This window comes from Pseudorasbora parva, chromosome 13 (assembly GCF_024679245.1).
Source record: "Pseudorasbora parva isolate DD20220531a chromosome 13, ASM2467924v1, whole genome shotgun sequence".
NCBI classification, from domain to species: Eukaryota; Metazoa; Chordata; class Actinopteri; order Cypriniformes; family Gobionidae; genus Pseudorasbora; species Pseudorasbora parva.
Genome location: NC_090184.1, coordinates 12,689,824 through 12,761,912, shown reverse-complemented (window position 1 = coordinate 12,761,912; position 72,089 = coordinate 12,689,824). Strand labels below are relative to the sequence as shown.

Here is a 72,089-nt window from a genome sequence, read left to right as displayed (position 1 = left end):
TAATTTTGCTCTCTGATGTGATACTGTGATAGAAGGCTACATGGTTATAACTTTATTCCTAATATTATCAATCTTACTGTAAAGAAGTTCATAAAGTCTGTCGCACTGTTCATAAAGTGCTGTTTACTTTTAGTTGCAGCTTTATTTTTGGTTAATTTAGACACTGTATTGAATAAATAGCTAGGGCTGTGTTTTTTTTTTTCTCAAGAGAGTTGAGAAATAAGCAGATCTAGCAGTTTTATGGCCTTTCTATAAGCAATCATGATCTCTTTCCACAAACTGCAAAAAACCTCCAGTTTTGTTTTCTTCCAGCTGCGCTCCATTTTTCTAGCTGCTGTTTTAAGGGTGTGCTCATTGTACCACGCTGTTGGACTATTTTCTTTAACCTTCTTTAAGCTCTGGGGAGCAATTGTGTCTAAAGTGCTGGAAAAGAGAGAGTCAATAGTTTTTGTTGCAACATCGAGTTCCTCTAGGCTATCTAGGATGCTGATGGAACTGATAATAACGGGAGGAGATGAGTCAAAGTACAGGGAGGAGGTCCAGGCACTGTCCAAGTGGTGTATAGCTACAACAACCTGGACCTGAACACTAAGAAAACCAAGGAAATGGTCATTGATTTTAGGAGGAAAATTAATGTTTTAGTCTCACTCCAGATCAACGGCGTTGAGGTAGAGCAGGTCTCCACCATCAAGTTCTTGGGGACGACCATCTCCGAGGACCTCTCCTGCCCTCTTCAGAGGACATCGCAAACAGCAGGTGTCTCCATGGAGCCCGCAATATAATAAACCCATCCTAGAAATTAACTGAAAAACATTTTTTGTTTTCATGGACTGTAAGGACTCTGAATGGGAACAAGACTTAATATATATATTTTAATATATTTTTAACATTTAATATATTTTTGGAGGTGCAATATAGGTCTTAAATAGTTTCTTGGCACTGATCAGATGGGTCACTATAATTTTGTTGTACTGCAATGACAATAAAGCTTCTAAAAGAAACATCTATACATCAATATACTTTAATAAAACATAAGTGAAAACCGAATGTTTTGCGACACTAAATGGCATGTTATTTACAACTTGAATGTACAATTCCTGAAGAAATTGTGAGTGGTGCTTGCCGTGGCAAAACTCGGGGCCCGGTATGTTTTAAACGAAATGGTAACATGATTAGCATGTTTTTAACATGATGCTAACATAATTAACATGTTGTTAACATAATGCTAACATGATTAGCATGTTGTTAGCATAATGGTAACATGATTAGTATTTTGCTAGCATTAATGCTAACACAATTAGCATGTTGTTAACATTTTGTTAGCACGATTAGTATGTTGTTAGCATGATGCTAACACAATTAGCATGTTGTTAACATAATGATAACACGATTAACATGCTTATTAGCATAATGGTAACACGATTAGCATGTTGCTACCCTAATGATAACACGATTAACATGTTATCATTATGCTAACATGATTGGCATGTTGTTAACATGTTAACACAATTAGCATGCTTGTTAACATGATGATAACATGATTAACCTTGTTGCTAGCATTATGCTAACATGGTTATCATGTTGTTAGCCTTTGTGAACACGATTAGCATGTTGTTAGCGTTATGTTAACATGATTAGCATGTTGTTAACATGATGTTAACACTATTACCATGTTGTTAGCATTAAGTTAACATGATTCGCATGTTGTTAGCATGATGTTAACACAATTAGCATGCTTGTTTACATGATGTTAAAACGATTAGCATGTTGACAGCATGATGTTTTACCATGTTGTTAGCATGAAACTAGCACATTTTGACTATTTTTTATCATGTTCTAACCCTAAGCTAGCATGTGTAGCATGTTGAAAGTCAAGTTTTCTAGCTTGAGTCAAAAGACCATGTCTCTATGATCTTCTGATGCAGAGATATAGGTCTTGCTAAAAGGTTGCTAGTCTGCTACTCTGTTTGGTTGCTATGGAGTGGCTTGGCAGCATCCCATAATGATACCCCAAAAGCTCCTTGCCAGTGTGAATGATATAAACCAACCCCCATTCCTCTATGACATTCAGATGTGAAGACATCCACTGTGGATTTGGGTTACTAGAGTGCTCGATAGTGGTTGCTAGGGCATGGCTAGGAAGTGTTTAAGGTGACTTGTGATTGGCTGTTGATACCCTGAGTCAAACAAACCCACCCTAATGTTTCTATGACACTTCTATCCAAAGATATCCCTTGGATCTCTTTCAATGGAAAATATTTCTATGTGATTGGTTGCTTGGGAGCTCTAAACGGTTGCTAGGGCGTGGCTTAATAGCATCACAATAATCCTGAGATAGTGATTGGTTGCCTGATTAGTTTGAGCCCACCCCCTTGTGTCTGTGACTCTGTGAACCAGAGCTATGATCAATACAAAATCCCTATGCGATTTACCATTGTAGGAGAAACACGCATATGCGTTTGATGGGACGACCCTCCCCATTATAAGTCAATGGGGCAATTTTTCGATTTTTCGGGAGCTCTAGCACCCCAGGGGTAAAACTTATACCCCATTGAGATGTATGTCCTGAGAGATCCTGTCAGCCTCTTCAAATTTCGTGGAATTCATGTGTGTCTACAAAATCCTCGCTCGGAGCTATGAGTGGTCAAAGTTTTCACAATGTTAAGCCAATGGGATTTTCAGGGGTTTTTTTGCCCCTGGGGCAAATATCGCACCCCCGATCCCTTAGAAGAGATATAGCACACCATTCCTGAATAACCCGCACGTTTTGATAATTAATTTGTTGGGTATGTGACAAAAACTCTAGGAGGATAATAGTGATGCCTTGCTACCGCAAGCACCACTAATTAAGTGCAAATTTATAGTTTAAATGTATTTTAAATGCTTTATAACCTTAAGAAGAATTAAAGCACATTATAAGTAATTTCATAATTCTATTGTCTACTTCCATTGTCTTTGAAATATAGTTAAAGTAAAGTGTAAGGTCGAAAGTACTGACAAGCATTTATGGAAACTAAAGCTGGGGACACATTCTATGACTAAACAACACACTTAAAGACTTTAGTCTTTGACAGTCAGAGAGGAGCACAAACCTAACGACTGAGTCAGTCCACACTTACGATTGGCAAGTGGTGAGCCAAGATGGGACATTCTGACGAACTTAACTGATAGTAACAGAAAACAACTGTAAAAACCAACCCTGGTGGTTTTATTTACGAAACATTAAACAACTAATAAATAAATATATATATATATATATATTCTCAAATCAGGCATTAAAAAGGATTTGGTTCATTCTGTGGAAAAACACTAGGCTATTTTTTTCCGGTTCCAGAGTTACCAAGTACCGGTTTTCTATAATCACTGTAAAGCTGCTTTGAAGCAATATTTGTTGTAAAAAGTGGATGAAAGAAGCTTAAAACGGAATATAAAATACTGTTTTATTTATTCTGAAATAGAAGTAATTTAAAATGTTACTTGTTTATTTTGATTTTATCAGTCTGCAGTAAATGAATACTATTTATCAATTTTCAATTATCAACTAACAATTTTACTTATAAATGTCATGTTTGTGATTTTTTTAATTCGTTAGACAACCCTAATCCTCTTCTCCCGAAGCCCTAACATTATACTTATACATTTTTTGTCCATGAAGCTTATATCATTTCATGTTTATACTTCTTTTTTTCTGTTTTTTAATGAAATTTTTGGGAGATTTATTTTATTTACCTCTAAATATAATATGGACCCCCCCCACACCCACAAAAACTCTTTGAATCCATTACATTTTGTGTGTATGTATTTCAAGTGCAATAAAAATCCTAAAGTCTAAACACTCAATTTAAAAGATGTAAACAAAAATTTAAGAAACATTGAATAGGAATTTTATCTGCCGATCCAGGATTACAGAGTAGTCTCAACGAGCTTGTGGGGAATTAAGTCATATGTTTTGGCAAGGTCAAGCCAAAGCACCATAAGGTCTTCCTTTCCTTCGCTTGCCTCTCTGATCTGCAGCGTGATAGTGTGACAACTCCAGTGTGCAACTGGAATACCACCTTTCTGTCGTGCATAGCCATTCTTTAGAATGTTGGGGGTGGTCACCATCTGAAGGCATTTATCACATGATGTGTGACAGTGATTCTTGCTGCAGGCCACTTGATCCAACGCTGCTGAAAATTACTCTGTCTGGAGCCAAAGAGTTTTGCCTTTGGAAGTTCTAGGCTCTGTGGGGTGTCTCTAGACCAGGCCCTTCCTGCGTATCACAAAAAGTTACTTCTGTACGTTAAGCTTTGCTATCCTATACTATTTGCACCTTAGTGCAAAACATCATGCAATGATATTTTCAGTGTATGTGAGTATATATTTTAGGCTGGAAATAACAAATTACAACTATTCATGTTACTGTAAATAAGTAGTTCCTTAGCATCCCAGATAGCCTAGAGGAACTCGATGTTGCAACAGAAACTATTGACGCTCTCTTTTCCAGCACTTTAGACAGTTGCTCCTTTGCATTTAAAGAAGAAAATTGTCCAACGGTGTGTTACAACGAGCCCACCCGGGCCCTTAACACAGCGACCGGAAAAATGGAGCGTGGTTGAAAGAAAACAATGTAGGTTGACATTTTGTGGAAAGAAAGCACTGCTCAGTGAATGAGTGAAATTTTTAATCAGTGACATTACAAAGGAAAGAATTGGCTAAACTTATTAAATCATCTATATCAACATGCATGCTCGACCCCATACTGACTAAGCTACTGAAAGAGATGCTTTCTGCGTCGTAGATCCTCTTCTTAATATCATTAATTCATCTTTGTATTTTGGATATGTACTGAAAACCTAAGCTGGCTATTATTAAACCTCTTATTAAAAAAAAAAATGCAACTTGATCCTACAGAATTAGTCAATTACAGGTAAATCTCAAATCTACACTTTCTGTAAAAAGTACTCGAAAAATACCTTGGACTATGGATTTTTTGAAATAAATTATATATATGAGGATTGTCGTGGAAATTCTCAATATGAATATCTGACTTCACTGACAACAACTCCCAGTTGCTAATAGTCTCTCAATGTAATTCCCTTCTCGAATATTTCTAACACAGTTTCAATACTTTGAGGTAATTCCCCTCTAAAAGTAAGGTGACGATGTCCTGTCGAGAAGCTACTATAACTAAAGTTACCTCAAACACATGAGCACACGGGTCTTCAGCATCTATACACTCTTACCATCCTTTCGAGGTGTACACTGGTCTCTGTAGGATCCTTAATACTAACGTATTGCAGCCTCACCCCGAGAACGGCTATTTATCATGATCTCAAGGCTAGATTCCCAGCCACGTGTATGTGGGCCTCACGTGGATTAAACATGGACTAAAGGGGTACAGAATGGGCATGGGCTCAAAATGGGCATCTTTTCTGGGACACACTTGTAGATCCCACATGGGAAACCCAGCTTGACTCCCCATGTGGGACCTAGTTGGTTCACTAATGGAAAATTAGTAGATGGGTTGAAAATGGGCTACTCAGTGGTCTAATTCATTCACAGTCAAGACAAATGCAAACACAGTCAATTCCAAAGGATGATCACATGGGTAGATAGTACACAAATATCACCCTTGAAACTAATTTGTATTGTTATTTTGACACTTAAACGTGACTTATTAAACATTATTAAACATTTTATACATGTTTAAATCTTGCTTTACTTAAAAAGCATTAAATGGAATTATTCTAAACCATATAAGCTTTATACTAGAATTATACTAAACCATCATATCTATTGTGGTCTCAAAATGCATACATTAACTAGGTCAGCCGGAACCAGGAACACTTTCCCCGTTACATCATGAATGTCATCTAGTTAGTCTATCTGTTTATGCCTGGATTTACTATAGTCGGTCAAATCCGGGCTGCAGATCAAATGGTGGACCTGCACCTAGACATGACCAACACAACCCTGAAGTGTCTATCATCTATCACTCTACCATGTAAAGGCCTCATCGACACAACATCCCGTGGCACTGATCCTCAATAAACCCGTCTCTTGTCTAACTCCAATCTATAACCAGAACTGGACAAATACCCTGAATGTTCTGATCTAACAAGACTGCTGACTTGTAATGTTTGCCTGAATCATAATCATACACTGTTTGTACTTTGGCCAAGGTTTTTTTCTCCTTTCCGTCACCTGATGGATTTTTACCTGATTACATTATTTTCCTGTTACCACTGTGAAGCTGCTTTGAAACGATCTGGATTGTAAAAAGCGCTTTATAAATAAAGGTGACTTGACTTGACTGACTATTTTGAAGTCTGTAATCTTACTTGTACAATTTGAATTAAAATTTAAAATTTCGACCGGCATTTCGGTAGCCAATATCTGATCAAAAACAGACCAATAAAAGTCCTGATATCTGTAAAGGAAAAAGCTGCCACTACCAAGCTGCGCAAGTGAAGAGCTGATCACACAATAAAGGAGCTCTCAGAGTCATTTATGGACTGAATGTTTAAAGAAACAAACTAAATGATAGTGTTGTCAAATATATATGTGACAGAGGCCAGCTAGTAGTAGTTGCTGTGCGAGTAAACCTCACTCCTCTGACCTCAAGAGATGCTCTAACGACTGACACTAGAGGTTGCAGCCTTTAGCCTCCTTTTTAGAGCGCCTGACTCTCATGCCAGCGGACCCGGGAGTTCCAGTTGAGGAAAAAAATTGTTAGGTTTACTTTTTTTGTGGAAATTAATTAATTTTAGCCACTCAATAGTCTACGATATAATAGCCACATAAACGTAACATAATGTATAATAATAAAAAATTGTGTGGAATATTCTGTGATAATGGCAGCGCAATGTCGACTTTTGTGATTGGCCAATACCGGCAGACTGCAGCCGATAGAAATAATTCTCCGTATGTGCGCAATTTATTCAGATTATTCCTCACAGAACTTCAGTTCAAAACAGACTGCCTGAGGTAAATTATCTGAAATTATTTTGACTGAAAATCTGAATAGAACCCGTTACTTTAAATGGATAAAGCTCTGTTAAGGCAGTGTTTCCCAACCGGGGTGCCGCGTCACCCTAAGGTGCTGTCTGACGAGAGCATGGGGTTCCGTGTATATGATGACGCCTCTATAATATGGACTAACTTGAAAATAATGCTTTATGTTTCTGTTGAAGGATACGTGCTGGCTCCTTGGTGATACATTTCAACAGCGATAATAAAAGAAAAAACGTGGGCAAAACGGTCTCTCTTTGTATACTGTTCATGCATGTGAGTGCTACCGTATGTCCGAATATGACAAGTTATTTTCACCGTCCTCACCCAGGTATATTTGCCAGAAGACACGAGTGAGAACTCGCTCGCAATGTGAGAAAATCTGTCTCTGTGCACTTGTCCCAAAGCGTGCATAAGTATCACAGCGTGCGAATATTGAGTTTGTCTTGTGCTTGAACGGATAAACTCACTCAAAAGGTATGTAAACATGTCCAACTTGATGAGTATCCAAGCAGACATAGTCTGTATATGCCTTAAGTGAATGTTATACAGTCGAGAAAGACGATGCATATCCCTGCATTAGGTCTTAAAGGGGCAGGAGCCTTTACTGCTGTCTGTTTAATGTCAAACAAAAGATAATCACATCGCTCACTGCTCTTGATTGAATAGCTTTTGTAAGTTTAATAAGGATTCATCTTTAATTTAAAGCTGTAGTCCGAAACTTTTTGCGCTCTAGCGGTTAATAAACAGAACTGCACGTGTCTTTTACTGAAGAACATTGCAGCCAGAGCTACTTCTCTTTGTTTATGTCTATGGCAAGTCACACAGGGGCTGTGCTCCTCCGCAGCGGTACCTACCAGTATGGCCTGAAATAGTCCTAATATAAACCCTTATTATAAGTGTACCATAATGATTCAGGGTAAGACAAAAACTTGGTTTAGAAAATATATTCATGTTGTGCATTGTTATTGTATAATATCTGTAAATCTTGAACACAAAAAAAGTTACGGACAGCAGCTTTAAACAGTTAAATATGCAGTTATTTTACATTTGATTATTTTATTCAATTTCTGCACCTAAAAACGAATTTGTTAGACCTACCTTAAAAACCGGAAAAGCATTATTTATTTTATCAGTATCTTTGCTTGACCGTATTTATTTGTGCTGCTGCTTGTATTCAAGTTATTGGTTTTTTATTTGTAATTTTCTTTATTTTTATTTGACAGTAGGCCTAGTCCTTTTTTCCCTGAACATAGCAAATACTGAAATGGAGGTAGCAGGCAACAGTTTACCTGGCAATTATTATTTTATTTATTTAATCGAGTAACATTTAATATCTCTAGCATGGTGGAAAATTGTAACTTTAGGGTTCACACATAGCCTAGGTATCGAAACCATTGTGTGTATGTGTGTGTGTAGGACAAGACCCACCCACTTTTGAAGACCAATGATATTGGACCCACTCACTTTTATCGTCTCTAATTCAGCATTTCTGTTAACCTACCCTTAACCGAGAAACACTTATTATTAAACACATGTTAAACTCTTTATTTCCCCTTTTCTAATAATTTTCTCAATTTTTATAGAAAATAAATGCCTTTCCGATCTGATATGTGATGGTAGATATGTGATGAAAAGGTAGAGCGAGTGTGGTAAAAGGTGGATTTGAACCTCTGATCAATTTGCGTCAAAGCTTGATGAAATGCGTATTACCCCTACTCTATAGCTATGATAAGTGATTTCTGTAATTTTGTCTGGCCCAATTAATCGTTTAGTAAACGGCACTATTTATATCTGGACACGGAATATAATCAACATGCAACTTGTTCATTATCATTAGGCTACCTGTGAAACTGTTGATTTCTATGGCAGTTAAAATAATATTGTCTTTTTATTAGACTATTGGTATTGACTGGTTTGAGGTCTTTTATTGGCAAGGGATATGGCCTCAAATGCACCAAAATGCAGGAAATCACATCTACAAAATAATACATTTTCTGGGGGAGAACCCCCAGACCCCCGCAAAAATAAAATGCCCCACCTATAATATTTTTCACCAGCTGCTATTGGTACCCACCAACTTTTTAATTAGCCTCCGACGCCCATGGGTTCACATGACAATGATGTGCTAAAAACTGAAAAGATTTTGAGATGACAACATTGTCAAAACGATCCCTGTTCACATAGTCACTTAACCTGAGGACAACTTAGTTAGAAGGTAGGCTATCTTAAACGCTTGCCAAAATAACACACATTTTAGCTATCCCCCAAACACCATCTTCCCCCCTTTTTCATTTGACTGAAATTATTTATATATATATATATATATATATATATATATATATATATATATATATATATATATATATAATTTTTTTTTCAGTGAAATATATTATATATATATATATATATATATATATATATATATATATATATATATATATATATATATATATATATATATATATATTGTTTTTCAGTCAAATGAAAAAGGGGGGGGGGAGATGGTGTTTGGGGGATAGCTAAAATGTGTGTTATTTTGGCAAGGTTGCCTCATGGGTCTATATATAACGTACTCGGTTACTTTCGTAACCTCGGTTCCCTGAGAGAGAGGAACGAGTATTACGTATGGGAAAAAACTCCTTTTCTCGAGAATGTGAAGCAAAACTTTTAATAAAGGTATCTATGTAAAGCGCAGTGAGCTGCACGGCCATAGCCCAGCGCGAGGAGCGCTCTCATTGGCCGGGCTGCGGCAACTGCAGGAACCTATGGTGAGGCGGCTGAGAGGAACGAACCAATGGGGGGCGTTCCAGAAGCCCGCCGAAAAAGGTGCTTATATTTGCATACAGGAGGCTATATAAGACCCTAATTCGCCATAGGTGTCAGGTTTTAAGATCGACTGAAGCGATACCTGAGAAGCATAAACACGGCACGGAACGTAATACTCGTTCCTCTCTCTCAGGGAACCGAGGTTACGAAAGTAACCGAGTACGTTCCCTTTCGAGAGAGGTTCCTCGTATTACGTATGGGAACACAATGTAAAGCGCCGTGTGTGCTGACTGACCCAGTATACCCAAAGCACATGTTATAAACCCCCGAGACACCGACAGAGGCGGCTTATAAGGGGAATGAAGAACCGGAAGAGTCGGTTCGTTTGAACAGCTGATCGGACATAGTCGGATCTTATGATGAATGAATAGTGCTTAAGGACTAATGTGTACAGGCCAAAATGTAAGGCAATCTGTTTGCCAGGGTCAAGATAGAGCCTAGATGGAGAGAAGCCCTGCTTGTAGAGCTGGAACCTCCAACTTGTAGAATCTGATAAAAGTGGACGGAGAGGCCCAGCCTGCCGCCGCACAGATATCTTCCAAAGAAATGTCACACGACCAAGCCCAATCAATCAATCAATCAACTTTATTTATATAGCGCTTTTACAATCACGATTGTGTCAAAGCAGCTTCACAGTGTCAAACAGGGTAATATTGCGACAAAATTAGATTTGGCTGTACAGCCGTACTGGAGAAAACAGTGATGTTATCAGCTTATTTTAATTTATCATATAGCGACAATGTTGGCAGATCAGTATTATAGTTTATAGAATTAAATAAGACCTAATTCATATATTTTATTTGTATAATAAGTTGAATAACTTTAATCATATTTTTAGTGTCCCCAACTGAGCAAGCCAAGCCAAAGGCGACAGTGGCAAGGAACCAAAACTCCATCGGGGCATGATGGAGAAAAATAAACCTTGGGAGAAACCAGACTCAGTCGGGGTGCCAGTTCTCCTCTGGCCTATTAACACACCGTGTAAGATTATTATTCTGGCAACCTTACAGGTCGGAAATCATATTAGATCGGATTATTCAAAATTTTCAGGGTATCACGGAAGAGACAGATTTATTTAGGATGGGGCGTCAATTACACAAGAGTATGAATACATGAAAGATCGGAATTATTGCGCCGAAGACGGGTTTTGAGCATGTCGTGCCAGTGAGGCAAATTCGGAGGAGACACCATTTGACACGGCTCAGCAGACACTCCAGGATGCGTTGGTCATGTCCAGGCAGGTCCACCATCCGATCCGGACAGGGCCCAGATCCGGGATAAACCTCGGGATAAACAGAGAGACTAACATTAGCGTAGATGTCACTCTTTTTATGATGTAACGAGTACATCAGGTGTTATGGGAAGTGTTCCCGGTTCCGGCTGACCTAGTTAATGCAGCCTAACAATCAGTCAATTGAATTGAATAATGAAAGTTAAAAATGTTCTATGTGTATGCCATAGTAAAGAGATGTGTTTTTAGTCTAGATTTAAACTGACAGAGTGTATCTGCTTCCCGAACAATGCTAGGAAGACTATTCCACAATTTAGGAGCTAAATAGGAAAATGATCGACCGCCTGCAGTTGATTTAGATATTCTAGGTATTATCAACTGGCCAGAGTTTTGAGACCGCAATCGACGTGATGGGGTATAATGCGTTAAGAGCTCGCTTAAGTACCGGGGAGCTAAACTATTTAGTGCTTTGTAAGTAATAAGCAAGATTTTAAAATGTATGCGATGTTTAATAGGGAGCCAGTGCAGTGTTGACAGAACTGGACTAATATGATCATACTTCCTGGTTCTAGTAAGAACTCTAGCTGCTGCATTTTGGACTAGCTGGAGTTTGTTTATTAAGCGAGCAGGGCAACCACCCAGTAGAGCATTACAATAATCTAGCCTTGAGCTCATGAACGCATGTACTAACTGTTCAGCATTTTGCATTGAAAGCATGTGCCGTAATTTAGATATATTTTTAAGATGATAGAATGCGGTTTTACAGATGCTAGAAACGTGGCTTTCAAATGAAAGATTGGTATCAAAGAGCACACCCAGGTTCCTCACTGACGACGAGGGCTTGACAGAGTACTCATCAAGTGTTAGACAGTATTCTCGGTTACTACATGTGGAGCTTTTCTGTCCAATAATTAAAAATTCAGTTTTATCTGAATTAAGTTGCAGAAAATTACTATTCATCCAATTTTTTATATCAGCTATGCATTCTGTTAATCTTGTGAATTGGTAGGTTTCATCCGGGCGTGAGGAAATATAGAGCTGAGTATCGTCAGCATAACAATGAAAACTAACGCCATGTTTCCTAATGATATCTCCCAGTGGTAGCATATACAGGGTGAAAAGCAACGGTCCTAACACTGAGCCTTGCGGTACCCCATACTGAACTTGTGATCGGTGTGACATCTCTTCATTTACTGCTACAAACTGATAACGGTCAGATAAGTACGATTTAAACCATGCCAAAGCAGTTCCACTAACGCCAACATAATTTTCGATTCTATTCAGAAGAATATTGTGATCGATAGTATCAAATGCAGCGCTAAGATCGAGTAATACTAATAGAGAGATACAACCACGATCAGATGATAAGAGTAAATCATTTGTAACTCTAATTAGAGCAGTCTCAGTGCTATGATACGGTCTAAATCCTGACTGGAAATCCTCACATATACCATTTCTTTCTTGCCAAGATGAGGCCATGCCTCTAGAGGAGTGGGCTTAAATGCCTGTAGGACAGGTTAGGTCCTGGACCTATATGCTAGTGGGACTGCATCCACTATCCAGTGTGAGAGACTGTTTCATGACAGCACAAACTTTAGTGCGGCCACCGAAGCAATGAAGAGCTGATCCGACTGCCTGAAGGGGGCGGAGCGCTCTAGATACAATCTCAATGCTCTGACTGGGCAGAATAGGTTTGCGTCTTATTCTCTCTGAGACGCGGGTTAAGCAGTGCAAAGACCTGCATACTGAAGGGGTTGATAGCACTTTCAGCATAAAACCATGCCTCGGTTTGAGCACAACCTTGAAGTTGCTGGACCCAAACTCAAGACAGGAAGGGCTCACGGAGAGTGCAGGTAAGCCACCCACTCGGTTAACCGAGGCCACAGCCAGCAGAAAAACGGTTTTGAGTGATATGTGCTTCAAGCTCGTGTTCTGAAGTGGTTAGGAGGGGGAACCCTTCACGGCCTCCAAAACCATGGCGAGGTCCCAAATAGGGACCGAGGTAGGGGCAAGGCGGGCTGAATCTCCTGGCCCCTTTAAGAAAACACACAATAAGATCACTTTTCCCTAGTGAATGTGCCGCGATCGGAGCGTGGCTAGCTGCTATGGCGGAGACACACACCCCGAGTATGGAGGGGGGACGACCCGCATCCATTAGCTCTTGGAGAAAGCGAGCGGTTCCGCCAGTTCGCATGAGTGTAGAAAACCACTGACCACTTCAAAGCAGAGCTGCCAGATAGCAGGGGCTCTAGCTTCCGAAATAGTGTTCATAACTTGTCAGAGAGGTTCCCGGATACCGTTGATGGGCCATACGTGGAGGGCCCACAGCTCGGGATTGGGATGCCAGACCTTCCCTTTCATTGGCAGAATAGGCATGGGGCTGTGTCTGACAGCTGAAACAGTATGGAGAACCATGTGCGGTTCTTCCAAAGTGGGGCTATTAAAAAGCACAGGCTGCAGCTGGATCGCGATCGGAGGGAACATATAGAGGGAGTCTGGGCCAACATGGGCCAGGGCATCCCTGCGTTTGCAGAAAAAATATTGGGCAGCGTGTGCTGTGCGAGCTGAATTGTTTGCGGGTAAAGGGACCATCCCCCTGGGGACATGGGTCCTCTGGATAACATGTCCGGACCCTGATTCAGAATACCTGGCACGTAAGCCGCCCTTAGGGAGCTCAGATTGTGCTCTGCCCATAAAAGGAGATGCTTAGCCATGCAGTGAACAGAGTCTGATCTCGGCTGCCCTAGCGATTTTATGTACATTATCAAGACGTGGTGGTTCTTATGCCGTAAGTCTTGAGTCTATGACAATGACTGTACTGATAAGCCTGCCCCTCGAAGGCGAATCTCAAGAATGGCCTGTAGTGGGGGTGGGGGGTTATCGTAACGTGAAGTATGCGTTTTTCAGATCTATTGAGAAAACCCAATCCCCGGGGCGAATGTGCGCGAGGATTTGTTTCACCGTCAGCACCTTGAAACGAGCGTGTCATAAGTGCTTTGTTCAGATGCCTGGAAAATGGGCCTGAGACCGCCACCCATTTTCGGCATGAGGAATTAGCGACAGTAAAAACCTGACTCGCTAGCGTCGGGTGTACTGTTTTCGCCGCTCTCTCCTTTAACAGTCTCAATGCCTCAGCGAGAAGCACGTGACTGACACTGCTTCTTACAGAGGGCTCGACCACGGCTTGAATCGCGGGGTCTGCGAGCAAAACTGTAGCGAGAACCTCGTTTTATATGTTCAACACCCAATATTATATACCAGGAATGGCCTGCCAGGCCTGGGCTCGTAAAGCCAGGGGTTGAATTAGATTCGGGGGCTGGCCGCTTAGTAATAGGGGCCTGTTAGCCGGGTTGCTTGTGCTGTAACACTGCTTGTAACACTGTGGGGATAGTGTTAGTTTTGGCGGTGCAGGCTTTGCAGTGGGCGCACGCCTCACATTTATATTGTGTGTGCGAGAGTGAACTTTGTGAAAAGTGCTTGGGTGCAGGAGTGCAGACTGTAAAGTGGGCACATTTCCTACATAGAAAGCTCTTTTGTGTGTAGTGTAAACAATGTGCAGTGGCGCACAACCTACGTAGAATACCCACGGTGCAAACCAGTGAGCAAATCCACAGGGGTAAACGCACACAGCATTAGTGTGCAGACGAGCGTGTTTAACACAGGCTAGTTGACTGCAATATTTCATCTCCAGTCACTTAACTTAAGGGAACTGGGAGAATGTAAGGAAGTGCGGGTGGTATGTGAGCCATTCCACAATGCCGTTATGCTCTAGTCTAGACTGAAAGCACGCATGCAGACAAGCGTGTTTGACCACAGGCTAGTTGACTGCAATAAGGCTAGTTGACTTTATATGGTGTAATCCGGCCGCGGCGGGATTTATTTGTGATTTTGTGAGGCTGAATTAACAGTGCTTATGTAGGGGTGCACACTGTGTAGTGGACACTTTGTCTACAGTGTAAAAACCTTTCCAGCCGCCTGAATAAAGGGGACTGGAAGTGATAGAGTGAAAAAAGGGCTTAGCTTGGCAGCCATTTTCCGACGCCCTTATGCTCTGACAGTGAGCGCGTGCTATGACGTAAGCCGCGCTCTAGTCAGCAACGCGCTGTGGAAGGGGCGCGCGCTATCATGACAAGGCAGCCATTACAACTTCCTTGGCAGTAAGCGCGCGCTGCAGCGACATTGTTCTTGACATACCCAACAGCCCGAGCTCGCTCGTCTAACTTACTCTAGTATTCTCTGTCCGCAGCGCTTCAGCACGGCGGCGGTAGAATGAGCACGGAGAGAGCTTCGGCTCGAGTTTGTTTATTCACTCTAGTATTCTCTGTCCGCGGCGACAGCGCGACTGAACGAGAATTGGAAGCGTGAGGAAAAACTCTGTCCGCGGCGCTTCTAGCACGGCGAGAGCTTCGGCTCGAGTTAGTTTATTCACTCTAGTATTCTCTGTCCGCGGCGATAGAGCGACAGGACGAGAGAATTGGAAGCGTGAGGTAAAACTCTGTCCGCGGTGCTTCTAGCACGGCGAGAGCTTCGGCTCGAGTTTGTTTATTCACTCTAGTATTCTCTGTCCGCGGCGATATCGCGACAGAACGAGAATTGGAAGCGTGAGGAAAAACTCTGTCCGCGGCGCTTCTAGCACGGCGAGAGCTTCGGCTCGAGTTAGTTAATTCACTCTAGTATTCTCTGTCCGCGGCGATAGAGCGACAGGACGAGAGAATTGGAAGCGTGAGGTAAAACTCTGTCCGCGGCGCTTCTAGCACGGCGAGAGCTTCGGCTCGAGTTTGTTTATTCACTCTAGTATTCTCTGTCCGCGGCGATAGAGCGACAGGACGAGAGAATTGGAAGCGTGAGGTAAAACTCTGTCCGCGGCGCTTCTAGCACGGCGAGAGCTTCGGCTCGAGTTTGTTTATTCACTCTAGTATTCTCTGTCCGCGGCGATAGAGCGACAGGACGAGAGAATTGGAAGCGTGAGGTAAAACTCTGTCCGCGGCGCTTCTAGCACGTCGAGAGCTTCGGCTCGAGTTTGTTTATTCACTCTAGTATTCTCTGTCCGCGGCGATAGAGCGACAGGACGAGAGAATTGGAAGCGTGAGGTAAAACTCTGTCCGCGGCGCTTCTAGCACGGCGAGAGCTTCGGCTCGAGTTTGTTTATTCACTCTAGTATTCTCTGTCCGCGGCGATAGAGCGACAGGACGAGAGAATTGGAAGCGTGAGGTAAAACTCTGTCCGCGGCGCTTCTAGCACGTCGAGAGCTTCGGCTCGAGTTTGTTTATTCACTCTAGTATTCTCTGTCCGCGGCGATAGAGCGACAGGACGAGAGAATTGGAAGCGTGAGGTAAAACTCTGTCCGCGGCGCTTCTAGCACGGCGAGAGCTTCGGCTCGAGTTTGTTTATTCACTCTAGTATTCTCTGTCCGCGGCGATAGAGCGACAGGACGAGAGAATTGGAAGCGTGAGGTAAAACTCTGTCCGCGGCGCTTCTAGCACGTCGAGAGCTTCGGCTCGAGTTTGTTTATTCACTCTAGTATTCTCTGTCCGCGGCGATAGAGCGACAGGACGAGAGAATTGGAAGCGTGAGGAAAAACTCTGTCCGCGGCGCTTCTAGCACGGCGAGAGCTTCGGCTCGAGTTTGTTTATTCACTCTAGTATTCTCTGTCCGCGGCGATATCGCGACTGAACTAGAGAAGAGGAAGACTGAGGAAAAATTCCGTCTGTCCGCGGCGCCTCCTCAGCGCGACGGTATAGTGACGAGAGCTTAGGCTCGAGTTCGCCTATTCACTCTAGTATTCTCTGTCCGCGGCTGTAGCGCGACGGAATGAGAGAAGAGTGGGAACAACTCTGTGGCAGCGGCGGAAGAAGAGCCGCGGCGGCGGCAGAATGAAGAGAGCTTCGGCTTGAGTGTGCTCATGTCCTCTAACATTCTCTCTTTCCGCGGCGCTATTCAGCGCGACGGGACGAGAGCAGAGGGAGAGTGAGAAGAGCTCCGTCTTTCCGCGGCGCTTAACGACGCAGCGGAACGAGAGAGTCCTCGAGTAGAACAAGCCTGTAAGTTAAGCTCTAGAAGTGGCGTTGCAGCGGCAACACACACACAAACACATATAACACTCAACATAGACACAGTTTAAAGGATATATAACGCCGGATGGCGTAGCTGGAACGGCAGAGAAGGCGGAGAGGGAGTCCGTCGTCCTCAGCTGCAGGTTCCGCTGGTGCCTTTTCAACGGCGGTGCTTCTTCCGGAGACCAGCGAAGGTATCGCTGAAGGAGATAAAATCTGACACCTATGGCGAATTAGGGTCTTATATAGCCTCCTGTATGCAAATATAAGCACCTTTTTCGGCGGGCTTCTGGAACGCCCCCCATTGGTTCGTTCCTCTCAGCCGCCTCACCATAGGTTCCTGCAGTTGCCGCAGCCCGGCCAATGAGAGCGCTCCTCGCGCTGGGCTATGGCCGTGCAGCTCACTGCGCTTTACATAGATACCTTTATTAAAAGTTTTGCTTCACATTCTCGAGAAAAGGAGTTTTTTCCCATACGTAATACGAGGAACCTCTCTCGAAAGGGAACAGTAATTGTACTTAAGTAAACATTCTCAGTATTGTGCCATTACTTCGGGGTGGGAGAACAGCAAAGAAAATTCTAGGTTTAATTTTAGTTGGGAAATATAATTTTGAACTATTCATAAATATTCGTTTTAATTTGCATTAAAATATGCACACAGCGTAGACATCATTTTTATTTGAATGCCTAAACATGCCGAAAATGTTTCTTGTCTAGCCAATTGTTCCGCAACTTTTAGCAAAAAGTTGTTTGCATCACTGAATGTTTCTCCTGTCATATCTCTTTAGGGGATCTAACATTCTTTAAACAATAATAACAATAAAAAAAAAATTAAAAAAAAGAGGAGAAGAGTTTTTATTTAATTAACATTAAATTAGTGCAAGCATTTTTTTTTTAAAAGAAAGAAAATAAAATAGTTTAGTAAAACGTCACTATCACCCATAGACCGTAAAAAAATATCACCTTTTTGCCTTGCTTGGATATATTGTTTCCGTCTATGGTTGTTTCAACATGGGAACTTTTATAGTACGGGTCAAGTTTCTGAGGAAATATTTAATGGTTGCACAAACAACCCTCTCCCTTGACTCGAAGTGATGTAGTTATGAGTAGTCATTTAGTAAATAATTGCGCTTTTTTATTTTTATAGTAACGTTAAGACTAAATAATTTAAATGGTTCAAGTGGTCTTGAGCCGCTATTAACACTTTTATCATGTGATCTTCATATTTCTCTACGACCACGGATAGTTACATTTAAAACAACGCAATGGATGTGACACGCATTCTTCAGACGATGAAAATTGGAGACACAACGGGTTCCTGCTCTGTGCTGGTTGCTTTGACCCACATTGACGAGCAGTTCGAGGACGCACACCAGAATCGCGCGTGCATCCTGGAAGACACAGCAGAGCTGCTCGCAAACGCTCCTCTCTCCTGGCTCTTTCCTGAAGTGGACACAGTTTTACGAGACCAGTATTTGGGCTTAGTGAACTCATTTACCCGTTACGCTGCCCTGCCAGTATGTGACACAGACAGCGGCACTTTACCGGCTAATAATTACGAGGACATACCGGCCAAAGCTCAGGCTGTTAGTACAGTGTTACTTGCGTTGTCTCAACAGATTCAGAAAGCACTGGACCAAAACAGACCAGCTATCAGGTCTTTGGTTCACACATTAGCCCCCACCTACTGTATATTCTCCATCACACACTTGCAGGAGCAGCCTTGGACCAGTGCAGCCTCCAGAAAAAGAGCTCGGGAACTCTTAACATCAGCTGAAAAATTGACAGGCAGCAGGTCAGTGCAAGAACTGCTGTCTGGAAAACGTGATGAGGACAAGAAAGGAGTTCTAGGGCATGTTCTTGACATGCTGCAGCCAGAATTAACCAAGTAAGTTACAGTCAGTACTGATTAATTATTTAAACCCTGTTTTTTTACTTTTGAAAATCACTGCAAAAATATATTTTGTATTTAAACCTGAGGGTCAGTTGCAGTACATTTAAGATCTCAGATACTATATTTTTTGTGTATATGCAATTTTTAGTTATGTGGGTGTGCTTAAAAAAAAAAAAAAAATTATATATATAATCTGGTGAACTGTGAATTATGAAGTGAAGGGTGAAATGTTTTCCAAGCCTGGAATTATTTTAATTAATTCATATTTCAAAACAAAGCGACACGATCGCGTGCTTTCGTCATTCAAATGTGCTATGTATGGATTGTTGTTCTATGTATAACGTTACACTATCTGACGTGCAAAACCGTTTTGCTTGCTACTGCTAAGGTTTAGTCGCATACAATAGTCCATAAACCATAAAGTAAAGACACACCAATGTTGACAGGCCACTAAATACAGTACATACCACAGAGACGGACGTCCTGCTGTTGCTGTTTCTCCTGTTCAATTTATTTCAGCCTCCGAATGATTCTGGATCATATATCTATTAGCTGAGCTCGATAGCCATGGATTTCTCCACGCTTGAGGACGTCACCGCTTTGCGCGCTTGTCATTCTTTAGGCTCCGCCCACACGATACTCCTCCAGGCGCTCGTTTTTTTCCGGAAAGACTCGGTACAGCCTATATTTCTTTTATAAATATAATAAAACTAAAGACTTTTCAGAGATATGAAGGATGCAATACTACTCTATAGGTACTCAAGATTGACATGAGATTGACTGAAACTGAGTGTTTCACCCCCCTTTAATGGTATTATTACAAATTGACAGAAGATTACAGTTTTTAAGAGACATTAATTCACATTTATTAATATTCAGGTAAAGCCCTGAAGCTTTAGAGAATGTATGGATGATTTTAAGGGCTAGATGTGTTTCTTTTGCATCTTTTTAAAAAAGAGTCTGATAATTGACTAATGATAATTTCAGTACCCACAACATTAATACCTCTTAAAGGGCTCTGTTTAATATGATCTGCAAGAATTCTGAAATTGGGCATCCCTGTCTGATACCACGACCGAGATTGAATCTGGATGAGGTGCCATTATGCAGCTTGATACTTAATGTTTATTAAGTTACTGATACTTTAAACTGAAGTTAAGTTAATGATACTTAATTATTATTAATATTTTTGTAATATTTTACAGAAAATGTTTTTTTTTACAACAACAAACCCCCTGCTGGGTTACCTATTAATATGCAGACATCCTATGACTAAAACACATTAGAAAGGTCTAAGCCTAAGGAGTTTTTGTAAAAAATAAATAAAATAAACTATATATATATATATATATATATATATATATATATATATATATATATATATATATATATATATATATATATATATATATATATATATATATTATTATTATTATTATAAAAATCTGTGTTGTCTATCTGTGATATCAATTTCTTAAAGTCTATGTCTTTAATATGAAATACGAACAAGAGGTGCATCCATTGTGTTGGAGAAAAAACTCCTGTACATTGAAGAAAATTATAAATTTATAGGACAATCCAAAAAAAACATGTTTTTTTTTAAGTTTATTAAATTTTAAAATGTATTAAAGGTGCACTATGTTGTATTTTAGCATTAAAATATCCAAAAACCACTAGGCCAGTGTTATATATTTTGTAAGTACTTGTAAGTACTTTTGTGAGTACTTACAATATCCCAAATGTTTCCAACTATTTGTAAATTGTGAGAAAATTGCTATTTTAACCAAGGACCGGGACGTTTCAGCATAGCATTTGAGTGAGTCGCCTGTCAATCGGGTCATATCTGCGTTACCCTCGGTTTTATTCTGCAGAAACGCTTTTCTTTTAGCAGTGTGAACATGTCACAGCAGCGCCGAGTGAACGCACAGAGTAACGTCATAACATCATTTTAAACACACTAAAATGTATCTAATATGATAAACAGAGCTGCGTTACCTTATAATCATGACCGGAAAAAACGGGACTGTGTCCCGTCCCGTCATAATAAAAGTCCCGGTACTCGTAAGCTGTGTGTTTGTATAACAATCGCTCCAGCGGCCTTGCTCAGCTCCACAACACTCGGTTTTGCTCTGCTTTACACTACAGTAACATTAATAGCCGCATTCATGAACATGATTTCTGCCCGAGTCCTATTTTCTACCGGCTCTAAGGTAAAGATCACATGTCCCAAGATACTGCGGTCACACTTGGCGCCATCAAACTACGCCTTTGTTTAGAATAAACACTCTATGTGAGGTCATCTTCATCTTTAGCCATTTTTAAGTCGTTCTTGAAGACATATCGGTTCTCTGTAGCCTTTGAATAGATTATAAATTATGTGTTGATGTTGATAGAATTATGTGTTTAACTGTTTTTAATATTTCTATTCATTTGTAAAGCACTTTGGCTCAACCTTTGTTGTTTTTAAATGTGCTATATAAATAAAGGTTGACTTGACTTGACCAATCGCTGGTGTGTAGTGAGTGGTGCGCACTGTGGTGCGCACGCCGTTGTACTGTGGCTGCCGTCGTATCATCCAAGTGGTGGTGGTTGAGGAGAGACCCCAGACCTGAGTGTAAAGCGCTTTAGGTGTACAGTAGTACTAGGGCTGGGCGATATGACGAAATATATCGTCTGGACGATAGAAAATGTCTATCGTTTTATTTTAGGCTCTATCGCTTACGCCACGATAAGGCGTTTGCAGCTGAATTTTACATCAAGATGCACCTCACGCCACGGCATGCCCATGCACGCTGCAATACAGAAACACACATGGAGGAAGACGGCAGTAGACGCGGTTCAGACCAGGGTAATAATTATGCCAGAGTGGGGGCATAAGCGCTCAAAACACACTTCAGACACAGACGCTGCAGCGGGCTTTTACGCGTGGCACACCATAGCCATATACTGAAATATTTTAATGGCAGGTGTAGGGATGGCGAAAACTAACCATTCTCTTGACCGACCACCGAGCCTCATAGCCGGTTGAAACCGGTTAACCGATTAGTTTAAAATATGCTGCGTTATTTGAAATAACAGCCGCGAGCCGCGCCGCGCTCCCTCTCTCTCTGTGTCTCTCTGTCTCTCTCTCTCTCACACACACACACACACACACACACACACACACACACACACACACACACACACACACACACACACACACACACACACATACTCACTCGCCTCCCTTCCACTCACGTCACTTTTTTAAATCCCCCACAGCGCGAAACACGAGTCCCGCAAACGTGCCGCAGAGGAGCTTGTTTGTAATCTGAGGACAAATGGCTCCTTAGTTTTGAAATGGTTTGGGTACAAGGTGATCGCGTTGAAAATAAAGGTGTTTGTCCAGCGTTATGAGCTCATTTGAATCATTGCCGCGGCTCATTTAAGAAAATGACAGCTCCGAAGAGACCCGCTTTAGTTCGAGGTAACGTTAGTGCTAACAATAATAAAGAAAGACGATCAACATCAACGATCATGTTACCACTGAAATGTAGATGTAAAATATTTCCAAATGTAAGTCCATCTTAAGCGAAATGCACGCTTCATCCTGTCGTCTGCCCGGCTCTAACCTCGAGTGTTAGCCTGTTTACTTTCTGCAAACCTTGTGAGCGCGTGTCAAATGTTCTTATTGGTTTATTAAGTACACACAGGCGAGTTATGAAGAATTGAGTGCGAGGGATATGTTCACTTCACACAAAAAGATTTTGGAATGAGATGGCTAATTGTAGTAGCCTAATTTAGAGCACTTTTTTTTTTACTGACAACTTTGATCGGTTGATACGGTCAGCCATCGGTCAAACGGTCATCGGTTAACATCCCTAGGCAGGTGTTAACTTTACCAACAGTCTTGCTTGAATAAAAGGTTCTAAATGAAAAAAAAAAGTGTAGTCCATACTACCTTTATTTGTTTTTTTATATCATTTCAAACTGCATTTCCACATTGCAATTTTGTATAGACTATTCATAAACTGAATTAACAGAAAAATTGCTATATCGTTATGTATATCGTTATCGGGATATCAAATGAGCTATATCGGGATATGAAATTTTGGCCATATCGCCCAGCCCTAAGTAGTACATATAAAAGAGCTATATATAAATGTCTCACTCATTCATTCATTTATTCATTCATTCATTCAAACTCAAAATATTCACAATCGTAAAAATTAGGATGAGTTATATGAGAAAAAGCTGTCATTTTAGAAATGATCGTATCCTCTTCAAGTCTTTTAGCTTTAAATAATGTACTTCCAAATTTTCTTAGAAATTTACTAACCTCAAATTGAAATAATTCCCAATTAGGGCAATAGTTTTTACTATAATCTGAGCTATATTCAAATATTGCGAATCAAACTGCGACTGGTCACCTTTACAAATTCATGTTCCAATAATGACTTATTAAGCTTCCGATATGAAGTTAGAGCATAAAGAGTAGTGTAAAGAGATATTGACAGACATCGACTTATAATCTTAATTAAAGGGTTACTTCAGCGATTAGCATATGGCTTTGTTTCAGTAGAAACCCTGGAGTATAATCAAATGATTGTGGTTCTCACCCTCAGACGAAGGATTTATGCATTGTATTTCTGGAAAAATTCCTCCCGTGACACAAATTGAAGATATTTGCGTCATCTTTGGAATGTTTGGCCAGAGGCTAAACACTACAGCCAGCAGCTATTTCCACATGTTTTCAACCCGCACATGGGCGATGGGAGATCACATTCACAGCACAGCTCCTACTGCAGGCATTAATTTAAACAGATGCTAAGCAATGTAAGTGTTTTAACTTCTCAAATTAATTTATATGAAAGTTAAGCTTCCAAAGGTATAAACTGAAAATGCGCCTGACTGAACTCGGGTTGTGAATGTATGCCATGAATGTGGTCAAGATTTCCTCAGCTCTCATCACGAGAGCTCATCATCTTATTTATGACGTTAAATGTAATCTGACTCCTAATCTGAGTTAGTGCTGTGAGACTCACGAGTCAACTCGATCGTTATATTGAACAGACACATTCAGTATTTAATTGTAGTGTCTGTTCTCTAACTCAGTCAAGGTAATCCAGTAGTGGTGGCTTTGGGAATGGCCTTACAGGGCAGCGAAACATTCTGGGAATTGTAGTCCTTAATCCCCATGAGACAAAAATACATTTTCTGTCTTTTCTCAGTCTAGAAAGCACCAAATAAAAAAATAATTTCACATTTCTACTACATTAATGATCCAGTTTAAATACAGATTAATCTTTCCAGCGCTGAAGTACCCCTTTAAACAACAATGGGAAAATATAAATATATGTTTTTTTAAATTATATCAGAAATAATTTTTTTTCTCATTTTTTTTCAGAAATATCTTCTTTCTGTAAACTGCAGGGAGTTAACCAGTAGTCAATACGAGACATAACGGTGCAGGCCTTATTATACTATGTGAAAGATCTAAACCTATAGGGAATTTCTCTCTCCAAATGTCTATTACTTAAAATTTCTGCATAAAGCCTTTCAGTATGGAATTATAATAATTTAAATTGCGAGGTGGCTACCCCTCAAGGGAGTAATCTAAAGTGATATTAAAATAAGTGAATTTAAGAATTTAGACAAACAGTAAGTAATTTGACTCTCTAAACATTTATTAAAATGTATTAAATTAAATTAAAACATCATTTTCAGATTTCAGATTTGTACCCATAAATATGTATTATAATTACATTCATCAGATCTAGTTTATCTAGTTTCGATTACAAAAGAATATGAATATTTGAAAGAACTGAGTCGTCGCAGCGGAGACAGGTTTATTGAGGATGAGAGGAGACACTAATTGACACAGCTCAGGAGACACTCCAGGATGCACTGGTCATATCTGGGTGCAGATCCACCATCCAATCAAGACACGGCCTGGATCCAGCCGACTGCAGTAAACCTCGGGATAAACAGAGAGACTAAAATTAGCATAGATGCCACTCTTTTTATGATGTAACGATCGGTGTACATCAGGTGTTATGGGAAGTGTTCCCAGTTCCGGCTGACCTATTTAATGCATCCTAAAAAAATCAGTCAATTGATTTGAATAATGTAGGTTAAAAATGTTCTAAGTATATGCCATAGTAAAAAGATACGGTTTTAGTCTAGATTTAAACTGACAGAGTGTGTCTGCTTCCTGAACAATGCTAGAAGACTTTTCCAGAGTTTAGGTGCTAAATAGGAAAAGGATCGACCACCTGCAGCCTGAAATATTCTAGGTATCATCAACTGGCCAGAGTTTTGAGACTGCAATAGACGTGATGGAGTATAATGTGTTAAGAGCCTTCTTAAGTACTGGGGAGCTAAGCCAGTAATAACCCTAGTGCATTGTTTTATTAAAGATTGCATACATTTTAAAATCTTATTTATTACTAGCCAGTGCAGTGTTGACAGAACTGGGGTAATATGATCATACTTCCTGGTTCTAGTAAGAACTCAAGCTGCTTACGCTATGAAACTATAACTGTTACAGTCAACATTGTACAGAAATTAACTCTGTGTAGACCAAGTGGTTAAATAAACTTGGCTACTTGGCTAACAACAGGTCACAATGAAAAGTGTTCATATTACATGGCAAAGAACATTTGTTTTCACAAGGGTGAACGCACCTCTTTCCCATCGATGAATACGCACACACCGATAAAGAACACTCTTTTTCCTTCCGTCCTTGTAGCTTTAATCAACCTCTTCATCCTCAGCAACTTATCTGCTTGAGACACATCTTCGATGAATCTCATCTTGTAATTCCTAAGGTATTCCGAGTTCTTTGCCTGTCGCCAGATCAGGTCCCGTGTAGATCTTCTCACGAAGCGAATGATTACTGGTCTTGGTCTACTGTCCTGCTGTTTCAGCTTTCCAAGTTGATGCACAACATCCAGCGGCAGGAGTCAGATTTAATTTATCACGAGTGAGAAGCTGACAATATACGGCGGAAGATTCAGTTTCAAAGCTAAATGTAAAAGTGCCCATTTAAGCAAGCTTGACATTGTACTGTTCTGTTTTTATGTTTTTTCATTAAGAATAGTATTGATATTAATATTAAACACACCATTCAATCAGTTTGCTCCCAAATTGGTACTTATTCTAAAGTGAAAGTAATCCGTACCGCCGCATAGGAATTCATAACGGTGATGCACATTATGAATGCAACCTGCATTCTTCGTGAAAGATAAAGATAGAAATGTGCTATAGGAAATAAAAACCTTGCAAAAAATGATATATACGATCCGCCTAATCCTGGCCAAATCACAGAGATGCCGATTCACACGGGACTACCATTATCACAGGACCTCGGTGTTTGGTGAAATATGGTAAGTAATTTGCGGGGGAATTTTTACTTTACAAATTACAGACATGCGATTCGCATGGGATTAAGATCACAGACATTCTCTGCAATTATTACAAATCACCGGAGGTCTCCAGTTATCTGAGTATGTTGTTACTAGTCCCGTGCGAATAGGGCTTTAAACTGCAATTCATCGACTGGCCGCTAGAGACAGGCTCCAAAAGAGAGAAGAATATCATTCTTCACATGTTAAAATAACTAACTTTACAGCTCAGGAAAAAAAACTGATCGTTTTGTGTCTTAAGACATCAATGTGTCGCCACGAGCCACAGTGTTTAATATGGTTTCGTAAGTCTATGTGTTTTTTACTCTCATAGTGACTCATAAAAATACACCCCATTGACATGCATTATATGAGCAATGGTTGGAGTTAAAAAAAATCTGAAGAAACAATCACCTACATCTGGGGTGCCCTGGGAGTAAGCAGATAAACATAAAATCTTCTTTCCCTTTAAGAAGAATTATTACAGATTTAAATCACACTCAAAAATTCTTATTATTTGGTATCTCTGGTAGTGAGACTCTTCCTTTTTGTGTTATGGCTGGCCCATAGCAGTCGTAATAACAATGGTATTAAATGCACTCAAGTGTGTCCTTTATTCTGTTCAGGGAGACCTGGAAGCATAACCAGGCAGTGAAGCATGTGTTCTCCTGGGTGCTGGTTCAGGTTGGACGACCCTGGTTAACAGAGTATTTGGAGAGGGTGTTTCCACCGTCTTTGCTTATATCTGATGATTATCGCACTGAAAACAAAGTACTGGGTGTGCACTGCCTGCATCACATTGTTCTAAATGTGGTAAGTAATTTTTTTGTAAATATTTTGTCACCAAAATGGTCTTTGCTAGCCTGACGTGGTCATAGTCAATTCTAGTCAGAATATGAGTCTGATACTGCTCTATTGGGGTGTGATTATGGGGCGTGTTTCAACCGAACCAGGAAAGACATCAATTGGATAGACCTACAACCAATCAGCGCAATGAAGAAACGCATTAAGTTAGTTGTCAAATGTCAACAGAGCTCAGCTGCACTATGTTGCCAAGTCTGTGTTTTTTTACGCAGGTTGTTTTCCATGTCCGTGGGTTCAAGCGACTTTTATGAGATATATAGATGCATGAATGCAAATTTTAGCAGGCAACCTTGCCAAAATAACACATTTTACCCCCCAAATGCTATTTTTTCCCGGAGAGCCCCTCCCGAGAAGCTATTGTTTTGGGCTAGTAGTTGGCAGGTTTTGTTGTAAAACTTGGCAACTCTGTCTGCACGCACGCTGAAATAAACTATCTTTGCCAGTGTTGTAAAAACATAAAATAATTTAAGGATACACTTATAATCCAAGTGCCTTTGATGACGTGCATGATTACGTTACTGTTTATCATCTGTCCGTCATCGTCTAAAGCCCGCCCTGATGATTTCATTGGTCCGAACAGTTTCTGTTTGGGGATAATTACTCCTCTATGGATCGAGTCCAGACCGAACTGCCGAATTGTCCTCAAATGTTGTGGGCGGGGTTGAGTTCGGCTGGCATCCAGGCTATGTCTTTGCAACGAATGCAACAAATGTTCCAGAATCTAAATCTTTGTATTATAAGATGCAACATGAATGGAGAAGGTAATCGATAGAATGCATTAAAGTATGCTCCATTACAGTTTTTTTTGGATTGCTTACACACTAAAATTAAAAGTAGTACACTATTAGCAAAACCTTACACTCAAGAAGCAAAGCATAAGCCCATATTTGCACAACTATAAGCACACTGTCAACCTCACACTTGTTGCAAAACTCTACACACAGTGATTTGCAAAACACTAAACAAACTTAACATATTTAAAAAAAAAAAATATTGAAGGTAATTTTTGGTACAAAGGTGTAAAACCATCAATATACAAACAAATATTTATACAGACATACCATACTGAAAAAAACTCAAAAAAAAACAAACAAAAAAAACACATACATAGAGGTAGAAAAAAGAATATTAAGAGGATTCGGGAAATAGGTCATAATATTTATACAGAAGTTTTCCATTCTTCTTGTTCTTTACAAGCTGGTGTGATTTAAGAAGCATATTAAGTTCCAAAATATAAAGTTTAAAACATAAGGAAGGCTTATTAAATTTCTGCTTGTGTATAAAGAACTTAGCATTTAAGATTATAAAATTTAATACAAACTCCAGAGTGCCATTTTTTGGGAAACAAAAGTAACAAATAATATCTTTCAGGGTGAATGAGTGAGTTATATTTTGAGATTGGAGAAAGTGAGTACCCAAATCTTCCCAAAACCTTTTGGTAACTGGACAATTAAAAAATAAATGAGGAATGGTTTCAGTGTCCTGTTTACAGAAGCTGCAGCATGTGTCAGTCTCAAAACTTAGCAACAAAACAATTTGTAGGGTAAATGTTATGCAAAAGTTTAAAGTGGACCTCTTTAGTTTTATTAGAGATACAGTATTTGTGAGGAATCAACCATGTTTTTTTCCAGTTTATATCACTTATTAAGGAATTCCAATAAAACATCCCCCTTGGAGCAATGGAGTTACTCTTTTGCAGATGTCGGCGAATATGCTTATTGTTACATTTTTTTATCAGACAGTTCTACACTAGGGATGGGACGATACACTTAAACTCACGATACGATGCACCTCGGTATGCCAGGGTTACGATACGATACGTCACGATACGATATCAATTTTTTTTTCTTCTTTCCAAATCTGTGATTTTTTTTTTTACCAACAAAGTAATGTACTTAAACGAAAGGTAGGATTTTTCTCTTTTTTTGCATTTTGGTTCTATGTTGTTTAAAAAAAAAAGGAGAATTTTTAGAAGTCCGCGACCACATCTTAAACAGGGGTGCCAATAATTGTGGAGGGCACTGTAGGGATGTCAATCAATTAAAATATAAAATATTGAATCGCGATTAACTGCATGATTGTCATGAGTTAACTCGCGATTAATAGCAATTTAATCGCACCTTTTTAGCAATTGTAAATGTATCTTAAATTAAGTTTAAATTAAGTTTTTAATACTCTAATCAACATAGGTATGGACAAATATGCATGCTTTATGCAAATGTACATTTATTATTAGTGAAATCATACTTATTCAATAATAATCAATACAGCATGAAGACTAGACATATCAAAGATCATAGATATGTTTATCTAAGAAATTGTTCATGTCTCTTAAACCTAAACTTAAAAATAATGAGTAAGTAGTGATTTCTCTCATTTTAACAATATAAAGGGAGTTTTTACACTGGCAGTTTAATTCAGAACGGGGCACAGTTCGTATGAAAAATTGTTAATGTGTACCAGTGAGCGCACCAGAACCACACCATACCTGGAGGAGGTCCATATAACACGAGTAGGAATATAGTGCGGCCCCTTTAAGAGATCCGCATTCCCTATTGAACTGCCGGTATTTTGCGTGTGCGCGCCGAACTGGTCCGCGATTCAGGTGGACAGTGTGAAGAACACGGACGACTCGGGAGCGCGCTTGTTCAGGAAAGTAACCTGTGCATTCGTTTTAGCCGATTGTAATGTATTTAGCTCAATAAAACACGTGTACTGTAAGCGGGGTGATGGTGTTAACGATTTACCTCAGACATGAGCGAGAGTGAGCTGCAGCGCATCGTGCTCAGACTGCAGAGAATGTGCTCAGTGAAAAAACGCCCTTTTCTTTCTGGAGTCTAATAAAAGTTAAACAGAAAATATGGTAGTTTATGTAGGCAATAACTGCATTTTTTGGTTTAGAATATTAATGCTAATGTCAACCATTTTCTTTCCCTATTAATGTTTGCTGCTACATCCTTTGTCTGACTGCTCTCACTTTTTCCAACTAACGTTACGGGCTATGCCACGGATCAAACAGAAAATGCGCGCTGCGTTTTGTTATGTCTGCCCCACACACACACACATATAATACACTAAATTATTTAACTTGTTTACTACGCAAATCATGCAGCGGTGCCATCTTTCTTTATTTCGCGATCCATTTTTTGACCTCGATGCGTTTCGTCACGTTTTGTATCGCGATATTTTGTCAAACGATATTTCGTCCCATCCCTATTCTACACCATCCAACATAAGTGAAGGCTGTCTGATATCTTTGTTTCCATAGCTCAGATGATTTTTAATTAATTGTCTAATTCCGATAGGGATGGCATCGGTGATAGATTTAAAGTCTTTAAAAGGTATTGGGAAATCATGAACTTCCATAAATTGTTCATAAGAGAGCATGGTGCCCGAATCATCAAATAAGCAAAGTACATGGTTAATTCCACTATCGAACCATTTAGGGAAGAATACTGATTTATTCCTAATAAAAATGTCCCTGTTGCTGGAGAGATTTGTGTGGTGAGAAGTTGTGATTGAAGGATAATTTCCAGGCCAAGAGGGACTGTTGATGGAAGTTGGACAGGTTGATAGGTAGTTTATTTGGTAGAAAATTACACTTTATAAGAAATGAGAGCCCATCCAGCTTCTTAAAAATAAAGTTCGGAATAAAGAAAAAAATAGAATCAGGATTTCGAATGCACCTTTTTAAACAATAAATGTGTTGACCACATCTATAAAATCCAAAATCTCTAGACCTCCTTTTTCTTTTGGGTTAGAGAGAACATTCTTTTTAAGCCTATGAGATTAGTTCTTCCAAATAAAATCTAAGAAAGTCTTGTTGACTTGATTAGCAGCTGAGTCCTTTACAAATAGAGACAAAGAAGGGTAAACGAAGTGAGAAAGGCCTTCTGCCTTGGAGAGTAATACTCTTCCCAAGACGGACAAGTCTCTTTGTAGCCAGGAGTTGAATATTAATTTGGTTTTCTGTATCTTATTTGAAAAATTTAAGTTCTGTCTAACTATAATATTTTTTACATACATGTATACCTAAATATTTTACATTCTGTTTAACTGGAATGTTATCTATAGTAGAATCACTACAACAATGAATTGGCAACAGCTCACACTTGGATCGATTAAGCCTTAGACCAGACGCATAAGAGAATTTCTCCACCAGTTCAAAGACAATGCTCAACTGGTCCTTGTTGTTTAGAAAAATGGCGGTGTCGTCCGCCAGCTGTGAGATCTTTATTTATTTTCCAGAAATCTTTATTCCTTCAAAATGAGCTTCCTTAACTAAGTGTATAGCTAGTAGTTCGGTTACTAAGATAAATAAAAAGGGATACATGTTGCACCCCTGCCTGACCCCCCTATTAATCTGAAATCGTGGAGAAGTATGTTGATTAATTATAACAGAACTATTTATATCTTTGTAGAACATGCTGACAATGTCGATGAAAGGGCTTCCAAAACCAAATGCCTTGATGGCTTGTATCAAAAAGGGGTGTTCAATTGTGTCGAACGCTTTGTAAAAATCAAGAAACAAAACGAAGGCGTCAGAATCAACATTTTCAGCATAGTCAAGCAAGTCTAAAACAAGCCTTATGTTATTGCTAATGTGGCGGTTTTTCATGAAACCTGTTTGAGTTTCTGCAATTATTGAATTTAAATCAGATTTTAATCTATTTGCATATACAGAGGCCAGAATTTTATAATCTATAGTTAATAATGTGATTTGACGCAAATTATCAATTAAGTGAGGGTCTTTACCAGGTTTCGGGATCAAGGAGAGGATGACTTGCTTCATTGTTGTGGTCATTTCCCCTAGATCAATACACTCCCTAAACATGTGCATTAAAGGGAGTTGAATAAGCTCCCAGAAATGAATATAGAACTCCACTCCTAGCCCATCTATCCTGGGAGATTTTCCTTTCTTCATAGCAAACAAAGCATTTTTAAAGAGATATCAGCGTCACAAGATGCTTTATAATCTTCACTAATAACAGGGATACTGTGCTGAATTTTTTCACAAAAACTTACACTTTCTTCTCTGTTAAAATTAGACTGATATAAATTACCATAAAACGAGCTAACAAATTTAGAAATGTGAGTTAGATCCTTAGAAAGGGTGCCATCAATGTAGAGCTCAGTTACAGAATTTCTTTTAGCATTCCTTTTTTCTAAAGCAAAAAAAATAATTGGTGTTCTTTTCGCCCTCTTCCAGCCACTTAGTCCTTGATCTAATAAATGCCCCTTTTGCCATTTCTGTATATATTTGGTCTATCTGAATTTGGATGGCTTTTAGCTCAATTTCTTCTTCTGGGTTAATGTTTCCTTTTGACATTAATTGAGTTAACTTATTCATCAAGATATGTTCTGCCTTATATTTTTCTTTCTTTATTTCCTTAGATCTTTTTATAGCCAATTGTCTAATTACTCCCACTTTTTCTTATGTCCATTATTAATGTCAATCTCGAAGATCTCTTTCGCTATAAGCTTAACAGATTCATTAAAGAAGTCGTCACTCAAAGGTGTATTGTTAAATTTCCAATAACCTCTTATGCCCGATTGCGGGTCAATGGAGCCTAGTTTCAAAATAATTAAGTTGTGGTCCGAAAGGGGTGCATAAACATGTTTAACCTCATTAACAAATTGAAGAGCAGAAGAAGAAACTAAAAATAAATCAATTCTTGACTTCAAAGTCAGACTTCTATTACTCCAGGTGAAATCTTGGATGCCTGGGTTAAAAAAACGCCATGCATCAGTCAAGGTCTGAGCACAGAGAAGAGATTAAATCACTTCCTTGGGAGGAGCGAGCAGTTCTAGGTGGGTATCTATCCTCTATTTCGTCAGGACATTCATTGAAATCCCCAGAAAGAATTATAAAGGCATTCACGTATTTTCCTCTCAGATCCCTTAGCTTGCCAGTAATGGTACTGAATAAGTTTTTGTTGTCAAAGTGTGAATTAAATCCATATACATTGCAAACTGTATTGTCCTGCTTAACTATTATTGTTATCCATCTTCCGTCACTAGAGGGCACAACTTCCAAAATATCCCCCTTGAAACCATGCACAAGGATTGACACAACCGCCGGATGATTAGAACTATGACTAAAGTGAACAACATTACCCCATTGAGCTTTCCAGAACCTTGAATCAGAGTCACAAGAGTGCATTTCCTGTAATACAATCAAGCCAGCTTCAGACCTTTTACAGAATAAAAATAATGCTTTCCTTTTTGTTAAGTCCTGAATACCTCTCACATTTAAAGACAAGACGTTAAAACGTTTAAACAATAAGTCCATAAGGAACAGAGATCTAGAACAGAGATTACCTGAAAAGTATGCAAAGACCTTACAAGAAGGTGATGATAATAGCAAGAACCCTGTTGTACAAGTAGCCGTCAAAAAGAACGTTCGAGACGACTGCACTTTTAGTAAATGAAACCAACATGAACTTAAAGCCTGACAAGGAGATGATATATAGTTGTATGAAGAGAGAGAAAAAAACAAAACAAAACAAAAACAAAGTAAAATCTGTTAAGGTAGCATTAGTATTAAGTGCTCAACCATCTCCGTCAGTTCGGGCGCTGGCAGAGTGTTCATGCCTACCTATGGCTTGGTAAAAGAAGATGCTCAGCCAACGAGGCTATTCCGGACAGTCAATAACTTTTCCATTGATGACAGCCGAAGCACTCCGGAATGAAGCCTTTTTCCCTTCTTCACGCGCCTTCTTGATCAAAGGCCAGAGCTTCTCCCGATCCGTTCTCTCCTCTGGAGAAAGAGCTTCGGTAATCCTGAGACGATTCTCTTGCAGATACTGAGAGTTTTTAGCTTCTTTCCAGACGGCATCACGAAGGCGACGCAAGGCAAACAAAACTATAGTTGATCTCGCAGCGCCGTCATCTCTCAGTTTTCCCCCGCGATGGATGATGTCAATGCCTTGTTTCAAGTCTTCACGAAGCTTTGGTGCCATTTTCCCAAGGATGTCGATTATCTTGCCTCTGATATCTTCATCTCTCTTCTCCCTTACGCCGTGCATTAAGTCCCTTAAGTGGTCCCTTAAGCGACCACCTTCTACTGTAGCGTTGACACTCAGCAACAGCTTCTCTCAGGTGCTTATTTTCTTCTTGGAGCTTTGTATTGGCAACTTTCATTTTCTCCAGTGTTTGCTTGTGTTGTAGAACATCCAGTGACAGCTGTTTGACAGTTGTTGTCAGCTCCTCAACATGTTTGGAAGTAGCTTCAGTAGTTATGCCTATAGCAGAGACTCTCCGGAGTGTTTCATCCTGCTTGCTGGTCATGGCTTGTATCGCCTCCATGAGTTCAGCCTTAGCCCTCTCCCAGTTTTGCCCACCTGACTGAGCTTCACAATTCCTTTTCTTGGCAGGCTTCTCTGGTATCTCCACCGCCAAAATGGGAAACAACCCGGTGTCTTACAATGGCTCTGGGGTGGTTTCATACCAGCACATTTCGTCTCCACTCAAAGGATTCTGGGCTACCGACTCTTGAGACTGGTTTTCGTCCATGTTTAGCGGCACATGTAGAGAAATCGTTGACCTTTCAGTGTTCCTCTTTTTTTTTATTTAGACTTGGGCATTCGTGGTAGCCTACAATTACTACGTAATTCTATATGATCGTTTTTGTTTTCTTCCTCTACTTTTTAAGGTTCTGCCATCAAATGATTAAAAAAATGGCAGTAATATCATAAACCCTTCGAAATTGCTCACAGAGCGACAAGCACACGTCCTCCTAAAACGCTGCCATCTTGGGAGCCACACTTAACATACATTACACACAAAAATCTATCATGACATCACTTCCTTGCAATACCAAAGCACTGACTGTCAAATTACTGCACCGTCCAACCAATCGGTTCAACACAGTCATCAGGTGTGCAAACACTTGTTTGCTTAATTTTAGACACACCAATCAGGTGTATAAGCAGCAGATGAGTTCATTGGTCTTTAAGCACAATGGGAAGAGTCAGAGAAAGAATAAGACGAGGATGAGGAGGAGGACAGGAGGAGGCTGTCTTGTGTAGTGTTTGGTGGATTTACATTATTTTTGTACTTTGTTGATTGTAGCCTACTCTAATCATAGGTAAGTAGAAGTGCTAAAAGTGTTTTAGGTTTATCGCAGCAGAGTGTACTTTGTGCAAACAGAGTATAGTAATGTGAAATGTGTGTTTCATATAGTAACAAGTGTGGTTTTTAAACAGAAGTGTATAGTTTTTACAAGAGTGTTTTATTATGCAAAGGATCTGTATTGTTTTGCTACTTAGGTGTGTGGTTGTGCTAATTGTGTGTAGTGTTTTGAAAACATGTGCCCTGTTTTTAAAAAATCGTGCTTAAGCAATTCAAATTTTTTTTTAAATAAGGTGATGGCAGAGGAGAGAAATGTCAATTATAAATATGCTTATATTTCGATAAATAATACGCATTTTGCAGCTGTACATATACCTTCAAAGATCGTTGTGTCTCTGAATTTGTCACTAATAATTTGCTCCTGACATTCATAATTGACATCAAACCCTGTCATTTGTCGTTTTCCTTCCTTAGCCAGCCGCTGATCTAAGGCAGTTCAACAGAGCTCAGGTGCTCTATCATGCTGTATTCAATCACTTACACACATCTGAGGCTGCACTTATACAGGTGATGCTTTCATATGTGCATACTTGAATGCTAATGTGTGGTTTTCATTTTTAGATTAGGTAATCTCATATTTTTGTGTATTATTTTCAGGTTGTGCTTCCCTGTCTTGTAGATGTGCTTTCAATCCTTGAGAAACCTCCAGCCCTTGCAGGTATTCCGCGTAAACCAAATTGCTTTGACGATATGGTCCGGCATGTCTTGACTTACATGGAAATGGAGCACAAGCTTGACCTTCGATGTGTATATGCCAAAAATCTTGTCTTACTTATTGAGAGGTGAGGCATAAATGTTTGTAGAAGCATTTGCATTCTTATGTGCTTGATTTTATAACACCTGTGGCAATGAAAGTGATTGCAACACTTAAATTCAATTTGGAGGGGTGTCTCAATACTTTTGGCTTACAGTACACCTTTTGGCAATATACACTAGCTAATACTAGTGCGTAAAAACACACCTTTAAAATGGTCGATCATGATATTTCTCCTCTTGAACATTGTGCAGGTATTAAAGGTCACCCATTGAACAGGTTCAAAACTTATTTGAACAATATAACTTTTCTGTCTTTTTTGTATATAAATGGATGTTTATCCTACTAATCAGATTCATTCTGTGTGGTTCCCCATCCCCGATGATCTATTCTTGCACCGAGGCAGTTGTGTTTGGACATTTAGCTGTCTCTGGCAGCTTAAATCAAGTGTTGGACAGCTTATGTAAAGCCATCTGTTAAAAATCTGGGTGTCATCTTTGACTCTTTATTGTCATTTGATAAGTATTAAAATGCAAAAAAGTAGTCGAATCATTCTTTTTCCAGCTAAGACAGGTTATGCATGCTATTGGTTAAAGGGATAAAACACATCAAATATGATAAATGAAAGTTAAAAATGTTTTAACCCCTGCTGAGTTTGAGAGAGTAATACACGCATTATATTTTCTCATCTAGGCTATTGCAATTCTATTAATATAGGTATTAGTCAATCCTATATGAACCATTTACTAGACTTCACACTGGCACACAATAATTGAGAACATTACCCCCGTCTTGCTCTCTTTTTGCATTGTTTTTTTAAGGTATTAAATGGACTGGCACCTTCTTTTTTTATTTGAACTTGTGACTGTTAACATATATGCTAGATGTTTTAGGTCATCTAATCAGAATCTGTCGAATAGCCTACTGTTATCTATAAGGGTAATCACTACAAAATCTAATTTTAAAGCAAAATGTAAAAACCTACCTTTTAGAGAAGGCTTATAATATGTGGGTCTTCCTGAGTTTCTCTGTATGTATACATGTCTATGTATGTTTTTTTATTGTCTTGATTAGTGTGTGTGTGTACAGGTTATGCTTGCTATTGGTTAAAGGGTTAAAACACATCAAATATGATAAATGAAAGTTCAACAATAGTTCTTGGTGGCATGAGAGAAACTTCATTCAAATTGTAATTGATTGATTTATCACTTTTTTGGTGAAAGCTTCCAGAAAATCTTGGTTGAAAAATGCTGTATAAATACATTTTCGTGTTGATATATTTATGTTGCACATTAAGATACTTTTATGTTCCATGTTGTCTCATTATATTAATATTATAGATATTATATTATTATTTCATGTTGTTATCTTAAAGGATGGGTATAGGAATTATTCGTCACCTGAAAAGGCTGGAGAGGGTGATTGTAGGATACTTGGAAGTCTCAGATGCTCCAGAGGAGAAATGCAGACTGAGTATCCTGGATGCTCTGCAAAAGACTCTGGAGATTGCTTGGCCATGGTAACCATCCAAAGCACCAAACATGCACAATCGCTTCAGTGCGATTACATAAAATATATAAATAATTTCTTAGATTATTTCACACTCTTGTATGCTTATTTCAGATATATTTTGCTCTAAATACAGTGTTTATTTCATATTTCTGTAGTATGGAGAAGAGGATGGGTTTGCTAACTCAGAGTCTTCTGAGGTTTTTGGTTGATGTCTCATCAGACTCATTACCCACTCAGCTGAAAGAACACCTCATGATCAAAGCATCCCACTGTTTACTGCTGCTCAACCACTGCTCAAAAGGAAAACTACAGGTAAGAATACCTGTGAATTTCTGTGACTATAGAAACTAAACTCAAGCAGAAAGCTGTCATCCTGTGCTTGTTTTATCATTTAAGTTTATTACAATTATAAATGCATAATAATGGCTGTTCTGGCAAACTTCAAATACGAGACGGTCGGGAGCTTCCTCTTGACTCATGACCACTCACACCACTCCGTTTTGTTCCTTTTAAAGTTTCTCTTGTTATTTATTTTGAACAAAATAATACATGAAAACTAGCAAAAATAAATTGAAAACAAAGTCCATGTGTTCATTTGAGTGCAAGCACGGTCAATGATTGTTTCTGCTCGCTTCCTCCCGGCTACTTGATCTGAGCTCCTTCATTAACTTATAATGCACCTGTGCATCATTACCATATAGAGCTCACCTACAGAGGGAGCACAAACTCAAATCAACATAAATTGTTATATAAACAAAAGATTAATTAAAGCAGCACTTGGCAACTTTTGGTCTCGGGGTCTCCCTACAGTTTGGAAAAAATAATGTCCTCAACTACTGTCGTAAGCTCAGTCATGCTACAACAGGGGATGCTATCGCGTGTGGATTTGTTGACATGACAGCCCTGATAGCCCTGAACTAGTAATGCGCGGGTCGTCTCATAACCCGCGGACCCCGTATGTCTATTTAATGGTCGCGGGTGCCGGGCGGGTTGTAAAAATATATACAGTGGTGCGGTGCGGGCCAAATAACTTCATAAAAGTGGCACCGTGGGTTGGTGCAGCACTAACAGTTAACCTGAACACTGCAAGAGGAGTTCACATGCAGGTGTTCTTCTGGCGGCGCGTGTGAAATGTCTTCATCCCAGGTACAGTAAGTGGCTTATGTTTTAGCATGTCATATGAATATAATTTCATGGGTTTTATTTTTTTCAAAGCCAAATAATCACGATGCTCACGTTTACAAGCCAGCGTCATTATAGTAGTCTATTGGTTACCGTTTTACAAAATCTATAAGATCCTTCAATTCAATGTTTGAGTGGTAGGTAATCACCATAACAAGCATGACAGCATCGGTCGGGCACGCCTCCTTCAGCTCACGCCAACGAGCAAACGCTGGTCCAATGTTAATCCTCGTCCTGCCTTTAATCCCATCACTTTTTCGTTTCCTCTGATTGCTTTCCTCCAACAAAACCTTTTCTTTCTTATTTGTTTCTGCTGCTTCGGACATGACTATATTATCCGACGAACAAAGTTGGGCTGGCACGTCCGAATTTAAGGAAGTGTGGGTGTTGGTGGAAGTGACGTATATGCCGTAAAGCAGTCGAATTTTGTAGTTCTTTTTGTTCTCGGGTTACTACCCGAAACCCGAAGTTTAAAAGTACGATAGAGACCCCATCAGGCTATGGCAGACGTGTCATTCAACTTATTGTAAGTCGATTTATCATCACAAGAGTCTTAAAAAATATATTATGAAGGTTGAAAAGTTACCTAGTGCTGCTTTAAGTAAAGATATTCATTTTAAGAAAAGTTAAATATATTACTTAAATTAAATGGAATAAACACCATAAATAAATAAATGGCTCCTACAATGGCCGATTTATAAGCCTAATCTTTTTTTTAAAAATAACTAATATTAGACTAATTAAACTTACATAGCTTTTGTTCATTTTCTCCTTGCCTTCTTTCACCCTTTTTTCTACAGACTCTTCTGAAAGAGGTAGACAGCAGTTGTGTCCCTGAACCTGTGTTGATGTGTATCCAGAAAGTCACTGCAGCACCTCTGTGTCCATAAGCAGATTAACTACTTGCCACTTTTCCTAAGTCAAGTTGGCTGAACAAAATCAAATTCAGTGATCTTTTCACTTAATGTTATGACTGTAATACACTCTGTGTGGACTATCCAATGGAACGGTTTAATATACATTTAAGAGAGCGATTGAGAGATAAATAAAATAAATGTAAAAGAAACCTGACTTGAAAGTTTATTTCCTCCAATTAAAACATTTAGTAAACACATTTAACACATTATTATTTTTTAATTTCGCTGTAGACAGCCAGGTCTCCTTCTAAGTAAGTAAGTTGGTCTTCAGTAAATCAATTTCTAAACTTTTGATCTAAATGACTTCAGGTAACTGAATTTATCGCATACCAGGGATCATGGATCAGTTTGCATATGTTAAAATACTTGAAGAGGTCATGTTGCCCTATGCTGAAGAGGACATGCCCTTGAAACGGTTGTTTCAACAAGACAATGACCCAAAACACACTAGTAAACGGGCAAAGTCTTGGTTCCAAACCAACAAAATTAATGTTATGGAGTGGCCAGCCCAATCTCCAGACCTTAATCCAGTTGAGAACTTGTGGGGTGATATCAAAAATGCTGTTTCTGAAGCAAAACCAAGAAATGTGAATGAATTGTGGAATGTTGTTAAAGAATCATGGAGTGGAATAACAGCTGAGAGGTGCCACAAGTTGGTTGACTCCATGCCACACAGATGTCAAGCAGTTTTAAAAAACTGTGGTCATACAACTAAATATTAGTTTAGTGATTCACAGGATTGCTAAATCCCAGAAAAAAAAAATGTTTGTACAAAATAGTTTTGAGTTTGTACAGTCAAAGGTAGACATTGCTATTTTTTTGAACACACCCCTTTCAACTAATTGCCCAATTGCACAGCCTTAAGAGCGTGCATATCATGAATGCTGGGTCTTGTTTGTTTTCTGACAATCTACTGAACCTACTGGTAACTTGTTTGCCACGTAGCAATAAAAAATATACTAAAAACCTTGATTATTCTGGTTAGTCACATTGTACTGCTATTATTTTGAACAAGACTGTATATATATATATAATATACCGGTTGAATGAAAGATTTGTATAAATATGTACTGTTTTTCAACTTTGTTTCTCATCACTATTATAGATGTTTTTGAAGGTAGATTCCTGCCTTCCTTGTATGGACAGTTATGCTCTAGTCCCACCATTTTCTAGACTCTTTAATGATCAACATTATTTATAAAATACATTATAAAACATATTTTACTTATTTTATATTGACTTTATATCTTCACAGTGGTTCCCAAGCCTAAGAGCTTGTGTCCAGTCAGATGATTATTATGCAAGAAACCTCTTTGGGATATCAATTTTGATAATTATCCTGCTTACCCTACTTTTCTCTTTTTGAAACTTGGTTAGGGATGGAAATGCAACTTTATGCAAAATTGCCAGTTTTCATGGAGAGATTCCAGAACCACCAGTATCTATGACTCTAGCAATGTTTTCTAGTGGTTGCAGGGTTGTTGGGTGTATGAGATGTTAAAGATGATCCCAATAAAACATGCATTCAAACAACAGACATATAACATTTATACATTTAGTATGTTCCCATTAGAACACCAGCTAGTCAAACTAACGGGTAATAAAACGTTATCTTCAATAGGTAATATATACCTAAAATGTATGCTATTTCAAATAAAGTTTATTATTGCATGAATATGGGTCACACACTGGAACATCATAAAAAATACTGATGCTTTACAACAGCATAAGCACAGATGAAACAAGTCAATGTACAAACAATCCCATCACAGAGATCTTGATGAGTGTACGTTGTTATTAAATGTAGATGTAATAAAAGATTGATTTGGAAATGTTCCATGAGGAAGCAGAGTCACTATTGTTGGTGTGATCGTTAGTCCAGTCTCTATGTGGCCTTGTTTTTCTGAGCTGGTTCTGTCTCTTGTTCATATTCTATCTCCACATAGGACCGTTTTTTCCTGATTGGGCCTTTGAGTGGAGCTTTTCCTTTTGTTTTGGCCTTGCTCTTTTCCTCCAACTCTTCTTCCGACTCTTCCTCACTGGATTCCTCTTTATAATCCTCTTCTTCATCACTGCTTACCTTCAGGTTGTTCATATCCTGAAAAAAAATTAGTTTTAACAATTGTGCAATTGCAGGGGCCAAGCCCATTATGGCTATTTTTGGCTTTTTTGAACAAGGAGTAGCAAAAAAAAAAAAAAACTAAATACTGTACTTTTCAAAATGGCCATTACTGTAACGGGCGGAGCCTTATAATGTAAGATATGATCAGCATGAGCGGAATCAGATGTACTAGAGAAAAATGTTAATTTCTGTATTACAAATGGTTAGAAAGTTATAACAGTTTAAATGTTGAATTTTTGAACTGATGGTTGCGCTATGGAGTTGGTCTTATGCTTTGTTCACATGATTAACATGTTAAGTCAATGCAGAGACGCAAATAGGCATTCTGTGGTGCGATTTGCGCGAATGAGGCGGCGCGAATAGCGCGGCAAGGATCACGCGAATTGAGCGTTTTGAACGCGAATCACGCGAATCCCTCAAGTTGAAAAATCTAAACTTTGGCAGATATTCGCGCCGCGTTAACCAATGAGGAGCCTGCTTACGTGGTGAAGTGACGGATGGGAAACCCATAGGGGAAACCCCGAGGCCAGAGTAATTAAAAAATACTACTGTATCGAGTCACAAAATGTAGTTTTAATAGTTTTTTCAAGCGAGAATGTAGTTGTTTAAAGCTCAAATATGTGATTTATTTATTAAGAGAGCTCCTATTCGAAAATTTGATCTGGCGTTTTCGGAGGTGTGAGACCCAGGCGCTCATCAACCCCCGGTGACAGCCTTAACTCGGTTAGTCCTTCTGCCGACTGCCGCTGCCTGGCAGAACCCCCTCCCATGATGCAAATTCGAGTCTGTTGTCTAGTGAATGTCACACGCGAATGAAGCGAATTTCACTCGCGAATGGATTCAAAATGTTCACGCGTACAACTTTGCGCGATTTATTCGAGACTACAAATTTGGTCCATTTACTATTAATGAACATCTCTACAATTGTGCCAAATTTCATCATTTTCCTACTTACGGTTCATAGGGCTGCCATTGGGGAGGAAGAATAATAATAATATAGGAAACCAACAGATACAATAGGGGCTACAGCACTTTCAGAAAATGTTACTCTGAGATATAATAATTTTTTTTTTTTTTTAAATGTAACGTTTTACAGGATCAATTAACCTCAAAATCACTGAGATCACTCTCTTCAATCTCATCCTCAGCAATAAATTCTCTCGTCCCAGACACCTGAGAGATACAAAGAGAGAGAGATAATAATTACATATACACACACAAAAATAACTAAATTATAAAAATAATCATTTGATGCAGCCTTGGTGAGCAAATAGGACTTTTTTTTAAACGCCAAACACAAACACACATTTTTAAAATCTCACCAAGTGTACAGTCCTGTAAAAGACATAGAAGTGATAAAAACGCTACTGACAGGAAAAAAGTTAATACCTCATCTTCTTCTTCTTCCTCCTCCTCCTCCGATTCCAATTCACTCTCCTCGTCCTGTTTTTCCATAGCTTTATCAAAGGCATGGATGGGGAAATTGTATATGTCTCCATACTAAAATGAAAAAGAAAACTTTAAATGAAAATCATAGATCTGGCACAAATGCAGGAAAAGCATGTGCTAAAGATCCACATACGGTTCCTTGTTTTAGACGGTCTAGCAGTTCTTTTTCTATAGCATTTTCCAGCTGAGCAGCAATAAGGGCTTTTTCCTGTTGGTGAGAAGGAAAAGTGAGTTAATACCACACAAATTCAACTCCACATTTGAGTCATTTAAAAAAAAGGATAAAAAATAATAATTCAGGATTGCGTGCATCATGGTAAATGGACTGCATTTATATAGTGCTTTTAACAGACCCTATGGCCATCCAAAGCGCTTTACATTTTGCCTCACATTCACCCATTCATTCATGTCATGCAAGGTGCCATCCAGCTCCTCGGGAGCAGCTGGGGTTAGGTGTCTAGCTCATGGACACTTAGGACACTAGACAACCTACATGAGCCACTGAGCTCAATCATCAGTAAATCACTCACCTCCCTTCTCTTTTCTCGTCTCTCTACTTTTCTACTGAGCGGAATCAGTTTTCTCCTGTATACAAAAAAAGGCATCATGTATAATAATTGGCACTGAAATTACCCAACCGTTCAGCTTTTCATAATTATCATTTTTTTCAAATGAATAAATTTCCTGATCAAAAGTGACAGTAAAATACATTTATAAATGTTACAAAAGACTTCAAATAAATTCAAAGATAAATGGTTAAAGCCACAAAAATACCAAGCCATTTCACACAACTATTTTAAACATTAATAATGAAAATAGTATCTTGAACACCAAATCAATATATTATAATTATTTATTGACAGTGAAGACTAGACTAATGACTGCTGAAAATTCAGCTTTGCCAAAACAGGAAAAAATAACATTCTAAAATACATTATTTAAAAATTCACAATATTACTGTACTGTATTATCAATCATATAAATGCAGCCTTATGAGCAGAAGAGACATTTCAGAAACAAACAAACACAAAAATTCTTAGAGATTTCAAACTTTAGAATGGCAGTGGCATTTACCTTATTACATGACTACTTAGAACAAAGAAATAGACATGAAATAATATTTTGAGCTAAAATTATTTGATGTGAGAAGAAAGAGATCAGTTTAATGACACATGGAACTAGCTAGCACAACCTTCACAGCACAGCACTACAGAAGGCAGCAATTGAATTGAAGGTACTCACTGTCGTTTCAGTGTGAGTTTGCGGATTCGAATTAGATACTGTGTGATCTTCGTCAAGCGCTGTTTGCACTTATGTCTGATGTACCGTGGCCAGTAGATCAGGTTTTCATCAATCTGTTCCAAAGCCTTTGCATAATTTCTATCAAGTTTCACCTAAGACAGAGTTCCAGTAAGAGTAGCACGAGCATAAACATTTCATTGCGAACGATATCAAATGATCCATGTTTTTTTGATTGTTTTGATTCACATACCTTCTCCCACATGCGAGCAGGGAATGCTGCTCTCTCAATAACTTTCATGTAAAGATAACACAGGCCTAATAAAACAGAACAGTTGTAACGTTAATGATCAAAAAATAAGTATTCAAACATTTTTGGTGACATTTAAAGTCCACAGGGTTTATAAAAGTTTTTTTTTTTAATGATTAGCTTACCTTTCTCCTCTTTTACGGTAGCATACTGACTGTTAGCAAGAGGACATGAAGACCGATTGCAAAGGCCTGTGATGTTATATTCATTTCGACAGAACTGTTGTGTTTTTGTTCTTCAACAACAAGAAAACAAAAAGTTAGATGTCACATTCTTCTACAATTTGGAGAATGGATATAAAAAGAAGAAAAACAATTAGTAGACACAATCATATTAAGTTACTTACTTTACTTTGTAGGAACAAAAACTCTTATTGCCAATAAGATCCCATATGACCTTTAAAAGACAGGTGATTCAATGATTATGTTCAACAACGTACAATAAACTAATCGATGTACATAGGTCATTCCTTTTCAATTACAACGACCAGTGGTGCTAAAACAGAAACAACACCTATGAAATATTTTGGAAATATTCTCATTCGCTCTCCATACACAAACGCACACACACATACATATGTATAATTGCAAGACTGTACTTACGTCGTCGTGTTGCATTCTGACAGCTTGTTTGGGCGGTCGTCACTTTGAAAGGTTTGTACAGTACGTAAATACCAGTGCTAATTTGATACAATCAAATTAGCGATAAAAATGTTTATAAATTGCCCAATCAACTGTGATCAAACAAGCACCACATGGAAGTTACAGACGGCAGCCATGTTAACACTGAGCCACCAAGATTCGCCTTGAGCATTCGCCTCGTGAGTCTTCTTCTTCTGTGGATTTATTGGCGGGTTGAAACCAACTGAAAGAGTGCATACCGCCACCTACTGTGCTGGAGGATGAACGAAGCTGATACACGGAAGATTTTCTATATTCTGTATTTCAGGCCACTATTCCTCAAGAACGTCATTAATGCTGTATTTTTCTACCAGACCCTATTCCTGTCTTTAAAATATTGTATATAGTGAAATACCCAAAAGCTTGCATATCTCTTATAAGCTATACAAGAACAATTAAATATAGTCTAAAAAAATTAATTATATAATTAAAAGGGGAAAAAAAGAGAGTATGAGAACATTAAGTAAATAACCTGAAAGCTTCACATTAAGACCTAGTACATTTTGCCTTGCTGTTTTTCATCCCAATTAATAAATCAATATAACTCTTCATTTCTATCCGAAACAACGAAAAATTGGGTTTTTCTTTAGCCCATTTTTGCTTATGAATATGATATTTTCCCATTATCAAACAGAGATTAATAGTGAATGCCACATCTGGTGACAATTGTTGTCCATAAAAAAAAAAAAAAAAACATCTTTTTCAGAAAAACAAACTTTCATCCCTAAACATTTACAAAGATAGCATTCCAAATCTACCCAAAACATTTGGCTGTAAATGCAACTGAAAAATAAATGGACAACATTTTCCACCTCAGTGCCACAGAAATCACAATCAATATCAACATCAGGCTTGAACTGGATGGTGGCTGAAGTTTGCACCAGGCTAGCGCATCATCAGCGGCCGGCATTTGGGATGTTACGCTTCATCAGCTCTGTTTTCAGTTCACCATCAGCTCTGTTTCTGTTTAGTTTTCTGTGTTGGTTGATTGTTTGTATTATTCTATATTTTTACTTGTTATTCTTTTTTTCTTCTTTTTTGCACTTTGTGATTCTTTGGAATGAAAAGTGCATTATAAAAAAAAATCTATTATTATTATTATTATTATTTTATATATCTGCGATCAAGTAGCAATGCTTCGCCATGTGCTATATTATATCCACTAGCTCGGTTTCCTTATCAGGAGGTACATCGCCTAGATTTACCATCAATTGTGGCATAAAACAGGGTTGTCCTGTTTCCCCCTTTATTTTATTATTACCACAGAGATGCTTTCTATCTTTATTAATTCTAACATGGCTCCATTAAATGTTTTTGGCCAAGGAAGCACTCAAAGTGGATAATATTAACAAAGCAGTCACTTTAAACAGGGCAGAAGGAAAGAAGAAGAACTATGCAAAGTCGTTGATTCAACAAGCTTGATGAAGGTATATTTGAAGGTATATATTATATACATCTACGTCGTCAAGCTCAGTCTGAGCCTGCGCAGTTCGCTCAGCCATCAGGATGTGAGTGCCTCTGATTGGCCTCATTTTTCCGCCGTTGAAGTCAATGGGATAGCTCTGTCCATTTCTTTTACTGTCTATGCATCTTCCACCACCACCACATCCCGTTGGGGTGGGGCTCAGTACAAAAAGCTCTTCTGATTGGCCGAGATTTTCTGCTCTCTGCACAGGCAAGGGGGTAATCTAGCGCTCGGAAAGCGTTCCACCCCTAGGGGCTGCCATTGCTAACCAAGCCATCACCTGCTGTTAGCATCCCATTGACTCCCATTCATTTTTGAGTCACTTTGACAGTGAATAACTTTACATCTGAGACGTTTAAAGACTCCGTTTGTCCATTGTTTATTTCTAAAGAAACACGACAATGTATAAAAGGCCCATTACCTTATATCTTACACTATCGCCCCGCAGAAGCTGTTTTTGTTAAAATAGGCTAACGATTGCGTCATAACCAACGCGACTCTGTCGCACAGTTGAGAAATTACTGTATAGACCTGAGGAGACGCTCGCAGGCAATCTTTTACTGGGTATGAGACAGTCGGGGGGACGTGGAGACATAAAGTCTGATAAAGTCAAGGGGGAAGAATGGGGAGAAGCCCATAGTGAGCCAAAAGCAACGGGAGAAAATATTTAAACAACGTGATTCAGCTTTCACTTTCCACATCTACTAGAAGACCTACAGCTGTCAGACAGGAGGCTCACGTCACATCTACGTCGTCAAGCTCAGTCTGAGCCTGCGCAGTTCGCTCAGCCATCAGGAAGTGAGTGCCCCTAGGTTGACTTCATTATTTCGCCGTTGACGTCAATGGGATCGCTCGGTCCATTTCTTTTACTGTCTATGATTATTTCACCGTTGACGTCAATTGGATCGCTCGGTCCATTTCTTTTACTGTCTATGTGCACAGGGCCTGCCGCTGCCTAAATCACTTTACAAATCACTTTTGCTCCACATTTCTCCGTGTATTTGGTGCAAAAGTGAGAGCGCGCGGAACTTGTCATTTGAAGGTGGAAAAACTGCGCGTGAGACTCGTAGCAGCAGATTCAAGCAGTTGTAGTGATTGGACTTGTGATTGTGTAAGAAAAATATCCAAGAAAAGTAATGCGTGTTCAAGTGTTCAACGCTCATTGCATGGATTCACATGTTAATTCGCAGATGCGCAAAATTTGTCAGTGACTTCACTTTTATGATACGGGTGTGTGACTGCATTTTGCACCATATGACTGCAGCAATTGTAGCAAAAATGTGAGCCTATGAGTTTCTTCATGTGATTCGTAGAATGGTTTGCACCTGCAGTGAAAAATGTGTGAAGGTGTAACTTCACAACGCCGTTGTGTTGTGTTTGTAAAAGAGAAAAAAAAGCTACAAGCTTACAACTCATAAAATATTTTTTTCTGTGCCTTCAAATTTATTGAAACACATGAGTGGATATGCTCTTCAGATAGAAATTTCACTCACACGTATGTTCAGTTGTTTTGCACCAAATATACCTTCATACCAAATGGCAGAAATACTGGGACTCGTGTAAGAAAGGAAGACATGTTTATAGAATTCAAAATATGACAAAGTCAAATCAGTCATAATATAAATAGAAAGGAATTTATTATATTGATAAAGAATGGGTCACACCAATCTTAATGCTACACTAGCCTACATATCATGGGGTAAAAACAACTCTTTTTTGTAATGTCTGCCAGGAAATGGAAACATGTTTTGGTTAGATTTAGATGTAAAAATTTTATTGTTGAATTTGTGAATATTATATGTATTTTTGTTTTAAATTTGTTATGTATGTAACTGGCATTTAAAAAACAAACAAACAAACATTCAGTTCAAGCCCGAGGAAGACCACCAGTGAGCAGCCGACACCCAGAAGAGAGAGCAGCTGTCACTACTCGATCTGTACCGGAAACACGATTTGTTCTGCGCATGCACTTGCACGAAAATGTTTCTACTTCCTGTTTGACATGGCAAAGCAATTTACGGCAGTTGTTATTTGAATTACTACCACTCGATCCGTACCGTGATAGTTTTTTATTTATTGCATAACTATAAATCAATACAAAATAAACAAGATGTGGTTATACAAAGAAGAAAATAAAGATAAATTACAATTTACCTAAAAAAAAAAAAAAAAAAAAAAAAAAAAATATATATATATATATATATATATATATATATATATATATATATATATATATATATATATATATATATATATATAGGCTAATATTCTATAATACGTTTTCAAGTTTTTTTAAAATTTATTTTTTATTGGAGGGGATTTTTTGAAGAGTTGATAATAATTGTTAATTGTTGTGTTTGTGTATTTGTCAGGAGATGGCGCTATAGTTCAAATGTTGTTACCTATAAAAGGGGTAGAATCACGTAACCATCTGGCACTATTGGTTTGTTTGTCCTGCTTGTGGACTGAATAAAACTTTGAGAATTGGGAACTTTCTTGTCCTCATGCTTACCTGGATTTAAACGTAACTTTAATCATAAGCAAATACTTTGCAGTTAGGTTTGAAATTAAGGTAGGCCTATCTTGCTTTATCAATATAATATTTACCCATCATAAAATTTAAGACATATTACACAGTTGGTTAATACAAGTGCTAATCATTTCCCATAAACCTTTATTGAATAATCTCTAACAGTGATGAAGTTCCTTAAAAACTGATTTGTACATTTAACATCTAGGTCTAGGATATCAAACCCTTGTAAAACTAGTAGAGGGATATTCAAATGCAAACTACTTTATAATGCTTTATAAGATGTAACCAAAAAACAAAAACAAATTAGCAGCGAGTCTATGTAAGCTTAAAGTTGCTTTGATGCTTTTATACCATATAGTTAAAGTAAATCTTTAAGAATCTAAGCATCCACATTTACGAGACCTCACTTGGAAAATACAAATGTAGACTATATATTCCAAGGTTATTATGATGTGGCACTAATGACATTGATTAAATAGTTTACACTTACTTGACCCCATTTGGGAAATACTACTTTGGGAAATGTACTACTTATTTCAGCATACTTGTCTACAATATAAAAAATACAAATGTCTGCATTTAAGAAAGCTTTTTCCTCCTTTGCTCCTTTTGTGGAGTGGAAGATGAATCTGTCCCTCACCTTTTTTGGGATTGTTTTCATGTAGTTACTTTTTGGAAGAAATTTAGTTTGTTTGTAGGCCTACATGTTTCTCTCTTAGACAATTTTTCTTTGTAGTTTAAGGAATGTACCATTTGGATTTTATAACTCTGACAAGAGTCTTAAAGACAAGTATTTTCTTATAAATCTATTATAAAGTTGTTGTTTTTTATACACAATTGCAAATTTTTGTCTGTTAAACCTTTCTTTATTATTTTTTTGTAAAGATGCCAAAGCAATGCCAAAGCTTTAAAGTCCTCTACGCTGTGCAATAAGTATTTATACCTTTTTATAATGTAAAAAGAAAAAAAAGGCATTGGCATATTTTTCTCTGTCTCACTCTCTAGAACCTAATTTACTTTAAATTGCATGTCAATCCTGACTCAATGTTGTTGTTGTTTTTTTTTTTTTTATAGTTTCCTTTTTTATATAGTTTTCTTTTTTTATTATTTATTTATTTGTTTGTTTGTTTGTTTTATTCATTTTGCTGCCTCGGTCTATTGTTTATATTTGTTTTGTTGTTGTTGAATCCTTTTTGAACTGTGGCTGTTTGCTTTTGTATTTGTTCAATAAAATAATAATAATAATAATAATTTTTTGAAAAAAAGACAAAAAACTTTGGCGATGACAGGAAGTGGCGGCAAAAAGTAAGTTTTCGCGCATGCGCAGAACAAATCGTGTTTCTGGTACAGATAGTGACACTAGCCCATAAACAGCAAAAGAAATGGACAGAGCGATCCCATTGACTTCAACGGCAGAAAATGAGGTCAATCAGAGGCACTCACTTCCTTATGGCTGACTGAACTGCGCAGGCTCAGACTGAGCTTGACGACGTAGATGTGACGTAAGCAACCTGTCTGACAGTTGTAGGTCTTCTAGTAGCCTGACAAGCATCAAGATGTTTGGTCTGGAAACTCACTATAGACAGGGCTCAATCCGAGGGGCAGGTTGTCTTTCAAACTCCCTCTGCACACGATAGGATAGCGCTACACCCAGGGCCGGCGCTAGCTCAAATGCCGCTCTAGGCAGAGCACGATCGTGCCGCCCCCACCTCACACTCACAATTAGGTATCCTTAAGATGCATGTAAACAAATTAATATTTTCTTTATCTATAAAATTACACTAAAATAAAAACGTGCAAGCATGTTTTCAGATTTTATTTTTCATTCTGTAACGTGAAAAAGTACAGTGCAACAGCTGCATATCATTTCTGTTTTATAATAGACAGTGCACAGAATAAAACTAAATATATGCACACAACTTTTTAGCTCATTGGAGGTTTCGATTTTTTCTTGACTGATACACACAAACACACATTCACATAATAGCCTACATTTCAGAAGCGTGCGCGTCGGGCTTTCGCGGCGGCAAACGCTTTGATTGCGTCCTCGAGTTTAACGTTTTCAGCAAGTTCGTGCTCAATTGCAATTGTTGCTAGTCCATTGAGTCTGTCTTGTGTCATTGTACTTCGGAGATAATTTTTAATCAGTTTAAGCTTTGAGAAACTGCGTTCTCCAGAGCTCACAGTGACGGGGAGAGTGAGAAGCACTCTCAATGCTATAAAAACATTTGGAAAAATTGATTCCATCCCTTTTTCACAGATGAATTTAAGCGCGTCCAGTGGTTTCGATCCAGCAACCAGGCGTCTGCCCAAAGCAGTCAGCTCTTCAAACAATTCATGCCCATCAACATCCCGTGAGTCTCCATGAGTCAGGGCCTTTTCCAGTCTTAAGCAATCCTGAAGAACTATTGTATTCTCCTTTTCTTTGAGAGATGCGATGTCATATAAAAATCCAAATACGCGCCCATGGTCTCGAAGCAGCGAAAAGCGCTCTTCCACCGAACGGATGGCACAGTCGAGCACTTGGTTAAAGAAGCCCACCCTGTAGTTTTGTTTTGTGTCCATGACAGGTGCGTCATCTCCTTCATAAGGAAACATTTTCTTTCTTTTTCGTTGTCGCGCTGCACTTTGTGGAGGGAAGACGGCCTCTGTTTCCAACTCATCAGCTAATTGTCTTGCGCTGGACAGCACTCTGTCAAAATTACTGTCTGTGCGGTATTCCACAAGGAATTGCTTTGTCGCGTTTAGCTGTTCTGTTGCATGTGGAATGTCAATGTTCATTGTCTGCAGTATCTTGCTGGTAATATTTGTTTCATATAAAATGTCATACCATGTAATGATACTGCACAGGAATGGATACGTTTTAATTTTTGTCGCAATGCCTCTCGCTTCACATCTGGCTTTGACACCACAAGCGCCTGTCAGGGCATCATCCTCTGCTATTGATAGAAGAGCGTCATAAACATCTCCTAAATGGTGACGAATAGGTTTGAGTGCTTCAATCCTGCTTTCCCATCTAGTATTGCTGAGAGGCTTAACTGTAAGGCCACTGTCACCTATGTGCCGTTTTAAAATCTGCCAGCGAGAAGTGGAAGCGGCAAAAAAGTTGTAGACCTCCTGTATCACTGAAAAGAATTCCACAGCCTGCAGGCAGCACGATGCCGCATCATTCACCACTAAATTTAGAGAGTGAGCACTGCACGGGACATAGAATGCCCTTGGATTTATGTCCTGCACTCTCTTTTGGACACCACTGTGTTTCCCCCGCATATTTGATCCGTTGTCGTATCCTTGACCTCTCATATCCATGATGTCAATCCCTAGATCGCCAAGTTTCTTAACCACGACATCTGTCATGCCAGCACCGGTGGAATCCGTTAAATGCGTGAATTCTAAGAAATGCTCCTTAACCCCCACACAACTTTCCAGTGCTGTCACAAAGCGCACAACAACTGTCATCTGTTCCGTTCTACTCGCGTCATGTGTGCAGTCTAAGATTAACGAAAAGTATTTGGCTGATTTGAGCATTTTGAGAATTTCCTGCTGAATCTGAGATGCAAGCATTCCTATGATTTCATTTTGAATCTCTTTGCCCAAGTAATGAACATGAGTTTCCTTAGACTGTATTCTTCGGATGTGCTCTGCCATAACACTATCAAACAGTCCAATCGTCTCTACAAGTTTCAAGAAATTTCCGTTGTTATGTTCATATAAATGATCTGTGCTGCCACGGAATGCCATGTTTTGCATCGCCATTACTCTCACAATACTCACCAAACGTTCCAACACCTGCTGCCAGTGTAATGTTTCGCATAATATTTTACGCTGATTTTGCGCATCAATTGTGTTTTGAGTGGACAACCTTGTGTCCAGCTCTTTCCATTTATGGAAACACTCCAGATGTTCACTTGACTTCTCGTGTGATTTCAGTATGCTAGAGAGATTTTTCCAGTCTTTAACACCGTCTTTTGCCAGAGCAGACTTTCTCTCGCTTTCACAAAAAAGTTTACAACAAAAGCAAAACGTTGCGTCCTTGCAAATCGAATAAACCAGCCATGGTCTGTCAAGTTTCTCCCCGTTAGCTAATGTGCGACTGTAATGAGCCTCTGAAAATCTCCTGTTCCAACTGTCTTTTGGGAAAATAATTCCTTTGGTTTGATGTGGCCCTCCCTGTACCAAAGTGTCATTAAGTCCAGGATTTATTAGCTGGCCATTTGCCGGGATCGTGACATATTTCCTCACCTTTTGAGGGTAATATTTCTCCCTGCTGTTCCGTCTGTCCCTCATCAGACGAGCTAGTTATGGCTAAGCTGTCTGCCTCCTCCAGCACATTACTACCAACGTCCAAACCTTCGCTCTCATTAGCATGGTCGCTGCTGATTTTTATTATGCTGTCCTCTTGACTTCCGATGAATTTCAAAAAGGAGCCTCTTTGTTTCTCCAATGCTTGCTCTTTTAAAAGCCGTCGTCTTTTGTATTAATAACCAGATAATTTTATTCGTTTTGACATATTTAAATATACATTAACGTATTTTGCACGCATATACTATTTGATGCCGCTCTAAGTGGGGTGGGGGCAGGGCGCGGCCGGGCGGGCGGGCTGGAATTTTTATTCTAAATTATTCTAAAAAAGTTAATTTAAATTTATACTAATGGAGTGGGGGGAAATGCTGTTAATTTAAGTGCGATAATTGTAACCTGCCTAATGTAAAACTAACAAATAAATTAAAAAAATTAAAAAAATTCTCTCTCTCGCTTTCGCTCTCTCGCCTTCTCTCTCTCTCTTGCCGCCGTGGCTGAGCTGCCGCCCTAGGCGGCTGCCTAGTTCGCCTATAGGCACGCGCCGGCCCTGGCTACACCAACCAGAGCAACGAAGGTGAAGCAGAGCTCGCTGACAGATTAAACATTCACCGTATCCGGTCGGCTAAACTCCAAACACATCTTCTCTTTTTAAGAATGACTTCAGTGCCGTTCTTTGTTCTTTTCTCAGAGAAAAGCTTAACTCCAAGTCTTCCAGAATCGCAGTCAAAGCTGATTCGAAATACCGCCGCCGTTGTTCGCCAGTTTCTGTGTTTACTAGAAGCACGCAAACGCATTATGGCCCCGCCCTCCGACTCTATACATGATGTGATTGGCCCGTCCAGATTGTGAGGAATACAGCTCAGAAGGGTATTGAGAGTTCCTAGACGACACTTGCGGGCAGATTAAATTTGCTGCTGCTAGGGTCCGTCTAGATTTCTAGGCTAGTCTTCTAGTAGTTGTGGAGTAAAAAAAAAGTAAAAATCTGAATCACGTTGTTTAAATATTTTCTCCCGTTGCTTTTGGCTCACTATCGGCTTCTCCCCATTCTTCCCCCTTGACTTTATCAGACTTTGTTTCCACGTTCCCCCGACTGCCTCATAGACAGTAAAAGATGGCTTCTGAGCGTCTCCTCCTGTCTATATGGTAATTTCTCAACTGTGCGACAGAGTCGCGTTGGTTATGAAGCAATCGTTAGCCTATTTTTACAAAAACAGCTTCTACAGGGCGATAGTGTAAGATACAAGGTAATGGAGCCTTTTATGCATTGTCGTGCTTCTTTATAAATAAACAATGGACAAATGGAGTCTTTAAATGCCTCAGATGTAAAGTTATTCACTGTCAAAAGCCCCGTTTCCACCAAAATTACCCGGAACAATTTGTACCAGGAACTTTTTTACAGGAATTTTCTCCCCCCCCCAGACCTGCAGCTGTCTGCGTTTCGACCGTGATAAAGTTCCGAGAAGATTAGGCAAATTAAGCCGGGTGCACACTGTGCGATTTTGGCCACAAATTTGGCCGTCTGGGACAAATTTAGCAAATCCTAAAAGATTCCTCAGATCCTAGGCTAAAATCTGACGTCTTTGGTCGTTAGTTTGACATGTTCACCGGCAGCCGATTAATGAGCGCTGCGATCAAATTTTACCTCAGGCGAAATTCTGGCAGTGTCAGAAGATTTGGCACAGAATCCTGCAGTGTGACTTCTCCTACGACGACAGTCAAATATCTCAGTTTTTCAAGACAAACTATGACCAAAACGAGAGCTAGAGATTTGTTTGTAGCCAGCATTTCAGTCCCGCGTGTAATGCAGCTCACCATCACCGAACGCGTCATTCATTGATGATATGAACTCCGGGTGAGTTTTCTTGCGCGCGTCCGTTTTTAGCGCGCCTTCACTATCGTGCAGTCTGACATTAATGTCAACTGAGATCTTACAGTGTGACATGGCGATCATGTTCGTACAGTCTGACAAGGGACATTCGCAAAGGATTTTGAAAAATCGCACAGTGTGCAGGACCCATAAGTCTGGTGATGTAGGACTGCACGCGACTGCTCCTCCAAGCCAGTGACGGACAATAGGGCTGTCACTTTTTATTCGATATTCGAATATGAATTCGAAGATGACGTGAAATATCCGTAATCGAACTATAAATAAACTATCCGGTTTTTAAAGTGCCATGTAGCGCAATTTTTTACTGTCGGTGCGTTTACATGGAGCACTGTAATCAGTTTAAAAGTCCAATCTGAATGAAAATGCTCCATATAAACACCTCAATCGTAATAAAAATGCCCAAACTGAATGAAATTGTAATCGTTTTGAGATGGGTGGATAAACCTTTTCATGAATCGATCAAACTAAACATTTCACCATGTAAATGACCTGACCGGATTACTTGAGTGTGTGTCCTTATGTGATGTACACAGCGCGGCCTTCACCACTGAAGAGCACACGTCGCACTCATGCACCAAGCATGACAAGAGAGGAAAATACATTTTTCTGAGGGATAAACTTTTTATTTCATAAGAAGTTATGAAGATAATGTTGGCATAATGACACTATCCCTAAGCCTATGTAAGCAAACAATCAACTGTGCCTGACATTAGAATTTATTTTTTCTGAGATGATTATTACACTTTACAACAAATGAATAGCTTTTATAAAACCGTTGGTGGCCGTTGAGAGTTGCTATGGCATCCGTAAACACATTCCAGCTGCTGGAGATGACAGCGTTGTAGATAATTGAATATATTCAAATGCATGATATTTTAATTCCGTTCGAATTAGATTTTTTTTCCAAAATGACAGCCCTAACGGACAGTAATCATTTTTGTGTATACCGATTGAACGATTTAGTGGACTGTTTACATGAGACGTTATCTAAACCGATCTGGTGTTTACATGTAGGCTAATGACTTTCAATCGCAATCATTTTTTTGTCACATAAGCAGTTTGTCTGCCACATCAAAAATGTCAACGCTGTTTTCTCCAGCAGCTATGTGTTAACTGAAGCCATAGCAACTCTTAACGGCCACCAGGACTAATACAGTATTATAAGATATTTATTTGTTTAAATAATCATCTGAGAAAAAAAAATTTTCTGTCAGGCGCAGTTAAAGTAAAAACTGCCTGTGGCTATATAAGCTGTGTCATTATTCCAACATTATCTTCATAACTTACGAAATAAAAAGTTAACCCCTCAGAAAAATTAACTTTCCTCTCTTGTCAACATGAGCGCGGCAGGTAAGACTGAATATTACTGAACGTAGACCGAACCTCGCAAAAGACTTTTAAAAATGCTGAGTTGAAATAAAATGATAAACCAATCAGCATGTTCTAAGTCCCGCCCTCGAAAGTTCCTGAACTTTGAAAAAGTACTACCTCGCGAGCAGGGCCGTTTGGAGGGGGAAATATTTACCCGGAACTTCATTTAGACCCTGGTTCCTACGGTCTAAACACACCGAGTACCACCCAAAGTTCCTGGTTCCTGGGTAAAGTTCCTGTGGTGGAAACGGGGCAAAAGTGACTCAAAAATGAATGGGAGTCAATGGGATGCTTACAGCAGGTGATGGCTTGGTTAGCAATGGCCGCCCCTATGGGTGGAACGCTTTCCGAGTGCTAAATTACCCCCTTTCGCTAGCCACAGCGAGCAACATCAAATGTCCTTCAAACCAGAACCAACCAATCATAGATATCCATAATAAAGGCTAGATATCTCGTCCTCCCCCTACATTGCACAGTGCCTACTTCAGAGATCACTTTTCCCACCTAATTTTGCCTACCATCAAATGCCTTACCTTTTTAGAAAGCTGAGACCCTGTAGTTTCTTAGGAAACGAGGAGAATAATTGTGTGAAGTACTGGCACAGAGTTATAGCGGCTAGAATATTGTTTTTTTTTACACAAGCTGCACGATTAAGTCGTTTATCGAAACGAAAAGCTGCAATTTCAACGTGTTAAAGCATCCAGATTTGTACACAGTAAATTTGTCTGAGTAAAATTTACTCAAATTGAAGAAAATTTTACTCTATGCCAGATAACATTTGGTCCCTCTCTAAAAAGAGTATAAATTACTCTATTGATAGAGCTGTTTTTCCAGAGTTAATTATGCTCAATTTAGAGATAATATTTTACTCTTTCCTGTGATATTTCACTCTATTTAGTGTTTTTTAAAATCAACTCTCGTACTATTTTACTCAGTTCAGAGTTACCAGAAATGAACTCTGCTATATTTTAACTCTGTTCAGAGGAACTTTAAATTTACCCTGCCACAATTTACTTCCCCTCAAGAGTAGTTTATCATCAATTATGAGTGAACTATAAAGAATAACTCCATTTCGAGTTACATAATTCATGTTTTACCCTAATATATATATATATATATATATATATATATATATATATATATATATATATATATATATATATATAAAACTTATATATAAAAATATATATATATAAAAAACTTGCTTTTTAGTCTGAAAATAAAACCAATAAACTGTATAGTCATACCTCACAATTTTATTTTTCATGCAGCTGTTAAACAATATTACATAAACACTTACTTCACTTATGATCGCAAAAAAATTATGAAAACAACACTAAATTACAAAATCGAGCACCAGTTTAAACATTACACTGAATTCATTTGTGATCATAAATTTACTAAAAAAATATTAAAAACAACACTAAATTATAAAACCGAGCACCAGTTTAAACATTACACTGAATTCATTTGTGATCATAAAAATTTACTAAAAAAAGAATAAAAACAACACTAAATTACAAAACCGAGCACCAGTTTAAAAAATATCCTACTGAATTCATTTGTGATCATAAAAAGTTTATAAAAAAAATATATAAACAAGAATACTAAAATAATAATCATTAGTGATAGTGATAATGTAAGAGGAGACAAAAAATTATCACAAGAAACAATATGGTACAATAAACAAATCAGAATCAGCACCATAAGACATTAGAATGTCAAACAACTTGTAGTGCAAAATATCCTGAATCTCCAAAATAGAAGGTGCTTCTGCAGTATGTGCAACTTTATAAGCATGGATATGTTCAGCTAAACAAAGCGTCTTCAGTGCAGTTGTTATCAGAAGTACCTGCTCATCTTTGATAACAATATTCTGGATTACATGAAATACAGGCATATCATTTTGAACTTGAACACAAACCGCTAACCCTAACCGATAAGTATTTCCACAGCGTTTGACCCATTTCACATTTAGGACTTTAGTCCACACAGGAACATTAAGCTTCTCAGCCATCTCAGCGCCAACTTCCATTTCATTCAAAGGGGCCATTTTTCCGGGACCTAATTTCATGTCATTTGGATCAAATGTTTGCCAAATGTAAGCCATTTGGCACTGGTGTTTCTTTGCTAATGTTTTTGTTATGTTTTTAAAGCTTTTCAACTGCTTTTTAAAAAAGTTATGCTTTGCTTCGTAACGCATGCACCAACAATGTATCAGTGGTCCAATTTTCTGAATACAACTGGGGTAATGCACCATAAAATGATGCTTTGGCAACAAGTTCTTATCAGGAAACAAGTGAAGTTAATAAACGTAATTTCGGGAGGAGTACGCCCATCTAATCTTTCAATTAATACCAAGGTATAAAACCAGCAGCTTACCTCTTCCCCTTTTTGGTTCCTGAAGCATTTGGCCTGCCCAACTCTGCTTGACTGGCTGCGCTGCTCATTTCACCTGTTGATCTCCAGACCGCCGGTCTCTCCGCTCCATATAACACCTCGCTCAAGAAAACCTCTCTCTTCTTCCATCTAGAATCATCACGGGGCTCGGTCGATCCTCATCGTGATGCATCGAGGCCTTCATCATCATCAACATCATCCTCTTCAGCAGTAACGTTAAGCCTCGTACCTCCTGCTGAGAAATGGTCCGTCAACGCGCTCAGGCAAGCGTTATCCAGCGCGGGTTTTCCATTTCACCCAGAGGAATTCAAAGCGCAACTTCACGATCTGCTCGTGTGTTTTCACCAAAAACTCTCACTCTCACGCCGCATTCAGCGTTCTCGCAGCAACACGCAAACAACAACACAAACAACTGCACGATCTATATGGTCCGTTTCAGTTTCAGCCGGCAGCCGCAGCTGCCGACGCTTTCACGTCCGCCCCTTAATTCGGCCGGCATTATCGCGGCCGCAGACATTAGTTCCGCGTCTGCTCGCAATAGTTCCACGGCCTCTTCGACTGTTACCTTTCACCCTCCCACAGGTAAGTATAGCTTCTTCTGTTCTTCTTTCCACGCTTCCTTTATTTCTGTGCTTTCTGGCTTTTATTCTCTGTTAAATCAAGAAAAGCTATATAATACATTTCTCCTCTGCTATTGGAGCAGGCCCAAAGCGTGAGGCTGCCTCCGCAAACGGTCCTGCCCCCCCTCCCTTAATTTCTTCTCTGCTATAGGTGCAGACCCAAAGCGTGAGGCTGCCTCCGCAAACGGTCCTGCCCCCCCCCCCCCCCCTTTAATTTCTTCTCTGCTATAGGTGCAGACCCAAAGCGTGAGGCTGCCTCCGCAAACGGTCCTGCCCCCCCCCCTTAATTTCTCCTCTGCTATAGGTGCAGACCCAAAGCGTGAGGCTGCCTCCGCAAACGGTCCTGCCCTCCCCCCCCCTTAATTTCTCCTCTGCTATAGGTGCAGACCCAAAGCGTGAGGCTGCCTCCGCAAACGGTCCTGCCCTCCCCCCCCCCCCCTTTAATTTCTTCTCTGCCTTAATTTTTTCTCTGCTATAGGTGCAGACCCAAAGCGTGAGGCTGCCTCCGCAGATGGTCATGCCCCTCCCTCTCTTTTCTTTTCTCCGCCGCCATTGGAGCCGATCCAAGCATGGGGTTGCTCCCCAAGCTTTCTATTCTCCAACCTTATTCCATCCAGCTTCTGCTTCCTCTACAGTTTATTGCCTCCTTCTCAGCTGCATTGCTCTTACAGTTCCTACTACATCATTGCTATGGATCCATCACCTGTCTCCACCAAGCCTCCGCGCCTCAATCACCCCAGGTGGTTGGTCCCAGTATAGCTCATAAGCCTCTCCCCTCCATGGTTTCTAATGGATACGAGTTGAACTAAACAATCAAATTACACTTTATATTTTCCAAGATGTTTCCTGTCCTTTAAGGCAGTTTTATCACTATGATTTTCAAGTATTTGTTTTAAATAAGTTTAGCTTAGTTGTTTGACGCTATAAAAGTTGTCACTGAGGAACCAGCAGACTTTTTCAGGAGAAGAGTGGACTTTTTATCTTAATTTCTATATTTCCCAGATTTTGGCATAAATATTAAGAGCATTAGCCCGAAGGTGGACACCGTTCCAACCCCAGCATTGCAATCCTACTGGACAACTTGGAGAGCTTTTCAAATAATTCCTACAACCAACTTGTTTTCCCAAATTCTCCCTCTTTTTCAATTTTTGATGTCCACCCAATCTAGTACCATCAAAGTCTATCTCGGCTGCTTTAAATTTCTAATCTACAACCATCCATCCGACCATCTATGATCTCTAAGTTTTAAACAAGAACACCATCCGTTTCCTCATCAAAAGCAATAAACGGATCAATTTAAAAAACTGCCTTTTTATTCCTATCTTCAATCTCCCGACACCCATCCAGCAATATCAATATCTTTCCTTCTCCCTTGCCACAGGGAGGTGCTGATCTCCTCACTTCTTGACCCGCTGTTTTCTGATGAGAACAACCTTCCTGTCACCAGGCAGTGAAGTTCATTAAAAAGCTTCAGCACATCCCCACCCACTCTGGTAATTAGGCTTACTTATATTCACCTCACTTCTTCCGCAATGGAGCAGACACCACCGCAGGCCAAAAAGACTGCCACACCATCAATTAAACTATTGGGTTGGTGGTCCTCAGAGGCCTTTCGATTTTACTTTGTTCGGACCTCAGCCTCATCAAACAAGCCATCTTCGCTTGACGCTGCAGTGCTCTGCCAATTTGATACTGCTGCTGCAGTATTTGGATTTACTAGATATCACCATTGTAGTCCTTCACTTAATGCCACAGTCCCTGCTTGATGCTCCAGGGCTTCGCTTGCCACTACAGTGCTCCTCCAGTTTAATGCTGCCACTGCAGTGCCCATTATTATTATTTAATGCTGCCACTGCAGTGCTCCGTCATTTTGATGCTGCCACTGCAGTGCTCCTACTATTTAATGCTGCCTCTGCAGTGCTCCTCTTATTTGATGCTGCCACTGCAGTGCTCCTCCAGTTTGATGCTGCCACTCCAGTGCGCCTACTATTTAATGCTGCCACTGCAGTGATCCGTCAATTTTGCCGCTGCCGCTGCAGTGCTCCTCCTATTTGATGCTGCCGCTGCATTGCTCCTCCAGTTTAATGCTGCTGCTGCAGTGCTCCTCCTATTTGATACTGCCACTGCAGTTCTCCTCCTATTTGATGCTGCCTCTGCAGTGCTCCTCCTATTTTGATGCTACAGTGCTCCTCCAGTTTAATGCTGCCACTGCAGTGCCCTTACTATTTAATGCTGCCACTGCAGTGCTCCTACTATTTTATCCTGCCACTGCAGTGCTCCGTAATTTTGATGCTGCCACTGCAGTGCTCCTCCACTTTGATGCTGCCACTGCAGTGCCCCTACTATTTAATGCTGCCACTGCAGTGATCTGTCATTTTGCCGCTGCTGCAGTGCTCCTCCTATTTGATGCTGCCGCTGCGTTGCTCCTCCAGTTTGATGCAGCCGCTGCAGTGCTCCTCCTATTTTGATGCTACAGTGCTCCGCCACTTTGACACTGCCGCTGCAGTGCTCCTCTTATTTGATGCTGCCGCTATAGTGCTCTTCCAGTTTAATGCTGCCACTTGCAGGGCTCCCCCCTTTAAATGCTGCTGCTGCAGTGCTCCTCCAGTTTAATACTGCCACTACAGTTCTCCTCCTATTTGATGCTGCAGTTTTCCTCCTATTTGATTCTGCCACTTCAGTTCTCCTCCTATTTTATGCTGCCGCTGCAGTGTTCCTCCTATTTTGATGCTAAAGTGCTCCGCCATTTTGATACTGCCGCTGCAGTGCTCCGCCACTTTTACACTGCAATGCAGTTCTCCTCTTATATTGATGCTGCAGTTTTCCTGCTATTTGTTTCTGCCACTGCAGTTCTCCTCCTATTTGATGCTGCCGCTGTAGTGTTCCTCCTATTTTGATGCTACAGTGCTCCTCCTTTTTGACACTGCCGCTGCAGTGCTCCTTCTATTTGATGCTGCCGCTACAGTGCTCCTCCAGTTTCATGCTGCCACTCCAGGGCTCCTCCTTTTAATGCTGCTGCTGCGATGTTCCGCAATTTGACGCTGCTGCAGTGCTCCACCAATTTGATGCTGCAGTTCTCCTCCAGTTTAATGCTGCCACTGCAGTGCACCTCCTATTTAATACTGCCACTGCAGTGCACCTTCTATTTAATACTGCCGCTGCAGTGTTCCTCCTATTTAATGCTGCCTCTGCTGTGCTACTCCTATTTGAGCTGCCACTGCAGTGCTCCTCCTTTTCGATGCTGCAGTGAGCCGCAATTCGATACCACCGCTGCAATGCTCCTCCAATTTTATGCTGCCGCTGCACTGCTCCTCCATTTTTGATGCTGCCCCTCCAGTGCTCCACAATTTGATACTGCCACTGCAGTGCTCCACCATTTGATGCAGCCGCTGCAGTGCTTCGCAGTTCGATGCCGCAGTGCTCCGCAATTTGATTCTGCCACTGCAGTGCTGCGCCAATTTTATGCTGCAGTGCTTCTCCTATTTGATGCTGCTACTGCAGTACTTCGCTAATTCGTGACTTCCGCTGCAATCCTTTGCTTGATACTGCCGCTGCAGTGCCCAGTGCTCCACAATTTAATATTGCCACTGTAGTGCTCCTCCAATTTGATGCAGCCGTTGTAGTGCTTCTCAATTTGATACTGCCACTGCAGTGCTTCGTTATTTGTGACTGCCATTGCCATGCTTTGCTTGATACTGCTGCTGCAGTGCTCCGCTAATTTGAGACCGCTGCTACAGTGCCCTGCCAATTTGAGACTGCCGCAGCAGTGCCATGCCATTTTGAGACTGCCGCTGCAGTGCCCCGCCAATTTGAGACTGCCGCTGCAGTGCCCCGCCAATTTGAGACTGCCGCTGCAGTGCCCCGCCAATTCGAGACTGCCGCTGCAGTGCCCCGCCAATTCGAGACTGCCGCTGCAGTGCCCCGCCAATTCGAGACTGCCGCTGCAGTGCCCCGCCAATTCGAGACTGCCGCTGCAGTGCCCCGCCATCTTGAGACTGCCGCTGCAGTGCCCTGCCATCTTGAGACTGCCGCTGCAGTGCCCCGCCATCTTGAGACTGCCGCTGCAGTGCCCTGCCATCTTGAGACTGCCGCTGCAGTGCCCTGCCATCTTGAGACTGCTGCTGCAGTGCCCTGCCATCTTGAGACTGCCGCTGCAGTGCCCTGCCATCTTGAGACTGCCGCTGCAGTGTTTTGCTCAATGCTGCTGCATTGCACCGACATTTTGAGACTGCCGCTGCAGTGCCACACCATTTTGAGACTGCCGCCCCAGTACCCCGCCAATTTAAGAATGCTGGAGGCTGCTGCAGTTCCCCGCCAGTTTGAGAATGCTGCTGCAGTGCTTTGCTTGAAGCTGCTGCAGTGCCCCACCAATTTGAGAATGCTGGAGGCTGCTGCAGTTCCCCGCCAGTTTGAGAATGCTGCTGCAGTGCTTTGCTTGAAGCTGCTGCAGTGCCCCGCCAGTTTGAGAATGCTGTCACAGTGCTTTGCTCGATGCTGCTGCAGTGCTTTGCTTGAAGCTGCTGCAGTGCCCCGCCAGTTTGAGAATGCTGTCACAGTGCTTTGCTCGATGCTGCTGCAGTGCCCCGCCATTTTGAGAATGCAGCTGCAGTGCCCCGCCAGTTTGAGAATGCTGTCACAGTGCTTTGCTCGATGCTGCTGCAGTGCCCCGCCATTTTGAGACTGCCGCTGCAGTGCCCTGCCAATTTGGGAAAGCTGCTGCAGTGCCCCACCATTTTTGAGACTGCTGCTGCAGTGCCCCGCCAATTTGAGAATGTTGCTGCAGCGCTTTGCTTGATGCTGCTGCAGTGCCCCGTCAATTAGAGAATGTTGCTGCAGCGCTTGGCTTGATGCTGCTGCAATGCCCTGTCAATTCGAGAAAGTTGCTGCAGTGCTTTGCTTGATGCTGCTGCAGTGCCTCGCCAATTGGAGAAAGTTGCTGCAGTGCTCCGCTTGATGCTGCTGCAACCCCTCACCTATTTCATAAACTGCCACAGCAGTTACCTACCTCAGTACTGCTACAGTGCCATCTTCCATTCAGTCTATTTAACAATTTTGGGGGGTCTTCGGGAATAATTATGCAGACTCCTCCCGTAATCATGAGCTGTTCAAATTTCCATGATTCTTGCTTGCTGTCTATTTCTGCATTATGTTTTTGGGGGGCAATCGGAGCTCGGGTAGAATATCCTCTCCGAGCCCCTCTATAGCAGACAGCAAGCCAAATCTGTTTACCACTTTCACTAAGATTATATGGGCACACAAACTCGTGAAGTGAAGTTAATAAACGTAATTTCGGGAGGAGTACGCCCATCTAATCTTTCAATTAATACCAAGGTATAAAACCAGCAGCTTACCTCTTCCCCTTTTTGGTTCCTGAAGCATCCCTCCTCCTCCCCTGCTCCTCCTTTTGTACACCACATTGGTGGTGGTTGAGGAGAGATCCCTGACATGAGTGTAAAGCGCTTTGGGTGTACAGTAGTACATATGAAAGCGCAATATAAATGACTCATTCATTCATTATTTTATTCATTCAATTTGCCTGTTATAGGGGGGCAATCGGAGCTCGGGTAGAATATCCTCTCCGAGCCCCTCTATAGCAGACAGCAAGCCAAATCTGTTTACCACTTTCACTAAGATTATATGGGCACACAAACTCGTGAAATGCTTAAACAAACTGTGGTGCTCTGCAATCAGGTGTTTCAAATAAATGGTGATCCCAGTGGATATAACTGAAGAAAACACTATATTGACTATCTGAAGCAATAAAATGAACAAATACCAGTGCTGATCATTAGGACACACAAGATCTCCAAACATAATGGGTAGATAACGCAGTAAACACCAGCTCTGAGTGGCATTTAAGCCCAAGTCATTGGAACCATCTCTTAATGCTACACCAGGAGGTTTGTTGTTTTGTTCCATAAAGCCATAGTTGAAACTCTGGATTCTTCTGTGTACCTCTGCTGATGTGGTGTAATTTTCAATCAAGTGTTGAATGAGTAATTTCATCTCATATTGAGCAACCCCCTCTAAAATATCATGCATGATATCAACAGAAAAATTTGAGGTGGTGTGGAAATATTGCAAAGAATTTAAAAGGCATGACTTTTTTTACACCCATTACATAAGGTAGACTGGGGTTACTCTGCATTCTCTGGCAGTATTCAGCATGAAGTTCTTTAGTTCGCACTGACATCTTTGGACTATCTTCAGTGAACTCTGTCTGAAAGTCTTCTTTCTCTAGTAGGCAAAAGCGACAACAGTACCTAGCACTAAACGATTCTACAAAACCAAATAAAGAATGGACACCAAGGTTGTCACCAGTAACTTGGACAATGGTTCCATAAACTGTGTGATCAAATAAAGGAATCTGAATTCCGCTGGTTTCAAGTGTTGAGATATCCTTGACAAGAGGCTCTAGAATTTTATCAAAACCATAAGTTTTGATATCTTGGGCATGAAATAAAGAGACTAAATGTATGTTTAGTAAACTCGAGTTATATTTAGGGGAAATATTTCTTAAGGTAAAATAGATAGCTCCTAATTTATGGATTCCTCGTTTTGATCCAAGGGGGTTTGAGCATTCAAATTCATCAAAAAATAGCTGGATCTGAACTGCATGTTTTTGTTTTGAGAAGAGAGCATGATTGTTAAAGAATTCTCCATCGTGTATGTCATAAAGAAAATTTGTTTTTTGTTGAGAGTCTCTCATCATCATATCTTTAATGTTAGGGTGCTTATAAATGGACTGTAATGTCTCAAGAATTGGTATATATGCAAACTTATCCTTGACAATGGTTTGAGCAAACGTTCCAGTGGTTCTGTTACGCCGTGTAGCGAATCTTGTTCCAAGAACATATTCAACAGGATCTATTTTTCCCCATTTGTCTGAAAAGTACTGCATTCTCTTGCTCTCACTGTTTAATGTCACAAAAGGATTTTGCATTTTTTCAAAACACTGATCAATTTGAGACTCAACAACACTTTTTAGAGGCTCCTCTAAAGAAAGGCTGTTTTTCACAGATTCTTGAGTTTGACTATGAATGTCTCCAATAACTTCTTCGAGAGAATTGACAAGATAGTTAATAGTTGTTTCTGCGACACCAGCGACTTTAAGTTCAGCTACTACTGTTGCACAACTGTTTACTATATTTGTTTTTAGGAGTACAGACTCACATGGTGAATTTTGGTTGGATAAAACACCAACATCCCCTAATGAAATGGAATTAGCAGTGGATGAGCTTTCACTATAATCGGCGCGTGAGCTGGCAATTGCACAACACTTACTGAGATGTTTTCGTAATCCAGAAAAACTATGGTAAACATGTGAGCATCCTCTTTGTGCACATTTTAACTTTAGACCTTTTCCTGGACAAAGGCCATGAACTAACTTAAAGTGCCTTATAAGGGCATTGGCACTATCATGCCCCCTTTTACAAATGAAACAAATCATCTGCTCACTGGAGCATTCTAGCTCTTAACTCAGAAACTCTAGGATTCACCTTGGTGGTTTCGACATCTATGTCGTAGACAGTGGTTTGTAGAAAGCTATACACATTGGTCAGTTCCTGGCAGTATGAGGTGCCAAAGACAAAGTGAGCTTTGAAAAGCTCATCAACACAGGCCAGTGAATTAGAGGCCTTACAGGGTACAGCATGTTGGTCAATTACAATAAAACAAGACTGGACCCTACTTCTCTTTGGCCCAACAACAAGTAGATACGGCTGAAGACTCTCTCCAATGCTGTCCAAGTGCCCCTGGATACTAGTACCAGTCTGTGAAAGAGTAAAAACACATTAGTGCCAATGTGACTTAACAGTTGATGAATACAGATACAGTGATGTCTTCCACCAAAGTTTCTCTATTACATACTTCCAACAGATTGTTCCTACGTAGAAAATAATAGCACAAGAACAACAATTTGGAAGATATGGATCTATAAGTACATGTCTAAGAAATAACTAAGTTCAAGGTCATAAAATAACAACATTATGAACTGGTGTCATTTAATCTGCTCCATCAGTAGCATCACCTTGATGAATTTCACAAGACAATCACATGCTTGTCTAGCTGAGATCTTTCCCGGTCTTTTGCGGCCTTGACTTGAGGGTGGCAAAAGGTGAACCAGCATCAGAACAGAAGACATGTCGCTGTCCCAACCTGAAGAGACAGGGGGAAAAAATATCTTATTCTGACAGTTTACACATTTGCAAGTCTGTGTTGCATATGAATCATGAAGCATGTCTAATGGGTAAAGTTGTGACCACAATTGAAACTATAGATCTGAATAAACTTCCTCTTAAATAATTAAAGGAATAGCACAATGTAGTTACCTTCTTCAACTTCACTGGCTTCAGCATTTTGGGTGAGGTATTGGAGCTCACTAGTCTGTGTGAGGCCACGACACTGTGCAATAACCTTTGGTTTCATGTTGGTTGACCACTTCTCCAACAACTTTGCAGAGGTCGCATCACCAAATAAAAGTCCAAAATCTTGATCAATCTGTACAAAATGCAAAAGATAATTAAAGTAGGTACCCCAGTAGGAACCAATAGCACTTGATTTCATATTGTATGTTTTCATGTTTAAAGAATTAAAGTCTCACATACCAAGCCTGGTCTATCCAGGAATCGCGGGAAAATAGATAGAATATCCGATGATTCTTTAGGGTCATGCAGCATCTTCTGGCGATAGGCAAGTGTTAACCTCATCTTTTCCTTTACCACTGCCTCATCAGCTGTATGCTTCATCAGGGCAATTGCTTCTTGACATTGACGTTCATCGTTCAACCAGCTATCTTCTTTGTAGGGATCCCTGTCAGCAGTTGGTCCACCTGAAAGTGTTTAAGACAATATGAAAACCACATTTGTAGTTCCCTTTCTTTCCAAAGCTCAACACATTCATACCAAAACTATGAAACAACATGGAAAACATGCATATATCTCAGAGTGACATTTAAGTTTGCATTTAAAAAGAACAGTGATTATATTTTGTAGAGATGCTATGTAACACTATGTTGACCTCATTCACAATTTGGAACAAAAAATACTTCAAAAAAAGTCACAAATGCTAAGATGAGTAAAATAAGCAAGTTTTATGTTAATAATAAAAAAAAGGTTAATCAAGCCTTGCAGCCAAGCTAAAAAAAAATCACTAACTAAACATCAAATATTGCACCTGTTTGTGGTTGCCGTGGGCGTTTCATCCGTCCCTCTGATGCTTCTTTCTGCAGAGTTTTTATTCTCCACGACAAATATCCACTTCCATCTTCTGCATTGTAATAATGCTCCTAAGACCAGAACAATACATAGACCTGGTACTTATACATTATAAGACTAAGGAAATAATGCCACATCAATTATAATGCAGATAATCTTTACAAAACACTTGAGAGAACAGCTACTTACATAACCAAGCTTGCTTCTGGGGTCAGCCAAGTATGGGAATAGGGAGATGATTCCCTTTGCATATTCTTCCTTCAAACGTCGGGAAGGGCTTGTTCTACACACACAAACTAATTACAACCCATAACATCCTAAATATCATTTACAAACTACTGTATTAACAACCTACCCATGTTCACTTGTCAAATGGGCTACTAAGATTTTCACCATGTCACGTCTTTTGCAATCTGACAGACTTTTAGTGCGAGCGTATTCGTTTATGACCTTCTCGCCTCCAGGGCTGCTCTTTAGGATATCTTCAATCAACTGGAGGGGAGAAATTATGTAATATTTAGCAGAAATTAGAAATTAAACACTGACAAGTATATATATAGCTTCAAATATCTTTACTATTTAAGTCATTCTGTATAGATGTAATTCAGAGGCAAGACTGGTAATCCTTACTTGGGCAAGGCGACGTTCCTCAGTTTGATTTTTTTCAAGAGGACTTCTAATCAACATTGATGTGTCATCAGACTCGGATGTGGCCTCAGTATCGCCTAAGTATGAGCTTGAGCTTAAAGACTCTTAAATATAAATCATATGAATGGTCTTATTATCTGTTCAAGCTACTTTGATAGCATGGTACACAGCTATTGAGAATTAGTCCAATAGACACATTAGCCTATGCAAATTGGTGAACATTGCTGAGAATAAACAATACTTGACAAGCATGTCAAACAATTTACCATTAAGACTTGCTGTGCCTGGGATCACAATTTCAAGGACACCAAGGTCTGGTCGTGTCAGCAGATATTCGAATGCTTCCTCATCAACTTCTGTATTAGATTCATCAAAGACTTTAACATCCATTGTAGGAAGATCAAATTTCTTGGAAACTGAAGGAAGACAAACCATTGGCAAATTAACAAAGGCCAGCAATGCCAAAGGAACTAAAACAGTTAAATGTACAATAATACACGTATTATATTACTATTAAAAGAAAAATTCAGAGGAAAAAGTATCAATGATATTAACAATATTAAAGTTTGTTATCTCTTACCACATTCCAAAAACGACTGAAATGTAAAAGCTGTTGGAGAAAAAATATATTTCTTTCTATCTTTGAACTTCACTCTGACAACGTTGTTGGTTTGCATCCTAAAGGAACCAAAAAGACAAAGTTAAACATACAAGTGCATTATAAATTAAATCTATTATTATTATTAAGGTGATAACACTCACGTATTACTCCATCGAATGGAATTATTATTCAAACCTTTACAGAAATCTCAAATTCTAACAATAAGTTCAGTAATTACTAAGGAGTAATCATGTTTTTAAATTAAGAATACTGAGCCAAATAATTAGTGATGCCTTGTTTAGTATTTGGTTATACTCAAGCCATTACTAGTGGGTTACTATTGCCTTATTATACATTATTTTTTCATGTTAATGTAATGCTAATTTACTAGAATGTTAATAATGCGTTACTCGTTTGTTCCTGCGCAGAACATAAATAACGTGTGACGGTGGCAGCTTTGACACCATTGAAACTTGCTAGCTGCCTATTAATTTCGTCCATTAAACTACTGTGACGAACGCTGAAGTCGTACACCACATGTATTTGACTCTATATAGAGTTAACTTTAGGATTGCTGGGGGCCATTTTGCGCGGTTCGCGGTAGTCTAGGGCTGTGCTCGGTGAACATGACAACTGCACCACCGCGGTGGCTAAGTAGCACGGAGGTGGTCGGCCAAACAATTTTTTTTTTTTGGTATGCGAATGCTGTTTAACGTTAATACTATTACACGAGTGAAGAACAACATTTTATTTACTAAATAAATGTTACCTCGCAACCATGGAAACATAACATTCATGCCGAACGAGATAACGTTACTTCATTTAGCGTTAACGTTAAGTCTCTAAAGATTTGGTAAAATAAATAAGAGATTCCATGTCCATTAGAATAAAACGGAGTAAGCCTATTGTTAAATTCGTGGAAAATCGGGTGACCATGGAGATCGCAAAACGCAAAGCTTTATGGCCCACCTCACAATGTCTAACTTTACCTCTCTCGTTCGGCATGAATGTTGTTTCCATGGCTGCGAGGTAACATTTAATTGCTAACCTATTAACGTTATTTATTTTGTAAATAAAGCGGTGTGCTTCACTCGTGTCATATCCATGTTAAACAGCATTTACATACAAAAAATGTTTTTTGGCCGACCACCGCTGGTGCGATCTTCTCGCGGTGGTAAAAAAATAAATAAAAATGCCACCGTCACAGCCCTAGACGGAACAGTATAAAGGGTTACAGAACAGGAATTAATGCACTAATGTTACACAACAAGAATTATCTTTGTTCACTAGCGTGTTCTTAATTTGTAATGAGTGTCTAACAGTTATTTTAAGGCATGTGGGCCATGCTCATCCATTGCCCCCACCAATCCTAACGTTAATTTATGTTAACTCTATACAGAGTCAAATACATCTGGTGCACGACTTCAGCGTTCGTCACAATATTTTAATGGACGAAATTTAATAGGCAGCTAGCAAGTTTCAATGGCGTCAATTTATGT

At 39.7% G+C, this 72,089-nt stretch overlaps 3 protein-coding genes across 3 annotated transcripts; 1 reads left to right on the top strand and 2 right to left on the bottom strand.

Annotated features, from left to right (window-relative positions):
* The first annotated feature begins 18,144 nt into the window (after positions 1-18,144).
* tti2 (TELO2 interacting protein 2) lies at positions 18,145-39,896 on the top strand. The gene is made up of 7 exons (XM_067413182.1): positions 18,145-18,994; positions 27,012-27,198; positions 35,797-35,889; positions 35,980-36,164; positions 37,512-37,655; positions 37,804-37,960; positions 39,631-39,896. The coding sequence occupies exons 1-7, from the start codon at positions 18,372-18,374 to the stop codon at positions 39,718-39,720; spliced, it is 1,479 nt and encodes a 492-aa protein (XP_067269283.1). The 5' UTR covers positions 18,145-18,371; the 3' UTR covers positions 39,721-39,896.
* A 1,493-nt stretch (positions 39,897-41,389) lies between these two features.
* mak16 (MAK16 homolog (S. cerevisiae)) lies at positions 41,390-45,699 on the bottom strand. The gene is made up of 10 exons (XM_067413183.1): positions 45,470-45,699; positions 45,214-45,263; positions 44,993-45,102; positions 44,811-44,875; positions 44,561-44,712; positions 43,849-43,903; positions 43,452-43,526; positions 43,259-43,369; positions 42,977-43,042; positions 41,390-41,845 (listed from the first exon to the last, which is right to left on the bottom strand). Exons 1-10 carry the CDS (start codon positions 45,482-45,484, stop codon positions 41,633-41,635), a joined length of 912 nt encoding a protein of 303 aa, XP_067269284.1. The 5' UTR covers positions 45,485-45,699; the 3' UTR covers positions 41,390-41,632.
* A 23,009-nt stretch (positions 45,700-68,708) lies between these two features.
* On the bottom strand, positions 68,709-70,645 carry LOC137038357 (uncharacterized). The gene is made up of 7 exons (XM_067412844.1): positions 70,570-70,645; positions 70,256-70,405; positions 69,972-70,093; positions 69,697-69,833; positions 69,531-69,624; positions 69,301-69,412; positions 68,709-68,956 (listed from the first exon to the last, which is right to left on the bottom strand). The coding sequence occupies exons 2-7, from the start codon at positions 70,377-70,379 to the stop codon at positions 68,709-68,711; spliced, it is 837 nt and encodes a 278-aa protein (XP_067268945.1). The 5' UTR covers positions 70,380-70,405; positions 70,570-70,645.
* Positions 70,646-72,089: the final 1,444 nt, after the last annotated feature.

What these genes read in the sequence shown, in the direction of transcription:
- tti2 (XM_067413182.1), top strand. Translation starts at nt 18,372, where the DNA reads ATGGATGTGACACGCATTCTTCAGACGATGAAAATTGGAGACACAACG. An exon ending in CTTGTCTTACTTATTGAGAG is followed by an intron (nt 36,165 to 37,511) that starts GTGAGGCATAAA and finishes GTTATCTTAAAG; the next exon opens with GATGGGTATAGGAATTATTC. An exon ending in CTGGAGATTGCTTGGCCATG is followed by an intron (nt 37,656 to 37,803) that starts GTAACCATCCAA and finishes ATATTTCTGTAG; the next exon opens with TATGGAGAAGAGGATGGGTT.
- mak16 (XM_067413183.1), bottom strand. An exon ending in TTTTGTTCCTACAAAGTAAA is followed by an intron (nt 45,103 to 45,213) that starts GTAAGTAACTTA and finishes TTGTTGTTGAAG; the next exon opens with AACAAAAACACAACAGTTCT. An exon ending in CTGCTCGCATGTGGGAGAAG is followed by an intron (nt 44,713 to 44,810) that starts GTATGTGAATCA and finishes ACTCTGTCTTAG; the next exon opens with GTGAAACTTGATAGAAATTA.
- LOC137038357 (XM_067412844.1), bottom strand. Translation starts at nt 70,379, where the DNA reads ATGGATGTTAAAGTCTTTGATGAATCTAATACAGAAGTTGATGAGGAA. An exon ending in CATTTGACAAGTGAACATGG is followed by an intron (nt 69,625 to 69,696) that starts GTAGGTTGTTAA and finishes TTGTGTGTGTAG; the next exon opens with AACAAGCCCTTCCCGACGTT. An exon ending in CCCACGGCAACCACAAACAG is followed by an intron (nt 68,957 to 69,300) that starts GTGCAATATTTG and finishes AAACACTTTCAG; the next exon opens with GTGGACCAACTGCTGACAGG.